The following is a 72,089-nucleotide window of genomic DNA, read 5'->3' as shown; positions in this document are numbered from 1 at the left end:
AAGAAGTGGGATATCATTTTTTAAACGTAACAATAAATATTTTTAAGCACCCCACCTAAAAAGACCCTTCTGCACAAACAAATTAAATGATTGTTTAAATAGAAAGGTCTTTACCTGCTGGTGATAGAAGAGCAGAGAATAGGCCAACCTAGTCTCCCATGGAAGGAAATTCCACAGTATGGGAGTAACCACCGAGAAGGCTCCCTCCCATGTCCTCACCAGACAGGCCTATCACAGTGGTGGGACTGAGACAAAGCCCTCCAATAAGGAACTTCAGGACTCAGAAAAGTTCATACCAAGGACTTTCTTGGGAACCTGACATAACTATCATGATCTCACAGCCTTAATTCACATATGGATTATATGGTAATAATGGCAGCAGGTTTATTACAAGGTATTGTTGTTGTTTTGGGGTACCCTCAAGTCATTTTTGAGCTATGGAAACCCTAAGGTGAACCTATCATGGGGTTTTGGGGGGGCTGAGAGAATGTGATTTGCCCAAGGTCACCCAGTGGGTTTCCACAGCTGAACCAGGAATCAGATCCTGATTTCCAGAGTTGGTCCACTGCTCAAACCACTACTCTGTATAAATAATGTACCTTAAGTTGATTGTGCAAATAAAATGAGCTCTACAAATAGAATAGTAGGTGATGAACAAGGATTTAATTTACATCTGAGGTCCACACCCAATGATTCACTGTTGCTACCACAAAAATTATCTACCAAACTCTGTACAGGCTTTTTGAAGCTGGGTGTGATAATCACCACACTGGTATTATGTAAGACTGATGGTTTTGTTTAGTTATATTCCCTCCTGATGTTAACCTACAATTGTAATTTTAGTGGATTGGGCAAACTGTGTCTGTTTAACTAGCAAAATATTATTAATCTGAAGGACTTCAGAGATACCAGTATACCACAATACAAGGTATTCCCCTTTTTTATGCACTCCTACACATGCACATTGGGTTGGTTGTCACTCAGGGAACTGGCTCTTCCTGTTTCTCTAGTAGCACCACTGACAGCAGCATCACCATGGAAAAAACCCTGGAGGAGAAGGCAAAAGCTGTTTTCTTTGCCACCCTGCAGTTTAACTAAGATATTGGAAAAGTGACATTTTTTTATTAGAAGTCCTAGTATCCACCTGCCAAAATGGCTGTGAGATTTAGGGAGTTCTAGGGTCAAAAAAGGAGCTCTGTTTTCCTGAAAGCTATATTTTTGCCACAATTGGCAGCTGGATTGTCTCAGGGGTGGTTAACCATGCCTAATCTTTGGACCAAATAAGAGTGCTTAATTTTTAAATGAGGTGAACGTGTTGTGTTGCCAGGCTTCTTGCAAATTCATGATCAAAATGTACAATTTATTCTTGTGTGCTCCCTCCTTCTCTTTCCCCCTCTCAAGGTGCAGTCCTGCCATCATGAGCTGTCCTAGCACCTTCTCCCATCTCTTGAATTAGGATACATTTTCAGAGAGTAGAAGGCAGGTGTTGAAACACTACAAAAACTTACAAATCCTGCTTGACCAGAGAACAAAGCACAACAGGTGTGGGTAAGGTACAGTATATGTGTACCATGGACAGAGATAGAAATGGATGGATAAAGGGTTGTTTTCCCCTTCTCACAACTAAATCCAAGAACTTGGGGGTGACCCAACAGGTTCAGGAAGCAGTATATCTTCACACAATGAATAATTATCTAATGGAATGCATTGCTGCATCATGCGATTAAACCTTTAATGTCTAGAATGAGTTCAGTGATCCACAGTCTATCAAAGCATGCCTCATATAAAGAGATGGATAGCCACCACCTTGAAAAATTCTGAAGCTTTCCCCTCATCAGGTGAGATAAAGGAAAGCATTGGGGTCATTGTGCAGAAGGATGGGTTCATGGAATCCTTGGGTTTATAGAATCCAAAGTCTTCCCAGTTCCTAACTGCACACCCTGATGTAGGTGAATATTCAGATCAGCTTGGTTTTTCCTTTCCATTTTTTGGCAATGATTTCCCTCCCATCTCTCACAACTACTATTAAAATGGGGGTGGTGGAATGACAAACCATCTCCTCTCCCCCTTCTGCCCCACTGTCAGGGTTTTAGAGACACTGGGTGCTCGGAACCTGGAGCACTCCAACACTACTCATAGGATTCCACTGTAGTGTTAGCACACTCTGCATACCCACACTGGACTTGGGATCCCCATATCTGATATTTCATATCTGGAGCCAGCATGTCCTTGAGAGGTCATGATGACCTTTAGGAATGCTAGGTCAGGTTCCCAAGAGAAAAGGAGCGAAACTCGAAGCATGTGGACAATCAAGTTGGTAATATGATCAAAGCTAAATGGGTGTACTAATTGCTCCCTTCTTCCAAGTCATCTGCATTCCTCTTGCGCTTTGAGACAAAGGAGGTCTCATTGCACAAAAGACGTCTGATCTACTGTATATACTCATCTATCAGTCTAAAAATTTATGCCCAAAAATTGACCCCAAAATCCCAGGTCAACTTATTTACAGGTCACTATGGTAATGTGATAGCAGTTCCTTCAGATTTCCCTATGCAGTTTCTTTCTCTCTTGAGCCAAGCATAAAGAGTCCTGGGTGATTGATTGATATTGTTGTTTCTTTAAGAGTCCCTCTCCTGCCCGCATACCTCACTGTCTGAAGGCTAAAATGAAAACTGAACGCTGAAGCAAAAAGCCTCAATGAGAGTCCCTCTCATTGCATGCACATATAGACACACTGAAGGAGCCTCAACATTTTACCCTCAACCTATCCACAGGTCATGGCAAAATCCATAATTTTGGCCCCAAAACCTGCCCTCAACTTACACATGAGGTTGACTTATAGTCGAGCACATACAGTAATCACTGTTTTTGTCACACTACAATTAAAGCCATCAACAAGTCCAGAATCCTACTGTAAATTCCTGAGAGAAGCATCAAGCCTTTCTTACCTCACAATATAGCCCCATCCCCAGAGACTAGTCATCAGGTATAAATATTGGTCTCAAAACCTAGCCTCTTTGCACACAGCTGCCATACACTTCTGCACACACAGTATTCACACAGTTGTCCCAGGTTGCACTCCATGTATGTTCTCTGTCATCCTCAGACTTCAGCCTGAATCAGTCCCAATTTTCACGGTCTGTTCTTTGGACAGGTAATTATCATCCCCCTTCACACCCCTCAAACACTGCTATCCATTTCAGTTAGCTCTAAAGGCTGTGTCTTTGTGAATGGTTTCCATTTCAGTTAGCTCTAAAGGCTGTGTCTTTGTGAATGGTTATTGTGTGTGTGATTACACTCTGCATTTTTGTGAACCCCCTAAATTCACCCAAACCTGAAGTTCGCCTCAGTTGTTACTGGTATATACAGGTACAAATGGTCCTAAAGTTTACCCAGCCTCTTGTAAAACTAATTTCCCCAACACTTAAAACAACATGGACATACTTGGTGGGAACCCCTTTCCAGTTCCCCAACTTTCTTTGTGTAACAGTAGTGATTAGGCTATCAGTCAACATAATATCCATTCAATTGTCGGTTTGATCTTTGATATACTGGACAATTAGCTGCACTTCTACTTGACTTGATTAAGAGTTCTATGTAACTTGAAAGCTCACAAAAATAAAGCTTCAGCTTAATTAAAATTTTGTTATCAGCTTTTAGCCAAGTAAAGTCATAGAAGCACAGTATATCATTAAACGGAAAGATGCTCTTTTGCCTTCAAGTGCCTAAAAGACACAGAACTTCATTTGATTTCAGCTCCCTGACCAAACCATTATGGTTCATTACAATGAATGCATCTCAGACAAAAAGACAAAAGTTAATGTAAGCCGTTTATTAGTGTATAAAAGCCTTGCACTCCTGACATCCTTAAATCAAATCCTGGCATGATGAATTTGGTTAAGTGGCTTCATTCTAGTCCAAAGCTCTGTGTGCCAAACCCAACTTATGTCTTAATTTCATTGTACCAACAGCTTCAGCGAGGAGAAGAATGATACCAGGGTGAACAATTAGGCATCATTAACACTTCCATTCCTAAGCAATGAAGTCTGCACTTGGCTACTGTGTCTGATTATTCCTGATTCTGTCCAGTAGCTCAACTATACTAGAACAATACAGGCACATCTAAAATGAAAGCCTGGTGTCTTATGATCAGTAATATAAAGGCCTTTAAAGATCATGTACAGTTTATCTGAAAGTCTGTATTCTTGAATATGAGCCTGCCTGTGTTTTCAGATTTTATGAAGAGGCCCCTTTATCCCATCATTAACACAAATCTGGTGGGAGCACAGGAGAGGGCCGTCTTGGTGGCTGCTCCCAGGCTCCCTTCCTAGATCCTAAACAGAGGGGAAGGATAGCACAGGCCAAGCTGGTGCAGCAATGGGAGGGTCTTTACACACCCGTCCACCACCATGCCATGGACCCAGTACCAGCACATGCCCCTTACTTGATTTTGTTGTGGCGCCTGATGACAAGACCCCTGTTGCAGCCCTGTAAGGGATTAAATGGAGCTCCCATGTGGCCAGGCACCCCCATCTGACATCACAGGCTGCGATGAAGGTCTTCTCAACAGACACAATGGCAGAGGGAGGTAGAGGGAACACAGGGCTGTCTGGTCTGCCAGGTGTCACCACAGAGTTTACATGAAATTCCATGGCAAACAGCCAGTCTTTTCAGATGAGTTTAAGGCTCCTTTGGGCTGGGATCACCTCCAGTACAGTGGTCTGGTCTGCCTGATCCTGGCCTGGGGCTAATGGTTTGCATCATCAGGGAGCTCAATGTGAAGTTAGGGGGACCACAGGCCTTTGGGACCATGTATACAGGCCGCTAGAGAAGTTAGATTGGTGCCTTCCTTGTTATCCTGCTGTAAGCAGGTAAATAGAGTTGCCAGATGAAAGAAACGGCAAAGCTCCTGTTTCTTTCATGACTGTGGAAAAGAGGGAATTTAAACAGGAGTTGCTGGCATGAAAAGTACTCTCTGCTTAGATTCCATCTTCTATCTCACTTTTAAAGGAATGAGGGCCCTGTTTTTTATTTCACTTGGCAATCCTACCGGTGAAGAATTTTTGGTTTTAGCAGACTTTGAGAACTGTTAGCTTCAGGGAGGGCTTGTCATAGTGTACTATATTGTCTATATTCATTGTTTATCATTTTAACAGTCATGCTTTCAACTGCTTTAAATTCTATTGATAGTTTAATTGTATTTATATAATGAGAACTTTATATAATGTGAATTTTTAGCTATATTTGTTTTAGGTTTTGTAAAGTGCCTTGGATAGCCAGTGTGGTATATTGGTTTGAGCACTGAACTACGACTCTGGTGACCAGGGTTTGATTCCCCGCTCAGCAATGGAAAGGTAAAGGTAATTTTTTCCCTTGACATGAATTTCCAGTCATAACTGACTGTAAGGTGCGGTGCTCATCTCCGTTACTAAGCTGAAGAGCCAGCATTGTCCGAAGACGAATTTGGTGGTCATGTAGCCAGCATGACTGCGCTGAATGCTGTTACCTTCCCACTGAGAAGTAGCACCTATTTATCTAATTGCATTTGCATGCTTTTGAACTGCTAGGGTGGCAGAAGCTGGGACTAGTGACAGGAGCTCACCCCATCATGCATCACTTGGACGTCAAACTGCCAACTGTCCGACCTTACAATATTTAGAACTGGCATCTAAACCACTAAGACACTGCATGGATAATTTTGGGAGAGTCACACACTCTCAGCCCCAGAAACCCCTGTAATAGAATTACCTTAGGGTCACTATGCAGCTGCGTACAAGTCTACATAGGGACCACCAAACTCAGTGTCCAAACACGAATCAAGGAACATGAGAGACACTGCAGACTGAATCGTCCAGAAAAATCAGCAGTAGCAGAACATGTTTTAAACCATCTTGAGCATAAAATGCTGTTTAAAAACACTGAAATTTTGGACCATGCCAACAACTATCAGGTCAGAATGCACAGGGGAGCCATTGAAACCCATAAACACCTGGACAACTTCAACAGGAAGGAAGAAACCCTTAAAGTGAACAAAGGCCCGATACAAATGGGTGCCTTGTGGCGCCCTCGGGCCAAAACTAGGGCTCAGGAGCGCGCAGCAATTGCATGCTCCCGAGCCCTAGTTAGTGTTGATGGCGCCATCATTACACAGCCCCATCCACACAGAGCGCATATTGATTACATCACATGCGCGCTGCATCCAAACAGTGCAGTGCGTGCATGATGTAACCGCGATGCAGCATTGCGGCAAGGAGCTCCATTTCGGAGCTCCCTTTTACTGTGGATCATTGCCAAGGCCATGTGGTTGCCACAGCAATGATCCAGAGAAGAAAGGGACAGCCAGGGACGGCCTCTGACCGTCTCTTTCTTCTCGTCTTTACCGGGCCAAAGTTTGGTGACTAGTCCTGAAAAAATACCAAAATTAAGACCCAGCAAAATGCAAATGAAAACAACCCAGGATCAGGTTTTTTTTTTCCCAGTAGACAATGGACCATTAATTAAGCAGACACAGATCCTCCTTGCATATCCTCCCACTCTGAGGCCTTGCCATTCAACAACAGAACAATACACAGACTAACATGGAAATCACTCTTCCCAGCCTAGAGTCACACAGTATATATATATTCTCCACTCACTTCCATGCCAGCCACAGATGTCAGTGAAATAAATTCTTTTAGAACCTGGTCACATAGCCTGAAAAACCCACAAAAACTATAAATATCATCATTATCATGATCTTTTGGACTAGGCAGTGAATTTAAAACTGGCAAAACAGCATAATCAATATAACTGAGGTACTCTAGTAACAGCAGACATCCTAGCATCTGTTAGTTGTGATCTAAGATCCAATTAGTGAAAAAATCAACAGTTGTAAGAGAGGCAATCTATTTCCTCCAATCTGTCAGACAGGAATACACAGCTAATAGAAGAACTGCTGAACCTACAGTTGACATGCAGTGATACATGAAATGTGTTCATGGAGAAGGGGGTTAGCAGTGTGTACTTTCCCCCTGGTTTCTTTGGAATTCAGCCTTCCAAAAATCATTATCTTCTCCTTAACATTTAGCCACAGCATAATACAAAAATGCTTTTGGCAGAAACGTATACAAGGCACACAAAAAAGACTGATTATGTTAGAGTGTTATTTATTTTTTACATTTGTCATATGCTCAGTTGTGCATACAGCAGAAAAAAAGGCATTAGCTATATAATCCTTTGCCTCTCTTTGTCTTTAAAATCTAGACATTGCATGAAGCTCTGCTGTAGGAAAGCCATGACTAAGCATGGAATAATTTGTACTTCTTTGTTAGCTTTTCAGTAACCCATTTCCATTTAATTCTTGCCTTCTTCTCATGTCTCTGATGTGATGCTATTCTAAAGAACACAATAAAATCCACCATTGTGGTTATTATTATTTTTTTTTGCAGCCCAAGGCTTTCTAGTGGAGATTTGCAGCAATGCAATAATTGTTCTTAATTGTATTATTTATTTAAAAATAATGCACACCTAATTAGAAGAAGAATGGGAGCACAGGCATATTGTGGGTTCCTTCAGAAATAATCAAACGATTAAGCTTGTTCTGATATCACTGGATTTTTGTACACATTTTGTAGTGTGATAATACACTATAGCATTTAAAAGAAAATGAAACAAAGCATTACCCTACAAAGTGTACATTTTGACCTAGCCAAAGTTAAGCATTTGTAATCTCACTGAAATCAGTGGAGTATACTAATGAATAAACATGCTTACAATATGATTAGATGCATGTCTTCTCCAAAGCAAAACCTATTCTGTTCATTGGGACATATCCCCAGGAAAGCATTATAGGAATACAGTTTTAGGACTCTACCACAAGTTTTATTTATTTCACTGGGAAAACTGACAGTCTCCCAATGAAATCAGTGAGATTTAAAAGGTGTTCCTATTAAAATGGATTATGCAAAAAGGGGGGCACAGCAGGACACAGGGCCTTCTAGTGGATGCAGCTGCCTAATACCAAGGACTTTATCACATCACCTCCATTCTTACCATGATCGTTTTAATGAAGGAAAGTGCATACATGGTGGCTTTGGAGCACTTCCTATTGCACATTCCTCCATTAGCATGACCAGACTGTTGATGGTCCCTTGCACTTTTTTCCACCCTTGGCATGCCTTGCTTTTGTGGGGGCAGGGAGGGAGTTGCTTTTTAAAACATAATTCTGGAGTTATACAAATGTGATTTAACAAAGGAAAAAAGGTTTTTAAATAAATGTAAAAAGGCTGTCCTGGAATACCAAAGGAGGGGACAGAGAAGAGGAGGAGATACTGACACCAAGGGACTGTGCAATCCTGGAACTGCCACAGGAGTGAGCTACGACACCTGAGGACTAGCACTATATCAGCACTAGTGGGACTTATTTTTTTTTCCTTCAATGGCAAGGTGCACACTAACCACACTTCCAGGACAAGGGGGCAATGAGAGGAAGATGGTGTCACACAGTAGATATTGTCAAAGGCACTAATATCCACATTTTATGGCTGCATAAAAACTGCATTTGATAAAATCCTAAATCAAATTGTTAATCTAGGGATGGACAAAGTTTGATCCAGGATCATTTTTGCAGCCCTTGACACCTCAGACTCCCTTTCTTTCTTTCTTTCTTTCTTTCTTGACAAAAAGTGAACAATCTCTCCTAGAAGCCCTCAGGAGCAGAGGTCCACTTTTTAAATAGTTACAAGGATTCCATGCATTGTTGTTGTTGTTGTTGTTGTTGTTTTTAAATCAACTTCTTAATTTAAAAAAAAAGCAGAAGAGAAATTCTGCACTGGCAACCTACACAGATGTTAAAGATGTTGAATAGCTCAGACAAAAAGTGATGGTAACTCTAACTTAACATTAATATGGCTGAGGACAGAGAGATTTAAACCCAGATGCTTATGAGTTAAACACTTAAGCTCCTCAGGATGGGTGGACAAGCCTGTCCATTTTAACTTCTCCCACATTCAAGTTCTTAAACTCTCAAAGTACTTCCCATCTCGAATATAAATACATTTGCAAATTCTGGTAATTTTAAAATAAAAATAATAATCAAACAAATAGAATCCTCACAAATCTCTGCCTATGAAACACAGAATGGAATCCTCTAGTAGCCTGATCATGACTAATCCGAACTTAGAAAGGGTGGTCAGGGGCGGGGGGGTTGGACTACAACTGAGAATTTTCAGCCAGTGTGGAGAATCTGGGAGCTGTAGTCCAAAAATAACTTTGCCAAGCTGTAGGTTAGCCATACTTTGCAAATAGCTATTCGCCGGATAGGGATAATTCCAGGGCCATGCGCAGAGCAGGGCAGGGCAGGGCAGTGACAACAGCATAGGATAGACCTATGTCCTACAGAGGAGCCTGTTGGCTAAGGATTCTGAAAGTAACTCTTCTAGGCTCTGCATACATAAAGCAAAATTTGATGAGTCTTTCCTATAAGGGACAGGTTAGCGGTAAGAAATTTTATTCAACTGGAATAGAATTCAAGACTACCACACCAGATAATGGGTTTGCACTGTTCCTCATCTCTTAGAAGGACATGTGAGAGAATTTGCAGGGCCTCACGGGCCTCACTCTAGCCAGCTGCTGCCCATGGTAACTGCACAATCTTCCCCATATGAGCTAGCATGTAAAAGGGTGCTACATATTTGCATCTACAAATATGTGTGCAAGTACCCAACTTGCACACAACCAGCCTGAAACATTTTTCTGACTGAAGCAAAGGACAAAATGCCCATGCACACACACCTGGCCAGATTAACATATATGTGTGTGTGTGTGTGCTGTGATAGAATTGTATTGTTCATCTCACTCGAGGGCAGCAGGTTGGCTTAGGAGGGGAATAGGGCAGGCACCATGGATCAACCAGGTCTCTCGTACAACACGGGGGAACAGACAGGAAGCTGCCACCATTGGCTACTCCATAAAACACATTATCTCTCACCTTAGATGACCGCCTCGTTCTCTCCAACAGTTGGGATGACCCTGCATAAGAGCAATATCATAGGGTGAAGGACACTGCTTGGACCAAATATCTTGCTTGTGAAAAGTGATTTCTCTGTGTGTGCATCAGGACATATGTAAAGCCTCTACTGGCTGAAAATATAGGGGCTGAATGGGCTACCAGGCATGGCAATAGAGAATCTGGTCTTCATAGCCCTGCAGTCTGGCTCACGAGATTCTTCAAATCATCTGCCTCAGTGGCAGAACAACTCCAGAACATTCACAAATACACAACAGAACCCTCATTTAAAAAGAGAGGGAGAGAGAGGAATGGAAGAAATAGTAATGACAATTCTTTAATATGAATTGCTGTAAAATAAGGACACATTAAGGTGTATGGAACTACCATTGCATTTGCCTTGTGAATTAGTTTGCATTAAAACAAAAAATTGGGCCGATCACCTGCAACCTTATCAGTATTCCTCCCAATAAGAGTGTTGTTTTACTGCTTCACTCTCTGCAGTTGTTTAAATAATCAAATTTCACACTCTCTGTTGACTTCAGCTTCATATGGGTGATTGAAATCAGCTGCCAGCAGCTTGTAGACCCACAGGAGTTCCTGTTAAAGACATATTTTTAAATGTTAAATTTAGGCTAATTGGAAGCGCTATCCTTTAATTTAGCAGACTGGAGAGACTAATACAGCTGATGAGATAAAACGTGGCACTGGAGTAGATGAATACTGTGCCCCTAAGTGAGATCATAGCCTACAATTATGCAAGATCTGCTAATAGTGAATAATTAAAGTCTTAGGAGAATGTTGTAGTCTAGGGGGCTACAGCTATTTCTAGTTTGCATCACTGTTGCTAGGTTTCATTGGCTCCCTAGCTTTGCAGCAGAAAAGAAAAGGTGCAAAGTTAAAAGATAGGATTCAAATGATAGAATTTAGCATAAATGCTCAATAATAAATATAAGCAACCTATCTTTTTGGTCCTATGTAGTTTGTCTACATTTTAAAAGTGAATGTTCATGGTGAGGTTATCAGTAGACCTCATTTAAATGATTAAGCAAATAATTATTACAAAATCAGGAAAATCAGCACCATTAATGCTGTGGGCTCCACTTTATAGTACTGAAAACACACCAGTAGATACACATACCTTCCTAGTTACTTATTAAATTATTAATTATTACTTAAACAAGGGCATCACTAGGGGGATGCAAGCTGCACCAGGTGACAATCTGGGGGGGTGACACTACTGCTCCCCAAACATCTGCCTTTGGGCAGAAATGAGTTGTGGCATTCACTTGCATCCCTTTAAAACACTTCTCCCATTTGGTGTTTATTTTTTTAAAATAAACATTCTTTTAAATTTTTCTTTAAAAACATCACCTCTTACAAATTTTAACTTAAACCACATGAAACTATGTACAGTACATGTAAATGCATTTAGGTTGTGCATATGATAGTTATAAAATTATAAAAGTATAATTTTAATTTTGCTAGTTGTTTATGTCACAAGTATTGTCATTACATTCAGTGATATACAGGAATTATGATTTATGAGGAGCATTAGTACAAAAAACACTAAGGATTCTGTATGGTGTGGTATGAGAGGAAGTCAATGCAAGGTGGTGGTGACACTATGAGTTACCACACTGGGCGCTGCTAACCCTACTGACACCACTGCCCTTATCTATTCTTCTTCCCACTAGTGCTATCTCTACTGCTTCTAGACAGACGTGGGGTTTCTTCAGACTGGCATACCCTCCAACATTTGAATGATGAAAACTGAAACATCTGTGGGCAAGCATCACCAGAGTGTGGTCAAAACTGCAAAAGTTATTAGTGAGGAGAACACACAAGCTGGGGAGAAGCTGCAAGTTTGCTTTTGTCTTGCTGAAGAAAATCCTGAAAAATTCATGGGAATACCATTAATTGGCAGGTGATTTGAAGGCACATGTATACATCTCTCTCTCTCTCTTTACACACACACACTAGGAAGAGAAAAATTCTGATCTCTTGTTTCCTCCCCCACTTGCTGAATTAATTGAGCATAGACTACTTTTTCACTTTGAACCCAGTTTGCAACAAAAGTAAACTGAGGACAAAGGGAGGGAAAGTGGGGCACTTTAAAAGCAGTTGAAAAAGTGGAATAACAGAGGATGGACTGAGATTCTCCCTGCCAAATCAGGACAGTTGGAAGGTATAGATTGCTGATTTGTCTCTCACTGTTCTGTACCATTTCATGTCACTCCTTGCCACTTCTCACTGATCCCCCATCCAAATGTTCTTCCCTACATTCTTCCTTTTAATTGTTTTTTTTAATGCACTTTAAATCTCTAATGCTAAATTACTAGGCTGAGATCTTAATTCCAAAACATTTGCATGGAATCACTAAACTAAAGAAACTACAGCAGTGAATTCCAAAACTACAGAACCCATGAATCTGTAGGACAGAGCTAAGGTGGCTCACATGGGACCAAGCTGCTATAACTGTGTAGTGTAGGTAAACTCAGAGGCCGAGATGCTGTAGTGAAGAGAACTATACTATATTGTTCCTCTTGATCTCCCACAGATTCACTGTTTAGCCACTGTGGTCTCCCTCGTAGCCATTCCCTGGCTGGTGAAGAGCAAGAAGATCAGTGAAACATCTGGCTATGTCTTCCTAACCACACTGATGGGTTATTTAGACAGTGAAAATAATCTGGGTTGAATCTTTTTTTGTTCAGATGCATTTCAAATGCATCTCATTAAGTTGAGGGGGTACTGCCAAAAAAAAAAACCCCACTTTTCTCAGGATAATTTATATGTTTTTTCCCTGAGAATTTTTTGAAGTTTCGCATTGTTGGCAGTATGAATAACTGATGGAAACAGACCCAGAATAAACTGTGATAAAACTCTGCATGCCTTGAATGTGTTTTGAATACATTCACATCATTGACTCCATCTTTATTCGACTGGTGGCACATGTGAGCAATCAAACTTGCAGAGATACACATGGATGCGATTCCATAGTGTGAATAGCAAGCCCAGAATGTGTGAGTGAGATGATTCGCATTGTTGTGCTAAAACAAAGACATCTGGATGAGCCCTGAAAGTGATGACATAATCTGCTGTGATTTGCCAAGGTTCTCAGGAGGTCACAGTAGATGATGTTAGTATTTTGCTTCTGACTGTGGGGACAGAGCCAGAAGCTTCTCTGATTCCGCCCCTCAGTTTCCACAGCCACAAAAAAAAAAAAAAAAAAACCCTTGGAAAACACTTGTCCCTCCACATTTGCAGCTTTGACTTTTGCGGATTTGAATATTCACGGATTTTATTAATATGTCCTTTCTAGGAATCTCTAGGTCTCTCAGTGCAACTCTATGGTCAACTTTAACCAAATGTTGCACTGAAGGACCTAGAGATTCCTAAGGAGAACACTCCACTAGGCATTTGTAACTCCCCAGCACAATTCTATGGTCAATGTCTGGCAGATGTTGACCACACAGTTGCAATGGAGGACCTAGTGATTGCTAGAGAGGTTTTCTCTCAGGTAAAAACATAGTGTTTTTGTTATTTACAATTTTTCCACATTCATGGAGGTCCTGTGCCCCTATCCCCAGGGAATGTGAAGGGACAAGTGTAATATGTTGGATTTATGTTTGCATATGTCACTGACAGAGAGCCAGCATGGTGTAGCGGTTTGAGTATTGGACTACGACTCTGAGGACCAGGGTTCAAATATCGGCTAGGCCATGAAAACCCACTGGATGACTTTGGGCAAGTCACACTCTCTCAGCCTTAGAGGATGGCAATGGCAAACCCTCTCTGAAGAAACTTGTCTTGAAAACCCCATGCTAGGTTTGCCTTAGGATCGTCATGTCAAAAATGACTCGAAGGCACACAACAATAAATGTCACTGACAGGATGCCAGCCTTAATCTTAGTCCACTAATCTTTCCATCTCTGTAATGAAGTTTTAAATAGTCCAAATTGTAACTGTTTACCCTCAGCCCAGAACTGGGGACACTGAAAAGTGTCAGTAACACAATGATCATTGCTGTTTCTAGTTGAAGTACCATCCTCTGGCTTCCAATTTAAATCTATACTTCTTTCCTGAGTGGATTTGCTTGATGTTCCAGAACTAAACTAAAGTTGAGTGGAAGGGAATGATGCCAGAAAATACTCTGCTTTGTGTTTTTCACTGGTTTTAGGTGCAATAGGTTTTTGTTTTACAGCTGTTCTTTATGGCTGCGCTATAGGATTTTATTGGGTATCATTTTGTATATTGCATATTAAGTGTTACTATGTATATTGCATATTAAGTGCCACTTCAAGCGCTTTTGGCTAAGCAGCAGGAGAAAAACTGAAGAACAAATAAAGGCAGGGGGTGGAGAAGAAGCTGCTCTTATGAGAATGCAGCCTCATATTTCTCTGTAACGTAGAAGTAACCATTGCTATGTTTCTTTACCTTTCCAGAAGCTGCAAAATATTCACCCATAGCCTGAAGAAGGGAGAATTGCTGTTTATACGTAAGCCGGCCACTTCTCATTCTGCGCCAAACAGAATGACTTGGTGCTGTTTGAAAAATAGTCATATATAGCTGTACTACACTACTTGATTCCACTTTAACTGTTATGGTATACCTCCAACATTTCACAGTGAAAATTGAGAAGTGTGGCCAAACAACATCAGACTGTAGGAAAACATACAAGCTGTGACAGACTGCAACAGTTTACTTTGGCCTGAAACTGCTGGGGTGGGCAATAGTCTGCCCCCTTCCCCTACCCACCCCACTGAGTTAACTGAGTACAAACTACTTTTAAACTCTGTAGCAACTGAGAGGGAAAGTGGGAAGAGCAGAGAGATACTAGTGTAAAATTAGCTGAAAAAGAAAGACAACCAGTTTGTTGGAACTGTTCCTGCTAAATCAGGAGGATATGATATGGCTCTGTCCTATACATTCTTTGGATGTATAGTTTAGTGAGACTCCTAGATTTTTCAGCTAAAGAGTTGTAATGCTGTAGTTCAGGGGAGCACACTCGAGTTCTTTAACAGGGAAGTCTATGCACAGATCCCAGGATTCCCTATGATAGAACTGACAGCCAAAATGGAATCAAATTGCTTTAACTATAGAATTACATTCATTCTTGATTTCATAACTATACAGGGCATAATGGAAATGTCTGTGACCTCATCTGCACTGCAGAAATAATGCAGTTTGACACTGCTTTAACTGCCATGGTTCAATGCTATGTAATCCTGGGATTTTTACTTTATTGTGGCACCAGAGCTCTTTGACAGAAAAGGCTAGCTGTCTCACAAAATTACAAATCCCAGAATTTCTATAGCATTGCACCATGGCAATTAAAGTGTTGTCAAACTGCATTGTTTCTGCAGTGCAGCTGCAGCCTGTGCAACAAAAAATTTCAACCAGTCCTTGGGGGATTTGAGGAGTTATAGTATAAAAGAAGAAGAAGAGAAAAACTTTTCCTGAGTTTCCACTATCACTTTTCACATGCTTTCTGTAGAGATAACTGTTGAATGTCTTTGCAGTTCCGGAAGAGCTTTTCCAAGCTCTGTTGGGGTGTCTTGGAAGCTTCATTTTTAGGGGGGAGGAGAGATATGCTAGCAAAAATGTGCTCAGATCCATTTAGGAAGACAACTAGTATTAAAAGGGGAGTGTATTTTTCAATGTCAAGTATTAATTGACTACTGGGATATATGTTAGAGATGCACCTGGTAGAATACAGATAGTTCTAAAGTACATCAAATATCACCAAGTTTTAAATTAGAGCAGTTTGGGACACAAGGTCCCCTTAGGAATCTTACATCTTTATGCCAGGAAGCTGCCATAACACTCCCATCTGTGCCTCCTGTATGCCAGTGGGCAGCCTGGTATAGATCCATGAACAACACAGTTTGGAACAACCATCTGTATTCTACCAGGTGTAGCTTATTATCCGTCCAGCTTTCTTTTCCCAGAAGCACTTTAGATTGTTACTGCCTTTTAATCAAGAGACCTTGAACTTTGTGGTTTTGTATGCTGGGAATGCCATCTTCCATGAGAAAGTAAAAAAAAGGAGACAGCAATGCACCATCACATCCATTGGGTGAAAGTACACAAAAGAGATGACCAGAATGTGTTAGTGTTTTCTCAGATCTCTGCAAGAGTCAAATTATTTTGTTAATTTCTTTCTTTCCTGTTTGGCATTAAAAGGTCCCTTTTTTCAACCTGTACCTGAAAGTTTCAAGTTTATGGAAATGTAACATTTGTAGCAGAATTAAAAATCTAAACATATTATCTTTCATGTAAATAAATAAATAAATATGTTGCCATCTACTTTATCCTAATGACTTGTCTCTTTTATCCACATTCACCCATTCCATTACCCATCTTTTGAGTTATTTCATTTCAATTATTGAATCGTAATGAACTGTTTAATTTGATCTATAAAAGAATAAAAACACTGTGATCATCTTCCACATTCAAGGCTTAAGACATTGTCACCTGCATACTAATTGATTCCCACTTTTGTTTGCAGATGAAATAATTTTTCTTCAGTGTTTCATGAATATGTATGCATTTCGTTCTCCTTTAGTTTGCATCATTCATACTGATCCTAGATATGCCTTGTTCCATCAGTTTTTCATGCAGATCTGCTTAGGATCCACAGCCAAAATATGTTCCTCTTAATGTTCAAATGGAAACATTCTAATTTTTATGTACAATTAAACTGAACTCTGATGATCATTCATGTAAATGCCTATGTAATTTTGATCTGGTATCATCATCATCATCATCATCATCATCATCATCATCATCACTATGATTAGTGAACTTTTCATTTAAGAATATATAATATATATTCAATATGTGTAAAGATTATTTAATATACTAATGTACTGTATAAGTGTAATATGTATATGTGCCTTCAAGTCTCCTGTCAACTTATGGTGACCCCATGAATTTCATGGTTTTTCTTAAGCAAGGAATACTCAGAGACAGTTTTGACAGTACTTCCTCTGAAATAAGGCCTAGAGCACCTGGTTTTGCTTGGTGGTCTCCCATCAAATACTAACAAGGTCAGACCCTGCTTGGCTTCCAAAATCAGACAGGAGCTGGTGCCTTTGGGATATTTAGGGCCTAAGTATAATTAAGATCCTAAGTATAATGGAAGTGATCAAAATATTATGATTTAAACAACTGATTGAAAGGCCAGCCCATAGAGCAGGGGCAGGCAACCCGATGCGCTTCATGTGTTGGGGCCTACCAAAACATGACGGCTAATGGGGAGAGATTATGGAACTCTAAGTCCAAAACATCTGGAGAGCTCCTTTTGCTGTTCCTCAGACTTGGCATCTGTCAGCCATAACTAGTATCAAGGGCAGTACCTCTTCCGATGATGGTGGTGGTGGTGGTGATTATGTCATTAAATAACTCTCCAGAGATCTTTTCAAATTCCTTCTTTTGAGGTCTTTAAAATGGTCTTTGAGATCCCTTCCAACGCTATGATTCTGGGATGATGATGATTCTTCCTCCTCTGCTATATCCCACCATATTTTCCATTCTGGAACTCAGAGTGATTTAAGGGAAGATTAACTCATTTAGGTTAACTAGGCGATTCCTATCTAACTCTTTATGAATCTTTATTTGAAGCCCAGATTTTTTCCAACCTCTCTGCTGATGCATGGAAGCATGCGGTCTTCTTGGGGGTGATGGGCGGTTTAAAGCAAAAAAGGTTTGGAGCAGTTCGGCCTTTTCATTGTGATCTGATACCATCTTACCATCCTTGCTGAGCAGTGGTGTTGCCATCTTCTTCATCACTTTCTTGTTTTGAAAATATTTGAAAAACACCTTTTTGTTGTTTCTTGCTTACACAGCTAGCATCATGTAATTTTAGCTTTTGCTTCCTTATGCTATTCCTGCAAGCTTTGGCTACATATCTGTATTCTTCTTTGGTGATTCTTCCTTCCTTCCTTCCATTCTATATACATGCTATCCCCACCCTTTTTTTTTTTTTTTTTTTTTTGGTGGGGGGTAGCTCCTTCTTCCTTCTTGAGCTTACTGTGCAGCCAAATTTGCTTTTTCAGATGTTTCTGATTCTTCTTTCTCCATGGAATTATTTAAGATTGTGCTTTTAGTATTTCCTTCTTCATAAAATTCCAACCACGCTGGGTGTCTTTTTCCTTTAGCATCTCTTGCAGTGGGATTCTGCCCAGTGTTTCCCTGAGCTTGATAAAATCAGCTTACCTGAAATCCAAGGCTTGTGTTTCATTATACTCTCCTTTGGCCTGTCTCACAAATCATGAATTCTAGCATTACATGGTCACTCCTCCGCTACCAATTGCCTTGATTCCAATGATCAACTCCTCTCTAGAGGTTACTCCTCCGCTACCAATTGCTTTGATTCCAATGATCAACTCCTCTCTAAAGGTCAGGATCAAGTCCAGGATCGCTGATCCCCTTGTTCATACTTTCATATTTTGAAAGGGGAAATTATCTACAAGACATGTCAGGAATTTGTTGGAGAGCCTATGCTTAGCAGAACTACTGTTCCAGCAGATATCAGGATAATTGAAGTCTCCCATAATTACCACCAATTCTTGCTTCTTGGAGATTTGTTTGAGAAAAGCATAATTCACCAATTAATCTTGGCTTAGTGGCCAGTGAATGGCTGCTTATGATGAAACAAGAATGATATTAGGTGACAACAGGTAAGAGCTGTCTGACAATTCATATGAGTGAGTGCTCCTTAGGTTCATTAAGCAAATACTTAGGGGCACTGGAAGCTACTTTATACTGAGTGAGACCATTGGTCTATCTAACCAGTATCATCGAGAATGATTCACACTAGCTTTCCAAGGTTTCAGGCAGGATTGCCCACCCCACAACACCCAATGGCAAGGATTAAATACATAATCTTCTGAATTGCTAGAGCATGTATTCTCCCTTGGCTCAGCACCTTCTTCTCCCATTGATGTCTAAGTGTGAAGATTCTCACAATGGAGAGGATGAATCAGTACTGCTACTAAAACTGTGATTCAGCATCTCTTGCAAGGAGTTACAACATACAAAGCACTCTGACGTTTCTGTGTTTCAAGATGGCTGGTTTCCATTACAGGAGTTCAATCTAATTTGGCCTTTTTTAAAAAGTACTCTTTCTGCATACTCTTTCTGCTTTTTTGCATGCCTCATTGCATCTTTCTCTCTTTCTTTGCTAGGATATTACCATAATCTGATCACCAGCATTTTCTCATATAGGGATTGCCTCTGCCTTAACCCATTTTAGACCTCACTGAACTTTCAAAAAGGCCATCAGCAGTTGTTAAGGTATCAGCCACTTTTCAGTCAGTCAGGAGGGATGGAAAGAAGAATTAACTGCACATCATAACAAACTAAAGGTAATACTTTAACATCTCTCCGTTCTCTAGGCTGTAGCAAACGTCCCATTGCTGAAGAAACACACACTGGTTAATTCACTAGGCCAGCTTTTGGGACTTTCTCTCTTTCCTTTATTCCCCCCCCCCCAATTCTTCTAACTATCATGCCTGATAAAAAGTTCAGGAGAACTAGAAAGTTTGTGGCACTTAAGCACTTTTATAACACTTTAATCCTCCTAATAGTGGATATTACTCATCTCTGACTTGTCTTAATTAAAGGAGGCTTTGAAGTCAGTAAAGCTCCAGCTATGGATCCTGGTGTTTAATTGCTCCCATCCTAAAATAAGAGAATATTCAGGAACCCCCCTTGGAGGCATTTTTCACACCCATCACTTACTTGCACATCTGCAAGCTTGACCCAGCAGCCTCAGATGGTACAACGCAACAATCTTGGTGAGTTCATCTATCTGAAGACCTAAAAATTCGGGGCGCCTATAAGAGGTTCTGAGAACACCATTGTTATTCATCTCCTTTTTATCTTCTCTCCCCCCCTGCCAAGCTTTCTGCATGTTTGTATAGGGTGCACTTCATCCCCAAGTTCCCACATGTATACTATCTGCTCCAAGCAGAGGTGAAAACATCCAGCCTTCCAGCTATTGTTGGACTGGAAGTCTCATTAGCCGTATCTGTCATAGTCAATGGTGAGTAATTGCAATTAAAACATATTGAGAGAATGGATACCCTGATCCAATGGCATTGAAGGCAGAGGAAAATATTTCATTTTGACAGAGTGGCAAAGATGGCAAAAGGTATTCGTGAGGAAAAACAGAGACTAGGAAAGGCTGCAGCAGTTAGCTTTTGCCTGAGCCTCTACAGGAAAGGGCAAGAGTCTGTCTGGCCCCTCTTGTTCTCTCCCCTATGCTGAATTAATTTAGTGCAAATATCTTCTGCACTTTGAACTCAGTTTGTAACAAACTGAAATAAACTGAGGACAATGGGGGAAAGTGGGAGGAGGCAAGACAAACTGAGACATTAGAAAAGCATCTGAAAATGTGGGATGACAGAGGATTAATTGAGACTGTTCCTGCCAATTTGGGAATGTTGGACAATATGGAATTGGAATTAAGCAACATCTGTTCAGCTTTCCTCATCCTTGTGTTTATCCCGAGAGTTGTGCTATCCCTGGATTAGTCTACAGTAGACCCACTGAATCAAATAAATTTACATGAATTTGTTTTATCAGTCCCTCTTTATTAATCTGGCTATGATCTATGATCCCCAATTCTGAAAAAACCTTCTCTTGACCCCTCCTCTCTGTCTAGCTATCGTCCGATTTCTCTTCTCCCCTTTCTTTCTAAGGTTTTGGAACGGGTTGTCTATTCGCGCTGTCTTGAGTTTCTTGAAGCCAATTCCATCCTTGATCCCTTTCAGTCTGGCTTCCGCCCAAGGCATTCTACAGAGACAGCTCTCACTAAGATCTCGAATGACCTTTTACAGGCCAAGGCTAATGGCCTTTACTCTGTTCTCATTCTTCTCGATCTGTCTGCAGCCTTTGACACTGTTGATCACTGTCTTCTAGTTGACATACTCTCTGACCTTGGGTTCTCAGACTCTGTTCTCGACTGGTTTAGATCTTACTTGTCTGGCAGATCTTTTGCAGTAGTTGCAGGGGGTCAGACTTCTTCTCCTGTTCCCTTATCTGTTGGAGTTCCCCAGGGCTCTGTTCTGGGTCCCCTTCTGTTTTCTCTCTACACACTGTCCTTAGGAAAACTCATTAGCTCTTTTGGCTTTTCCTACCATCTGTATGCCGATGACACCCAGCTGTATCTTTCTGCCCCTGACCTTTCTCCAAGGCTTGAACAGCAAGTCTCATCTTGCCTTACAGCTGTCTCGCAGTGGATGCGCCATCGGCGTTTGAAGCTCAACATGTCCAAGACGGAGCTTCTTGTCTTTCCTCCTAAGCCCAACCTTCAACACTCCTTTTCTGTCTCTGTGGACAACATTTCCATTCAACCAGTCCAGCAAGCCCGCAGTCTTGGCTTTATCTTTGACTCTTCTCTGTCGTGTATCCCTCAGATCCAGACCACAGCCAAGGCTTGTAGATTCTTTTTGTACAATATTGCCAAAATCCGACCATATCTCACTGCCTCTACTGCCAAGATCCTGGTCCATGCCCTAGTGATCTCACGACTTGATTACTGTAACGTCCTCCTGGCTGGGCTTCCTCTTTCTCACCTCCGTCCTTTAATCTCTGTCCAGCATTCAGCTGCACGCATTATCACTTCCACCCACCGCTCTGACCACATCTCTCCTGTGTTGGCATCCCTTCACTGGCTCCCCCTCCCTTTCCGCATTCAGTATAAGCTCCTGCTGTCGACATTCAAAGCCCTCCATGGACTGGCCCCTCCTTACTTATCAGACCTTCTTTCTCTTCACCTTCCCACCAGGGCCCTCCGTTCTGGTAGTCAAGGGTTCCTGTCTCAGCCCAGGATTTCCTCTGCCCCATCCCGGATTCGCCCCTTTTCACTTGCTGCCCCTCACTCCTGGAACCTTCTTCCTCCACAAGCAAGAGCCATCACTTCTTTAACCAGCTTCAAAACGGAGCTGAAAACCATCCTATTCAGAGAAGCCTTCCCAGGCATCGCATAATTGTCGCTTACTATCTGATGTTCTGTTGTTGGCTGTTTATCGATCCATTTCCTGTATTCCTATGTACTGTATATGTATTATCCTACTTGTGATTATGTATTTTCCCTGGATAATGATTAACCATCCATTATGAAGCCTTGCCCTCCCTCCAGTCCATCTGCCTTGGTCCAGGCCTCGGAGGTTGAGAGGAACTGCTGGACCTCTTACCCTTTCTCGTCACCACTCCCTTCTCCTTCTGTATCATGTCTTTTTAGATTGTAAGCCTGAGGGCAGGGAACCGTCTAACTAAAAAGATTGCATGTACAGCGCTGTGTAAATTTACAGCGCTTCATAAATAAAGGTTAATAATAATAATAATAATAATAATAACAATTGGGTGTGTTGTATTGGGATTGGGGGAAGGTAGTCATTTTAGGTTCTCCACTAGCTCCTCTAGCTATGCATTTACTTTTTACAATAATTTTGCTGTTATAACCTTGTCTAAGAACACCTTATGAAATTCGTGGGGTTGCCATATTTGACATACCTCCAAAGGGAACAGAAGCAGCTTTATTTTGGCCTGTCTGTTCGGGCCCTATAATACTGTATTTCTGCCTTGACCGTACCATGGCATAACATCAGCATATTGCATTAACATAAAGAATTTGGTTTCAGTACTATATTGGTTCACCCAGTGTGACTTAACAGTTTTAGCTTCTTCTTATCTTGATTTTTTCTTCCAGTGGTTCCCAAACTTTGGTCCTCCAGGTGTTTTGGACTTCAAGTCCCAGGATTCTTGGTTTTTGGCCATGGTAACTGGGGTTTCCGGGAGATAAAGTTCAAAACCCATGGAGGATCAAGGTTTGGGAACCACCGTTTTAAGCCCTGTTGACTGTATAAATAGCCACACAATAATTTCAGTGCTAAAAGGACAATTTGCAAATGCAAAACATGCTAAAAAATTATGTGAAATTATGTGTAAGGGTGTAGAGCCTCACCGAGGAACAGTTGGTGTGAATCCAGTAAAGACAACCAGAAGAAAATTCCATGACCACAGCTACTTAAGCAGGGATTGTGGCAGTTTACTCTCTACCATATGATTCAAGAGAGCATTTCCTCATGCTGTTATGTGTCTGCACACCAGAAAAAAAACAACAATGTGGTTTGCATGTGTGAACAGAGCCCTGTGGCACTTATTTACAATTGTGAACTGTTCAGAACTTCAGAGCTTGTGTATAATAAAATGCTAAGGATTCACAATTTCAATACAATATGTCTCGTTAGCCAAGAAGCATCCTAGATCTCACATTGTGCTTGGACAATGTACTTATATGAGTAGCAAGAGGTACATCCTGAATGTGAAAAAGTTACTTTTTTGAACTATCAGAGTTGCCCAGCTGCCATGACTGCTCATCAAGCTTGTTGAGGTATTCTGGCAAAAAGAACATGGGGTAACCATGTTGGCCATGAAGCAAAGTACAATAACAACCAAAATCCACAAAAGAGAAATACCTTTATTGAGCCAACCAAAATGCATAAAATATATGTCAGATATAGCTCTACTGGCTTCTTCATCAGGCAAAGGTGTTAAAAATTATACAAAAGAAAAAAATATGAAAATGTTAGTCACAGGTCTACATTTTGTGGAGATGTTCTCAGTTCAGGTGGTATGGAGGAAAATTCATGCAGGCAGGCCCCTTCTCCTTCTGACCATGTGGGTTCTCTAGGAAATAAAATTTAAATTCTATTAGCAACACAAAAATATACTTTTAAGATCCAAGTTGCCTCCATCCTTTGTGAAGGTACAAGCTCCTTTGTTAGACGGGGAACACTGAATTTCTAAAGAAGCCTCCATGTTTTTGCAGTAGGAAACATCTTGTAGTATCTCTTATCTTATTACATTTTGAAGTATTTTACATCTTGGAGCTTCAAAAGCTTGCAATGTGTATTTTGTGCATTTTGGTTGGCTCCATAAAGCTAACACTGGCCCAGTACACACCGCCAACAAGTGGCATACCAGCTCCGATACTAGGGTTAGGGACTGCGCACCAACTGCACGGCCCCTAACCCTAATAAGTGCGGGTGGCATGACAATGGTGGCATCCCGTCTATACAGGTGCCACCATTGTGATGTAAGCACCGTGCGGCATCCACACAGCACTGCACATTGCTTATGTTGCGAGTGCGCCACTGTGGCACCCAAAAAAGAACTCATGCCATTTGGTCGCTGTGCCATCCCTGCTGAGGAAATTAGGCCACTGGCAGGCCACCCTTTTGAGGCAGTCTGTCCTGGACCCCTGTTTTGTGGGTTTTGGATGTCATTATACATTTCCAAACTGGGTATATCTGCCCATCACTTTTCACTGAAGATTCTGAAAACAGGCATAATTTACCATTGCAAATAAGGCATTAAAATATAATTGACAGGACAGTATGGTTTGTTAAAATATAGAATAGCCTTAATACAAGTCTTATTCCTAACCAGTAGCAGAGACAATACCAGAGAACCACAAAGAACATAAGCCAGTGTAGCAACACCAGACACTTTGCCTGCATCAACTATCTCTGGCAATCCTTCTGTTACCATAACTGTACAGACACAGGGACTGTAAGACGACTGGCTTATAATGGGGCTATTGTAGCTTTCCAAGGCCCAGCTCATGACATGTGGTCATTAGGACAATAAATATAGGGAGATATTGTATACACTTCAGTTTTTGTTTATCTGTTCCATGTGCCCTGGCTTAGATCTTTCCAGGAAGAATGAATCAATGTTTGGCTAGCTGTGGCAAAATATCAAGTAGGATATTTTGTATTCGTCACAAAAAAGGCTGTGCTTTGGATTTCCTTTTACTGGTTATAATGAGTGCATGTGAAATTAAGAATGTGTATTAGAGTGGTTACATGAAAAGGGAGCAGGGCTCCTGTACCTTTCATAGTTTTAAAGAAGAGGGAATATTTTCAGGTGTCACTTATTTCACACAGTTATGAAAAGTTCAGGAAAGTCCTGTCCTTTTCATGGAAAAACCCTAAATGTTTGTAGTGAACAGGGACCCCATTCCTACAGTCAGTTTTCTTATACAGTATCTCTTCTGTGAAAGACAATGCTACCACCAATTGTCCCCTGCAAGTAAGGGACAATTCTTAAAGTAATGCATGATTTCCCCCATACTTCTGGATGTAAGGGAGGCATGCTGTTTTAATGTTCTGCTTACTTCATGGAGTTCAAGACATGGAGCTTAGAATGGGGAGCAGGGGGCTGAAGCCCCCTATAACTAGGCTAGGAAAGCTAGAGCTGCCAGTTTAGGATTGTCCCAAGTTCTGAGGTTTCCAGGCTAAAACTTGAGATCTAGGGACAGACTCTGGTGGCGTGATTAAGCATTATGCACTAAACACCAACTACAATTGCTCAGTTTGTCATTCATACACACAGAGAGAACATATTTTCCTCTTTGTAAATTAAGACACATACGTTAACTAAAGACGCTGTTCCCACAGCAAAGTGGAATGATTGCATTATTTCTTCTCAGCAAGATGGGATAAGGTACACTTAATCCACCCTACTTGCTTCTAGCTTGAAAATAGATGCAGAGCAGAGTGGAGGGTGAGCCATGGTGCAACAGGAACTCGGAAGGAACTTGGAAGCTAGCTAAGTAAGGCGGTATTCAGACCGGCGCTTTGCACCGGCCTGGATATGTGCTAGGGTTGCCTCGGGGCCTCCTTTACAAATGCCCCACAACCCTAGCATGTAACTGCAGCATCAAAATGGCAGCGCCCTGTCTACATGGGTGCCGCCATTACGACATCATGGCCGCACCTCAGCCAAACAGTGCGGTGAAGGTGTGAAGTGCGCACACTGCTGCAGGGCGTTTGTGGCACCCTTTCAGCGGTGCTCCTTTTTCCATGCATATCGCTGGTACGGCCTTTAAACAGCCGTGCTAGCGATGCGGAAGAGAAAGGGGCCACTGTCGGGGTGTCCTTGGGGCATGAAGCCCCAAGGACACCCCTTTCCAGGCCGAAGGGAAACAGCATTTTGCCACTTCCCCGAGGCCTGGAGAAGCGGCAGATCGGAACCTCCGGGGGTGCCACTGTGGCCGCTGAGGTCCCAATCCGTCGGGGAAAGGGGCAGGTGCAGGCGGTCTGTATCCCGCCTAAGTATATAGAGAAAGCTGAAGCAACCTGTCAGTTGAATTTTGCAAACTACAGGAAGCTGCTGTTTTAATAGCTCAGCTAGAGATTTACACCCAGTCCTTTGCTCTTGTTTGGAGCTGAGCCAACCAAAACTGGAGAATTTGCACCTTTATCTTCCACCTGGAGATGATTCATGAAAAATAGAAGACACAGAGCCAGGCCCTAAGATGTGGTAGCCCTAAGGAGGGCTGAACACCTTCCCCTGAAATGATCAGGCAAAATTGGACCACTTAGACTCCTATGTAGTTGAACCCTCTCAGAAGTTATCAATCAGTAGAATACTAAATAATAATTCTTTTGCTATTGCTTTCATAGTACTCAGACTGGTAGTCGATGAGGATTGCTTTACTGCAATGTATTCTCTGCTTTCATTGCTTCGTAAAAACATACTTTTAAGTAGTCAAAATTAATAATGACCTACCTGTCAATGTTGACCCCTCCTCCAATAGTTCCAGGATCAGGTTCAAGATGACAGATATGTCAGTTCCATCACCTATCCTTGACATGTGTTTAAGAAATGTTTTGTACTTACAGTTCCAGTTGCAGCACTATTTTTAGGTTTCTTAACATATGTTGGTGTCTGGAGTCTTAAGGTTCCTGACTGTCAGGTTTCTAACATGGCACTGCTATCAGTATTAACAGTATGCTCTTCTCATATTTTTTCTTTGCCATTTTTGCATAACACCCTTTCATCAATGTATTTATCATCAAATGTTCTATGGACACAAAAAGACTGTAGTTTTCCTCAGCGTTAGACACTTTGATATATATCAGGGCTCTGTACCTTAGATGTCATGCTGTATGTCTGACTGCAGTTCAACTTGTTAAGGAAAATGCAACACGGGACATACAGTAGTAGAAATAAAACATGTACAGTAGTAGAAATAAAACATGTATGTGAAAGTCACAATGACTAAGCAAGAGCAATTAAGAAGCTACACAGGTGAAAAAGCTAATGTAATTTAGAAGTCTTGAATGTCAAGGACAGAATTGTAGAATGTACAAATTGAAACACCTGAGATTCATTAAGTATACAAGGTGAAATGATGAAATTCTTAAGTATGGGTTGAACTATGTGAACCAATCAAAATGAGTGTACACGCCCACTGGGTGGAAACTAAGTGGGTGGTGATTAACAATGGCTATAATAATTGCAATATTTGCCAATGTATTTTGTGGGTAGTTGTGGATAGTTGGAGTAGTTTGGAGATATTGAAGATTGTAGAGGGCATTAGTATTTGTATATAGTAGAATAAAGTAGATCTTTTATATAAGACTACTGAGTTGTCTGGTGTCTTGAGTGAAGATACAAGAGCCAGCAGAATCCTGGAGAAGTTTGGAGACATGTCAGGAAGAAGAGTGAGAAGGCTTGGAGAGTTTGTCAGGGTCTTCAGCCTATTCTCTGAAACTCTGCTGCTTTGGAGAAAAGCATTAACCACTGATCAAAGCTGGTCAGCACCGCTGCATAACAAGGTGGTGAGTTAGAGCCAGAGGTGAAGAGCTACAACTCCCATCATCCCTGACACAACTCCCTATCTTCCATGGAACTATGATGAGAGGGTTGTCCGTTGACTTCACTTCTTTGACAGATGTCATAATAAAAAGTCTTCTGGCACTTTAAAGACAAACCCATTTTATTTCTCATGAATTGTCATGGACTGCAGCCTGCTTCATCAGTTGCATAGAGTGTTGCTTCATTTGGAATATGAGACAACACTCCATGCATCTGAAGAAATGAGCTATAGTTCACAAAAAATTATGCCAAGTAAAATTTATTAATTGTAAATGTGTCATGGTGGATTTTTTGTTTGCTTTTGATTTTGTTGCTTTTGGTGCAACAGATTAACAGCTCTCTATCCCTGTAAAGTGTTATCGAGAATAATGTCATGAGATTGTGCATGTCTGTAGCAGCTGCAACCCCTCAGGACAAATAGTGGAAACTTCAAAATTTGACATGTTTTAGATTATTGTCCAAGATTGCCAACTTTTATTGCCAACTTTTCAATTGAAATTCCAAATGTGAGGCGTGTGCGTGTGTGTGCTAGAAGCAAAAAGGAGAGGTAGACATAACACATCAGAAAATCCTGTTAGGCACCTTGAAATACGACAGAGTGTTTTTGGTTGTACTTCAAGTTGAAGTGCCCAGTTTCAGGCTAAAATTCCAAAACTGGGAGAGGGTGGTGCTTCCTATAAACCAGTGGTTCCCAACCTGTGGGTTGGGACCCATTTGTGGGTCGAACGACCCTTTCACAGGGGTCACCTAAGATCATCAGAAAAAACATATTTGCATATAGCAGTGAAAATAATTTTATGGCTGGGGGTCACCACAACATGAGGAACTACATTAAAGGTTCGCGGCATTAGGAAAGTTGTTTTTCCTCCAAAGGGAAGCTGCAGCTGCCAAACCGTGTGACTTCCCTGTGGAGGAAAAAGAACCCGAGAAAAGTGAGTTCTTTTTAAGCCGCAGGGGCGGCACACACTCGTTATGTAAGCACCATGCGGCAACATGTGGGTGCCGTGCGGCGCTTACCTAACAATGGCAGCACCCATGTACATAGGGCGCCGCTATTGTTACGCTTTACGTACGTACTAGGGTTAGGGACCGTGTGGTTGCAGCACAGCCCCTAACCCTAGTATCGGCCCTAGTATGTCGCTTATTGGTGGTATGTACCAGGCCATAATTGCCATAAGTCATTAGGAAATTGTGATGGCCACTTTCGAATTTAGTTTGGTTTTTGGTTGTTATCCCAGTTCCAGAGGCCAATTTCAAGCTGAAATTTGAAAGGCAGGGGTTTCCCTAAAACAAAAGGGGGGAAGTGCTATACCAGGACATTACAGATGCTTCAGAAAGGCTAACAGAAGAAGAACCAACTCATTTGAGACGTGGTGCTAGAGAAGAGTGCTGAGGACACTGCTGTGGACAGAGAAAAAGACGAAGAAATGGGTCCTTCAATAAATCAAGCCTGAACTCTTACAGGAAGCCAGGATGAGCAAACTGAGACTGTCTTACTTTGGACACATCGTGAGAAGGACTAATTTAAAAAGTCAACAATGCTAGGGAAGGTGGGGTAGCAGAAGGAGAGGAAGTCCACATACTAGAAGACTACATACTCAATCAAAGAAGCCACAGGCCTGGGCCTGCAAGACCTGAGCAGAGTGGCTGTGACAGGGTTTCTTGGCGAAACGTCAGGAATAAACTCTTCCAGAACATGGCCACATAGCCTGAAAAACCCACAAAAAACCTTGGAGACTAAGTTAAAGAAAGAGATTGGCAGCATGGGTTTTCCTAAAGTCCGCTTCCTCAGATGCATTTGGTGGAGTGGAAGCCAGGGACAGCCATTGGCATGCGAGAATGTCAATTCAAATTCAAAACCCTTTGTGCATGATGCACCTGAGGAAGTAGACTTTAGTCTACAAAAGCTCATGCTGCCAACCTCTTTCTTTCAGTTAGGTCCAAAATAACCTGGTCTGAGACTGCTTTAACTGCTAGGCAATCCTGTGAATTGTAGTTTATTGTGTCTGACAGAGAAGAGAAATATCACACAAAACTACAGTTCCCAGAATTGCCTTGCATTGAGCCAGGGCAGTTAAAGCAGTCTCAAACTGGGTTATTCCTGCAGTGTGTTTTGGACCAATATTAGTGTCAAAGGTGCTACAAGATCTCTGTACATACTGGTTCTAACACAACTATGTCTTTGAAAATTGTGTTATGAGGTGAAGGAAGGCCAGAGAGGTCTGCAGACATTAAAAGGAAGGTAATGGAGACACTAAAAGGAAGGTGGTGCTTTCAGAACAAAACTGTAAATAAAGCCCTGTGTTTGGAAAAAGACTGGAAACCAGGGGGGGGGGGGAGATAGGAAAACTCTCCTTTAATTTGTTCTATTCTCATATGTGGTGCTTGAAAACAGGGTCCATGGGGGAGAAACAAAACCCCAGTGCAGTGTGTTTCCAGTGGGCAATTTATTAAAACACTAGTAGGCCGCAAGATCTCGGTTACTAGGAAACACAAACGGAGGGAGGGGGGAGAGGAGGAGGAGGAGGAGAGCAAAATCAGGGCTGCGTGAAGCGCATGCGCGCGCGAAGGAACGCAGGAGGGGAGCCGAGCCAGCTTCGCGCCTGCGCAGTCAAGCCTCAAAAAAGAGAGAGACTAGTAGGGAACCTCTCCATCTTCTCTGGGCCGAACCCGAGACTCCCGCGCAGCTGTCGTCGCCGAAGCGGGCGCGAGAGGGGAGGGCTCTACTGCGCATGCGGAAGAAGAAAGAGGAGGAGGAAGGAGAAGAGGGAGGATTGTTGGTCTTGGTTCCTTCTCCCTCCCTCCGTTTGGAAAGGAGAGACTAGAGGGCTCTGGGCGCTTTCGGGGGGGGGAAGGAGAAGGAGAGGAAGAAGGCGGGGAGGGAGGGTCCTTGAAGGGAGCCTTTGCGCTCCGTGCCGCCTCCTCCTCCTCCTCCTCGTCGTCGTCGAGGCGCCCTCTTCTCTGTCTCCGCCCGGGACTTGAGTCCATCGGCTACAAAATGGCGGACGGGGAGCTGAATGTGGATAGTCTCATCACTAGGCTCCTGGAAGGTGAGGGAGAGGGAGGGAGGAAGAGGAGCAGGAGGAGGCGGCGGCGGCGGGGCGCTTCTGCGAGGCTTTATTTATGTATTCCTTTATCATATTTATTTGCATCCCTCTCTTTTCCCAGAGCAGCTGCACAACATTTTAAAAAACAAACAGCGCAATTACAAACAGAGGGGAAAAGTACATTATTATTATTATTATTATATTGTTATTTCCATCCAAATCTATAGCCGTCTTGCTCTGTAGAATCGCTTCCTGCAAGTTCTCTCTAGGTGTCTTTTAATTGTATTGTTGTTGTTGTTATTATTATTATTCCCCAGGCTGTCGACAGTTACTCCCTTTTTCGCCTTAAGAGCCTTGGTCCTCCCTCTCAGCCTCCTTCCGAAGCGTCCTCCATTTTGAGCAGCGTGGATTTTCGGGTTGTAAGCCGCTCAGGAGTGAGCTCTGGGCGCAGAGGCGGATGGAGAGACATGTACCGTTCATGCTGCTGTTACGCTGTTGCTATTTACATTTATGTACAGGGCGACTAGACTTGGTCCTCCTTTTCCAGGACACGTCCTACATTTCATCCTCCTTCTGTCCCCAATTCCAAAAACATTCTCCATTTCGAGGACGACTAAGAACCATGAATGTATATTTTAAAGGAGATTTCTTAACTTGGGTTTGGGCATGCCCCACAGTTTCCCCCTGAATGTCCTACATTTTGCGGTGCCTTTCCCCTCGGACAGCCAGGTGTCCTCCTTTTCCAGAGCATGTCCTACATTCCAGCTTTCCAAAATGTCTTCCCTTCTGAGCAGGACCAAGAAGCGTGGATTTAGATTTATATTAAGTGTGTTTAGCTTTTGTGTTGTGTGGCCGTGCCCAACATGATTTCCTCAAGTGTCCTACATTTTGCAGTGCCTTCTCCTTTGTGTTATGAGGACAAACACTGCTCTCCCTTTCTTCCTCCATTTTCTGCCAAGGGAGCTGTGAGGATGGCAGGGGAACCCTTCTTAAAGGTTGTATATTCCAGTAATAAAGCCATGGGTGCCATAAGAACAGTCCTTCCTCGACCCAGCCATGGGGTTTGTTAGCCTTTCTCTGCGATTTGGGGGTGGAAAGAGTGGTCTGGAGTGAAGAAGTGTTTCTAAATGTGTGTTTTCCCCCTTACGGTAGGCGTTTTGTAGCCGCCTTTTGCATACTCTTCGCCCCCTCCTTTTACTACTACTGGTGAGGTAGGAAAGTGTAGGTACAAGTAGGAGGATCCTCCTTGCTTTTCCTCTTTACCCACCGCCTTCTCCCTGGTTCTTGATCTAGATTTTTATCTTTTTAAATCACATTTTACACTTTAACATGTTTTAATACTCTTCTTTCCACAGCAGCACTATGTTTTCTTCAGTTTCGTCATGCCAGCAAGACTGGGACTTAAAATACCAGGTGAAACGATCCCTAATGAAACTAAACTATAAACTTATTTTTACTATAGAAATACATTATCTGCAAAAAGAACAGTCAGTATTTTTTTTCATTATTTAACTGCTTCACTCCATTTTTTTTTAAAATGGCAATGATTGACGTGCAGAAATAATCCGGTTTGACACCAGTTTAATTGCCATGGCTCTGGAGCCACAGCAAACTACAGTTCCCGGAATTCCATTGCATTGAGCCGTGACAGTTAAAGTGGTGTCAAACCAGATTATTTCTGCAGTGTAATGTAGTTTAATTCTGTTTTAATGTCTGTTTTTAACTGTATAGTTTTTGAATTGTGTCCCAATTTTTCGTGAAAAAGCAAAATATAAGAAGAAGAATAGATCTGTCAGTCTTGGTCATATATTCCTCCGTTCCAGACTGATTTCTGTACTGTAATGACATTTTGACTCATAAATAAAAGATTTCACTGTGTTAGTACCCAGGTTTGTTTGCTTTCTCAGACCTCTTTTTCTGCTTCTGAGGGTAAGGATAAGATTCATCCTCCAAGTGGAGTCTGACAGCTTTCCATGTTGTTATTAAGTACATTCCCCCACTCCTACATGCTTTGATATAACAAGATCTGTTACTTCTAGTTGTTTTTCCTGCAGGGGTTGAAGTGTATTGCGATAAGAAATCATGCACCTTCCCTACCTGTTATATAATTGTTTGCAGGTGAGAGTATAGATATGTGATGACAGATATGTGGTCATACATGCACTCTTATCTTGTAGCATATTCCTGAAATCTGCTTATTTCTCTAAATATTTACTGCTTTAAAATGTCAGTATTTGTTGACCATTGTCATTTTTTTTAAATGACTAAAGTACTTCAAAAATAATGAAAACTTACTGACTGCATTTTTGATGATAATATGTTTATATAGTAAAAATAAGCCTGTTGTTTAGTTTCAGTAGGGATTGTTTTCCATTGTATTTTAAGTGCTAGTATTACTGACATGACAAAATTGAAGAAAATGTAATGTTGCTGTGGAAGACTGACATGTGATTTTTAGTCAGTCACCTTTGTCTATCATCGGATTATGATAAGTGCATGAACAGATTTCCACACGTGGATAAGATAATCCATCTGCTGTGCAAAGGATTCTGGATTTAGATTCTGCAATTGATCTTTCTGACATTTGGGAGACCAGTGCCATTGGCACCAACCAGATTGTGTAAGAATTGTGAGAAGCTTCATTTAAACACCTTGCACAGTTGCTCTCTGGCAAACCAGGGCAGAACAGCATCTCTAGTCTGTTTTACAGGCAGTGATGGATAGTATCTCCTGGACTAAATGGAGACGTGCTATCAAGTCTGCAAAAATCCTCAACTTCATGAAAAATGTGACCATGACACTGAACATAACAACATTCTGGAACACTTGCAGTTTTCTGAGTTGGTTGCAGAATACTTAGGATCAGGATAGTCGTTGTGTTTATCAGAAGTATATATGATTCATTAGTCATAACAAGAGGAAGGCAGTTTCTTCTAAGTTCAACATAAATACAGTTTGTTGGTTTTGATGAGGAATTTTATTTCTGGCTTTCAGAAGCATTAGGAATGGTTATTTTACTTTGCTTGCATTTTGTTTACTTTCCACATTCTAGTTTCAACTTTCTAGATATACCTTACCCTGTGGAATATAGGAACAGCCCCCACACACTGGGTTTTATGGGTTAGTTTATTTTTGCTTGAAGGAGTTACTTTATATAATGAATGCTGATGATGGCAGAATAATCATGCCCCATGTTAGAAAGAATATTATAGAGTAGGAAGAGTGCAGAAAAGGGCAATGAAAATGTTTGAAAAGTTAGCGCACAATCCTGTTGGGGAAAAAATAACACATTGAGGCTTTCTGTTTATGGGGAGGGGGCAAGATGCCTCCAGCAGATATGGGCTTATTAAACAATATATAGTGAAAAAAAATGTATAGAAACCTCTGCCTATAAATTCTAGACTTCACTCTTATTAAATTGCACGACAATAAATTTGAGACAAAAGGAAAGAAAGTACTTTACACAACAGAACTTAATTTATGTGGTTAACTGCTATAAGATATGAAGATGACTGCTGATTAGGTGGCTATAAAGGAGGCTCAGATGACTTCACAAAGAGTAGGTCTATCAGTAATTTTTACCCATAATGGCTGTGTGAAACCTCCCTGTTCAGAGGTAGTCAGTTATTGGATATCAGTTGCTAGGTTGCCAACAGTAGAAGTGGGCTACTGCTTTTAGGCTTTTTGGAGATCTGCTAGACAGGGTTAGATGGACATCTGGCTTGATCCAACAGGACTGTTCTTAAATATTTCCTTCACTAAAACATCATACTTTAAGGCGCCTGAAAAAAATACATCATAGTCCAGTTTAGATTTTGTGAGAGGTGAAAGGGATTCACAGATATGATGGAAAAGGGGAAACGGCTCCCTCCCCCAGCCTTCGCTTGCTATGCAGTGGTGGCTTAGATAGCTCAGTTTGGAACTAGGTGCTGTATTATATTACAGTTGGCCCTCTCTATCTATGGATTCTTTATCCAGAGAGTCAACCATCACCGGCTTGAAAATATTTTTTTGAAAAAAAAAATTCCATAAAGCAAAGTTTGATTTTGCCATTTTATAAGAGGGACACCATTTTAATATGCGATTGTATTTAATGGGGCTTGAGCATCCATGGATTTTGCGGTCCATGTCCTGGGTCCCAAAACCAAGCCAAACCCCAATGGATACTAAGGGCCAATTGTGTTACTATACAGTGGAGCTCTGTGTTGGTTTGGTCCTGAAGACAACTATTGATAATCTATTAATCAATGAATTTGAATTACTGTTTTGAATTACTCCAATGTTATTTGTGATCATTCACACTTACTTAAGAGCAATATATAATAAGAAGTTTCTTGTGTATACCATTCTAGTATTAAAATTTTCTGTTTTTTCAAGATCCATGTCAAGATCTGCTCTTTAAAAATTATTAGTGCAATTCTAAATTTTGTAATAATAATAAAAGATGTAATTTATGGAAGCACTGTAGTTAGCTACTATTGGACACCACTGCCTTCTTTTTTAAAATTTCATTATTAATGCCTGAAGTGACTGAAAACAAACATTGACAAACATGATCTGTTTAGCTCTATTTACAGGCAACTTTTCTTTTGCTCTTCTTCCTGCTCCTGTGTAAGACTTGTGAGCAGCACTTTGTTCATTTAATAAGTATATCCTTACCAGTGTATTCTTCATAAGATGCATTTTCAGTTATTAGAAATATAAATCTCATGTGCTCTAAATAAAGTAACAGAAGCCTGCTTTTATGAAGGAACTTTGTCAGTGACAAAGCCTATTTGAGCTTTTCAGAAAGAGTTTGTTTCTATTATGAAATCTATAGTACTTTCTGTAGTAGTATTCTACCAAATATTGTAGTAAGGTATCTCCCCCCCCCCCCCCCCCGAAATGTGCATGATCTTAACAGGGTTTTTAGTAACAGGCTGTCATGGAGGTATCACATAGAGTTGCAGTATGTGCCATAGGGGAAACAAATTGAAGCTTAATCCAGGCAAGACAGTGGTGCTCCTGGTCAGTCGAAAGACAGATCTGGGAATCGGGATTCAGCCTGTGTTAGATGGGGTTACACTTCCCTTGAAACTCAGGTTCATAGTTTGGGGGTACTGTGGATTCAGTGCTGACCAGGAGTGCCTCTGCACAGCTAAAAGTCGTGCACCAACTGTGCCATTCCTGGAGAAGTCAAATCTGGCCGTGGCGGTACATGCCTTGGTTACATCCCGGTTGGAGTATTGTATTGGATGAGAAGGCTTTTGCTAGGTTTAGTGGAATGTGTGATGTGTGTTTAATCTTTGAAATGTAAGCTTTTCTAGAATCAGTTTTACAATCCTGAAGAAAAAAAAAACTCACCAGTTTTTGCATATTAAATGCCTCATAACATGCCAGTCTGCTTTTGCTAAGTTCCCACTGTCATCTCTGCAAGCCAGTCAATATCTTGTTCTCAAATCTTGGTTTCTTTCCACCCTAACTTTCATTATCTATAGTTCCCCTATACCAATTCTAGGCTAATACTGTTTCTTCATTGTGCTCTTCCGTTCTTTCCCTGCTAAATTTCTACTTTGTTCCATATTTGTGTATCCTATTTCACATCTTTTTGTGGAAAAAGGTTTGGTCCAGAGTGAAGGGTGTGGGTGTGCAGGAGCATATCTGGAATGTTATCTCTATTTGTGCCACATGTGAGGTAATACGTGTCTGTGTGCCCTGTGCATGCTCTTCTCACTAGGAAATCGGACATGTGTTTTGGGATGTCTTTTTCTGATATAACAGGATGGGAGCTCTGGTTGTATTCATTTAAGATGGAGGCTAACTTTCCTGTAGCAAGTTAATCCTTGGATTCCTATGATAGTAGCATAGTACATCTTAAGATAAAGAACAAAGCATGACATACTTGGCTCAGTTGATTTTGGCCTCCTACAGTGGAGTAAAGACATATTTTACAATGCTGTGCTGTGATTATCTATGCTGGTTTTTGTTTTGCCCTGATCAGTTGTTGAAGGTCATGTGAATGCTACTTCTTTGGGGGGGTTTTAATACTGGATTAATTGTTGTCTCCATTTTAAGACACAGATAACTATTAAATAACAAAAGTACGATCTGTTTCAGAACCATCTGGCCCAAGTTATTTGTGTTATACTATAGTAAATAAACAATCAATTATGAATTATCCCATTTGTGAATCAGCAGCTACACTTGTTTTACAGTGCACAGGTTTTTATTATTATTTTTTTGGTAAAGCAGCAGTTGTAAGACTTCACTCTGAACTGTTTTATTTGACTCTGCTTTGCAAAATGCAGAATTTTGAAGATAGGAAATGGAACTTTTTAAGATCTGCTACATATAATTAGTAGGTCTCTAAAATGAAATAAACATTTTCATAGTTCTGGCCTTCATTTGTGTAATTGTAACTTTTTTGAAGCTTGTAGGTTTAAACATTTAACAGAGTAAATATGTAAGAAGAAGAGACCTGAGTTGTTTGTCTAACATTGCTTTTTCTGTAAAAAGATAATGCTTAGATACTGAGGTTAATGAATATGTTTTGCTGAATTTTGCTGTAGAGGAGAAAAAAGGTTCAGCTTTCCCATTTCTACTTCATCACAGTCTGGAGGGCAGTAACGACAATTCTGGGATGTTCCTATCTGTTCTTGTGAATATGGACAGCACAAATTTTGAAATAGGGTATTTTCCTGTAGCAAGTTAATCCAAATGATCTTGGATTCCTGTGATAGTAGCATAGTACATCTTAAGATAAAGAACAAAGTATGACATACAGTACCTGGCTCAGTTGTTTTTGGCCTCCTACAGTGCAGTAAAGACATACGGTATCTCTTTTGAACAATGACCTGTTTTACAATACTGTGCTGTGATTATCTGTGCTGGCTTTTGCTGAGCTGTACTCTGATCAGTTGTTGAACTACATGTGAATGCTACTACTTTGGTATTTAAATAGTTTTTTTAATACTTTATTTTAGTAAGGCTTTTGACAAAGTCCCCATGATATTCTTGCAAACAAGATGGTAAAATATGGGCTAGAAAATGGAACTTGTTAGGTTGACAAACCAAACCCAAAGGGTGCTCAGAAATGATTCCTCTACATCCTGGAGAAAAGTGACCAGTGGCGTGTCGCAGGGTTATTCTGGGTCCAGTGCTATTCAGCATCTTTATGAATGACTTTGATGAAAGAATACTAGCTTATCAAATTTTCAGATGACACCAAATTAGGAGGAATAGCTAATACCCCAGAGGACAGGATGAAAATTCAAAATAACCGTAATAGATTAGAAAGCTGAGCCAAAGCTAACAAAGCCAATTTGAACACTGAGAAATGTAAGGTACGGCATTGGGGGGGGGGGGGGAATGAAATGCATAGATATAGGATGGGGGATACCTGACTTAAAATGAGTATGTGTGAAAGGGATCTAGTAGTCCTAGTAGACTATACGTTGAACATGAGTCAGTAGTGTGATGCATCACCTAAAAAGATCAATATGATTCTAGGTTACATCAACAGGAATATAGTATCTAGATCAAGGGAAGTAATAGTGCCAGTTTATTCAGTTTGATCAGGCCTCCCATTGAATACTGTGTCCAGTTCTCGCCAGCACAATTCAGAAAGGATGTTAAGAAGCTGGAGCTTCACCAAAATGGTAAAGGGTCTAGAAACCATGCCTTATGAGGAGAGTCTTAGGGAGCTGTGTGTGTTTAGCCTAGAGAAGAGAGTTAAGAGGTGATATGATAGCCCTATTTAAGTATTTGAAGGGGTGTCATATTGAGGATGTATAGTGTCTAGATCAAGGGAAGTAATAGTGCCACTATATTCTGCTCTGGTCAGGCCTCACCTGGAATATTGTGTCCAGTTCTGGGTGCCACAATTTAAAAAGGACATTGAGAAACTGGAGCGTGTCCAAAGGAAGGCGACTAAAATGGTGAAGGGTCTGGAAACCATGTCCTATGAGGAACGACTTAGGGAGCTGGGGATATTTAGCCTGGAGAAGAGAAGGTTAAGAGGTGATTTGATAGCCCTATTTAAATATTACAAGGGATCTCATATTGAGGATGGCGCAAGCTTGTTTTCTGCTGCTCCAGAGAACAGGACCTGGAACAATGGATGCAAGCTGCAGGAAAAGAGATTCCACCTGAACATTAGGAGGAACTTCCTGACAGTAAGGGCTGTTCAACAGTGGAATGCACTCCCTCGGAGGGTGATAGAGTCTCCTTCCTTGGAGGTCTTTAAACAGAGGCTGGATGGCCATCTGTCAGGGATGCTTTGATTGAGATTTCCTGCATGGCAGAATGGGGTTGGAGTGGATGGCCCTTGCGGTCTCTTCCAACTCTACGATTCTAAGTATACCTTGCTGTTCTGCTGGATTAAGAAGCAGTATGGAGGTTCAGCAAGAGAGAGACTTTTCTCTAATTACATGGAATAAATTCAAAGACTACTCTTTCTTTTCATTACTAACTTAATTGTTTTATAGACACACCATAGTGCTAAGAGAGCAGATAAGATATGGATGGTTATGTTCTTGGCATTATGTTTGTTCCTGTTTTGGTACTGCTTTCATTTTATACTTCCATTTTGTCTCTGTGTGTTGTATATTGTATATACTCATGTATAAGTCTAGAATTTTAATCAAAAAATTGACCTCAAAAACTGAGTCGACTTATCCACTGGTCAATGTAAATACTGTACTTAAATAAATAAATAAATAAATTTTTTATTTATATCCCGCCCTTCCCAGAGATCAGGGCAGCTTACAACGAGGTTAAAAACAATGGTGCCATAACAATATACAAATACACCTACAGGCAAACCATACAAACAATACAAAAAAAAACTATCAATAAAAACCAACAGGATTAAAACCCCTTAGCCCAACCTCTTGGCCACGGAAGAGGAGGGAGGCCCACAGGATTTTTAGTCGGGGAATGCCTGTTGGAACAGGAAGGTTTTTAAGTCCTTCCTGAATTGGGCCAGGGTGGTAGTCGAGCGGAGCTCGGTGGGCAGCGTATTCCAAAGGGCTGGGACAGCCGTGGAGAACGTCCTCCGTGTAGTGGAGGCTAACCTAGCCCCAGGCACCTTCAGTAATTGCTGCCCAGACGTTCTGAGGGTGCGAGGTGGTATGTACGGGGAGAGGCGGTCCTTTAGGTATCCTGGGCCCAAGCCATTTAGGGCTTTATAGGTGATCACCAACACCTTATATTGCGCCCGGAAGCGAATAGACAGCCAATGGAGATTTTTCAAAACCAGTGTTATATGGCTGGTCCTGGGAGCACCAGTGACCAGCCGGGCTGCCATATTCTGCACCATTTGCAGCTTCCGAGTTTGGTATAAGGGTTGCCCCATGTAGAGTACGTTGCAGAAATCCAGTCTCGAAGTTACCAGAGCATGTACAACAGTTTCTAGGTCCCTCTGGGTCAGGTATGGGCGCAGCTGGCGAATAAGCCGAAGCTGATAACAGGTGCTCTTGACCGTCACATTCACCTGAGCAGTCAGATGAAGCGACGAGTCAAGAAGCACCCCCAGACTGCGCACGGAGTCCTTCACAGGGAGCGTGACCCCGTTCAGGACAGGTGGAACCACCGCCATTCCTGGACCAGGAGAACCTATCACTAGTACCTCCGTTTTCTCTGGATTCAACTTGAGTCGGTTTTCCCTCATCCAGCCCATTACTGACTCTAGACAGGCCACGAGAGGAAAGACGCCATCCCCAGTCACTGCATCAGTCGGAGACATAGAGAAAATAATTTGGGTGTCATCAGCGTACTGATAACCCTGCGCCCCATGTCTCCGGATGATCTCTTCCAGCGGTTTCATGTAAATGTTAAATAGCATGGGAGACAGAATGGCTCCTTGAGGGACCCCGGTTTTAAGGGGCCTCTCGTCAGAGCACACGTCTCCCAGCTGCACCATCTGGGACCTCCCGGAGAGGTAGGACCGGAACCACTGGAGCGCAGTGCCCCCGATCCCCACCTCTGCCAGGCGTCCCAGAAGGATACCATGGTCTATGGTATTGAAAGCCGCTGAGATGTCCAAGAGCACCAGCAGGGACACGCTTCCCCTGTCGATGCTCAGACGGAGATCATCGACCAAGGCGACCATGGCCGTCTCAACCCCGTAACCCACCCGGAAGCCAGTTTGAAATGGGTCCAGATAATCCGTTTCATCCAAGACCGCCTGAAGCTGGATTGCAACCGCCCTCTCGATCACCTTTCCCAAAAATGGTAGCAGCGAAACAGGCCGATAATTATTATGTAGCAGGGGGTCGAGGGAGGGCTTTTTTAAAATAGGTTTTACAATGGCCAATTTCAATTGAGATGGAAATAGCCCATCCCTCAGAGATGTATTAACTATCCGGCGTAACAAGGTTGTTACCGCCGGTCCCCCCTGGGCCGCTAACCACGAGGGACAGGGATCTAGAGAGCAGGTTGTTTTCCGAACACTTCCAAGGATCTTGTCCACATCCTCGGTACTCACCAACTCAAACTGATCCAGTTTAACATAGTCCACCTAGGCTCTGGACACTTCTACCCTAGGTTCTGCTAAAATGTTGGAGTTCAGACCTTCGCTTATACAAGAGGTTTTATCCGCGAAAAAGTCGTTAAACAAGTCACAGCAGGCCTTAGAAGGTTCAAGGATCTGGTTCAGAGCGGGAGGGAGCTTAGTTAGCTCCCTGACCACCCTGAACAACTCTGCCGGACGCGACTCAGCGGACGCAATACGAGCACCATAGAACGAGTTCTTTGTTGCTCGTATTGCCTCTCCGTAGTCCTTTAACAGTTGGTCTAGGAGAGTCTTGTCGTCTAAGCAAAGGTGTTTCCGCCAACGGTACTCTAGCCGTCGCAGAACCCGCTTCCTTGCCCAGAGATCTTCCGTATACCAGGGCTTACGTTTAGAAGCAGGCCTGAGAGGGCGCTTGGGAGCGATACTGTATATAGCCCTAGAAAGACCGGTATTCCAAATACCAGTGAGGGCATCAACAGAGTCGCCGTCAGTTCCAACCATGAGCCCCTCTAAGGCTTCTTGGAACCTTTTGGGTTCCATCAGCCTTCGAGGGTGGACCATCCTAACAGGTCCACCACCCCCGGGGGGGATCTGGGTAGAGGCCTTGATTTTCACCTCTACCAGGAAATGATCCGTCCATGGCAGGGGGAAAACATTAGCTATTTCCACCCACGGATTCTCCGCGTCCGAACAGAAGACCAAATCGAGAGTATTACCCGCACAGTGCGTAGGACCCTGTATCAGCTGGGACAGGCCCATGGCCGCCATGGTATCCATGAATTCTCGAGCCGCACCAGATGGAACATGGCTGGCCGTGAGGGAGATGTTGAAGTCGCCCAAGACAAGAAGCCTGGGCGTCTCCATCATCAGCTCAGCGACCAGCTGTGTCAGCTTGTTAAGGGAGTCCGCTAATGCACGGGGTGGCCGATACACTAACAGAATCCCTAGACTGTCCCTCGCCTTTAGGGTCAGGTAAATACACTCGATATAGGAGGTCTGTCGGATGTGGTTCCTGGTGAGGGACACGGTGTTCCTATGTATCAAGGCCACACACACACACACACACACCCGCCCACCTAACCTGCGCTGGTCCTTCACTGAGAACCCAGCAGGCAGGGCCTGAGCCCACACAGCATCTCCTTCAGGCCCAAGCCAGGTCTCGGTAATGCAAGCCAGGTCACACTTACTATCCTCCAACATATCGTGGAGGATGTGGGTCTTGTTAATAGACCTGGCGTTGCACAGGAGCAGCGACAGGGTTTGTGGCACGGTTGGAGTGACCCTCAGGTCCTTCAGGTTGGGAGGGGGACAGGAAGGCGAGATAGATATGATGCATCGATCACGCCTTCCCCTGGAACGCAAGTCCCTTCTCCCACCACCATACCTCCCCCTGCCCCACACAACCTCAATTGGAGCTCCGCCCGCAATGATGTTATCCCCGGCCCAGGCATCCCCCGCATCCCTAACCTCCCCCCACCTTTCTATGGCTACTGGAAGAGCAGAGGTTAGCCACCACAGGCATCCTCTGCTCCCGGGCTAGTCCAAGGCCTCCCTCACCCAATAAAAGCTGCGTAACTGCGCAGTTGTGCAGCAGCGGTGCTCCTGAGTCCGTGGGCGGCACTCCCGGGGCGGTGCGCAGATGCGCACCTCCAACACCCCGGGAGGAGGCCGCCCGGCAAAAGGCGCAGCTCTGGTGGCGACGGTGGTCCGGCGAGGAGGCAAGAGGGGGCGTGTCAGGGAGGGACCGGTTGCCCGGCTTTATACCCGCCGCTCTCACCTGGCGGGCTCCTCCCTACTTCCCCCCAGGTGTCTCTTAAAGGCCTACTCGCTTTCTGGCCGCCAAAGCCAGAAGCCAAGCCCAGAGTCTTACAAGAGTCCCACCGCAGTGCTCCTGAGTCCGTGGGCGGCACTCCGGGGGAGGTGCGCAGACTTTAACTATTATATAAAAAAGGAAATGTCCCCTGGTGAAAGGCAAGAGTGTAGTCTGTCCTGGAAGCACTGGCCTCCTACTTCTGTATCATCCATCCATCTTTAGTGTGAGCACATACAGTTATGCCTGCTAGAATTTTGTAAGTTCTTTGACATTGTTTTTCTTTGCTTTAGATCCTTTGTTACATCCCTTAAGTCTTACCCTCGATTTATCCACGGCTCATATTAAAATGCATAATTTTGGCCCCCAAACCTGCACTTGACTTATACATGAGGCCGACTTATAATCGAGTATATACGGTGTATGGCAACTGAATTATTAAGTACCTAGTAAGGAAGGACAAATGGAATATAATACATTTATTGTGCATAAAGTTACAGTTTTGTTTACTTATAATAATATGAATGAGGTTCTTATGAATATGCAGAAGTAAAAGGAAGTTGGGGTTTGTTTTCCACTCTGTTCATGTTGCAGTTGGTAGTGTGATATTTTCTAGTCCTGCTCTTCTTAATTAATTTTCTTTGTATGATTCAATTGATATTGTAAAAATGCATAAGCATCTTTCAAGTGGTATCTGGGACCCTTTCATACCACAGCATTGTAGCAATATGATTCCACTTGGCACTTGTCATCTTGTGAAATACTGTGATATACTTTAGTTTAGGGAGGAACATTTTGAATTCTCAGCCAGAGAGTTCTGGTGCCTCCTGAAATTACAAACCCCAGAATTCTGTAGGATGCAGCCATGACATCTGAAACAGAATCGTAATGTTACAGAGGATGTCTCAGGGAAAAGGGAGGCTTCTCTTTGAGAAGTTTCACTATCATCTCCCATATGAATATTTCTGAGCATGAAATCTCCCTCAGTATTTTCTTAAGCTTGTTGAAATTAGCTTTCTTAAGAGTCAGTCCAGAATATATGTCTGATTGTGTCATTCCCTCCATATAACAAATTCCACGAGGATGAGGTCAGTATTACTCAGGTTTCTCACTATTTACATCTTCTTTAAAAGTTCTTTATAGAGGACGGTCCACCAGAAAAAAACCTGGAAAAATTAGAGACAAATAATTTCCCTTGCTTTTTTGCTGAAGACTTGTTTTTCTGGAAAACTAGGGGGAAATAGGTTATGGAATATTGTTCTATATGAATAAAATGTTTAAGATAACATGTTATTGTATTTGTTTATATCACATTATTTCTAAAAACTGTATGAGGTAAGTCTTTATATGAGACTGTATACAGCGGTGCTACTTACAGTTGTGGTCTATAGACCATTGCAGGTGCATGAGGCATCAGCTGCCAGTCTGCAGTGATTTTCCAGCAAAGAAAAACAGTTGTAGCCAATGAGTCCAAATATGGTGCTGATCTCTGGCACATTAGGAAGAAAGAAAGGAAAGGAAAAAACCCATCATATAGCCTGAGAAGCATTGAATAATAAAGTATCGGATCATTATAATTCCTGGCCCTGGTGTCCCTTTCCCACTTCCTTTTGCAAAAATGAGTGCCTAATAATAATAATAATAATAATAATAATAATAATAATAATAATTTGTTTTATTTATATACCGCTATTCCAAAGATCATAGCGGTGAACAGCAAGTAAGCTAATTAGCAAGTAAGCTAATTTGCCCCCAACAGTCTGGGTACTCATTTTAGCGACCTCGGAAGGATGCAAGCCTGAGTTGAGCTTGGGCCCTTTTGCTGGTCTTGAACTCGCAACCTTGTGGTTTTGAGTGAATGGCTGCAGTACAGGCATTTAACCACTGCGCCACTGTGTGATTGATACTAAGGAGGACTAGAAGAGACCAAATAATTAGCTTTGATGATTTCTCTTGATGGTTTTTGGTTAGAGTTTGATAAATTGACAAAACTAGAGATGTTCCTTACCGTATAAGATTTTGCAGATTTGTTTGTTAGGAAAAATTCAGTTTAAAAAGTAAATTTGTAATTTTCAGGAAAAAATGAGTCTCAGTATACAAAATATGATGATTTTATCCCACATAAAATTAAACATAACACTTTTTATGCTCCCAAACTAACAAAGTGTAAAAGATGCTAATAGTTCATTTAAAAAAAAAACAAGCATTTCTGCTTTCTTCAAGGAAAAAACAAGAAAAAGGGGGAAGAGGTTCACCATGATATTAAATTATACGTAATTTTTTCATATCTGCTGTTTGTTTGTTTGGGTTTTTTTCTTTGTTTGTTTGTTTTTTGGTGTGCATGTATACATTTCACTTTGTTATTTCCTCTATCTCTTGAAAGATCAAATCGGCAATCAGGGAGGTGAGGAATTTGTTACTTGCATTCATAGAAAAGTTTGACTTTCAGTAGGTACAAGTGTAGTGGAAGTCTCCCACTACTACTATGATATTCTTTGTGCTCTGTTAAAATAAGACAGTGTAAGAGACCTATGTGGAACTGCCACTGTCATTGCTAGTGGAAAATAACCTCATCACCATGGGCAGTTAGGAAAATGTTAAATTACAACTCTAGAATATAGCTTAACAGTGAGGTAAATTAACTTGTGAAAGTTTTACAATAATAGCATTTTTACCAAGGCAGCATTTTTCTGTAAGTAGTTTTAGCCAAAACATTAGCTATCCATAGGTATAGAATTAGGTTCATAAGAATCGACATTTCAGGTGCAATAACGTACTCTAGCACAATGCTTCTGTAAGTGGTGGTTCAGGGATCATCAGTCTTGGTCCACAAGCCATTACCTACAGGTCCCTGGAAAGTTTCCAGGTGAGAAAGAAAGAGTTGCAGCCAACAGGCAAAATGGATGCTAGTCACTGACATAATGAGAGGAGATGCCAGTCCTCCACATCAGTCAGCTTAAGAAGCACTACTGTGGACTATGTATTTCTGCGTAATTTCTTTAGTTATTATAATGTACAAGGTAATTTTTGTTGACTATAAAAGAAGTACCCATGTGGTAAGTGAAAACATAATGGAGAATTTGGAAATATATTTTACTGGCACTGTTAAAATGTTACAAATAGTGGAAAAAAAACTTCTATAGCTTTCAGGTTCTTTGGAGCGCTTCACCAGGCATGATAGTACAAAAAATAGGGGATAAGGGAGGCAACAAGAGATGATCCTTTTGTGTATGCCTACAGTTGCTAGAGCCAGTGCAGTGTAGTTGTTTGGATATTGCTCTAGGAGTCAGAGGGACCTGGGTTGAAATCTCTGCTTAGCCCTAGAAGCTAACCTGGTTGGCCTTTGGCAAGTCACACTCAGCCTCAGGGGAAGGCAGTGGCAAACCCCTATGAACTAATCTTGTCAAAAAAGCCCCATCATAGTTTTTTTAGGGTGATCATAAGTCAGAAGTGAGGAGACAACAGCAACAACAGTTGCAAGATTGATCATTACTGCAGTATTTAAATTGGATAATTCTTCCAGAAAGACTGTACATAAAGGCTACCTTTCTCCTCCTCTGTTGATTTAGTTTTGCTGGATATAGTGGCAGCAGCAAGGAAAACAAGAATTGGAATGTGGGTAGTGGCGTTGCAAAGTCAAATAGGCAGTGGGAGAAGCTTGTGTCCAGCTTCAAGCCACTATTATCTGAATGTTTGGCTGGATAGGGGTGAGCGTGCATGCAACATGTCATTTTCTGAGACATTTCTCATAGTGTCTTGGCTTTTGCCCCCCATCCAGGAATATATGGAATAGATAGCTCTGTATCTGCAGAGTCTCCCCAAGGCCCGTACACACGTCTGCAGGGAGACTATTGAACCATTTGAAAAAATGAGCAGGGCATTCTACAGGCAGTTTGCCCCAACATGAACCCAAATAACTTAAATAAAGCTACAGGCCTATTCAGTCAGCCCTCAGTATTTGCAGGAGGTGTGGTGCAAGACCCCTGTAAAAGTGGAAAAACCATGAAATCTAGCCCCCTCAACCATATTTAACACACACAAAAGAGTACCTTTACTGGGGAGGTGGCTGTGCCTGGGCACATACACATTCCCTTGCTTGCTCACTTGGGCAGGAGGGGGAAGGGGATTGGATGGGTGGGAGGCAGGAGAAAGGGAACACCTGTCCCATCACTTGCCCATCTATGTAAGGGAATGTGCATACTCTGCTAACATTCCCTTGTCCCATCTCCTCCCCCCCTGCCTGCCTGTTTGTGTGAGAGCATGCATGCACAGCCACTCTACCAGTTTTATTTCCTCCCATCAACAAAAATGTTTATCAAAGTCCATTTAAGAATAGCGTAAGATGGTGGTGGTAGTAGTAGTGGTGGTGGCAGCAAATACAGTAATCTGTGAATAATTAAATCTCCAAATGCTTAACCTGCAAATGTGGAGAGACAACTGTACTTGCATACCTGGAAGTTTGTCCCATAAAACTTTACAAGGCTTATTTCTGAATAGAGTACCTATGGCGTTGTGCTGTTAAAAGTTTTTCCCCCTGCGTAGGTTAATGAAAATTCCTGTCTGTTCTATTTGTATATGCTAGGAGGAGCTTCATGCACCCCCCATTGTATACCACATTGCAGCATGTTCTCAGAAATCTTTGTATTGTTTAGCTTTGAGGGACTGAATAATGCCCCAAGTAATGTGTTTCTAAAACTCATTAGTTTCTTTTTGCCTACTGGATTGTTGAGAGATAATATGAGGTATATACTGCTATATATTTTCATGGGAAACTCGGTTTTTCAGAATGAATCGCACCATAACATTAATAATAATTAAAGAATAATCAAAAACATTTTCGAAATTGCTTCAGAGGGACAGCAGTATAGAAGTTCCCATCACATATTACATATTATATACCACAGCAATCCAGTATCTAAAAGAAACTAATGTGTTTTAGAAATGCATTGTTTGGGGCAGTATTCATTCCCTCAAAGCTGAAAATTAAAAAAAAAGATTTCTTGTGCTCTTGATGCCCTTCTCCCTGAGCAGAAATGCTGTTCATAAAGTGAAAGTCCCCTTGGTGTACTGACAGTGAGGAATCTGCGCCTTTTAATGCTCCTGACATGTTCCAAAATATATCATAGCTACACAGCCTCATGGTTAGTACCTTTTGTTTTGTCCCTGTGGTTTTCGTGTAAAGAAAACTGATAAAATGCTTAGTTCAAAATGTAGCAAAAATCAGACCTTCTGATACTGTTTCTGCCTTAGCAACTCCAAAACTGTATTGTTTTGGATGGGGTGCTGCAAGAAACTTTGCATTTTTGTTGCTTGTGATTTCTCTGTCCGTTGATAAAATTCCAGGCAAATTGGGCAGCGCTGAAGTTATATTTATCACTTTTGTGGGCGAATTTCCTTGTATATGCATATACGCTAGATACTTAGTTAGCTCTTTAGAAATTCTTATATTCTTCAGTGCCATCACTCTTTTTCTTTTCTTTTTTTTTTAAACCCCTCTTATGCTCTAGGATGGGACATTCTAGAGCAGTGTTTTATCAAAGCTGCATAGACCTAGACCTATATTATATCTGTTTCCTGACATTATCTCCTGAACAGTTGTATACAATTCCACCCACTTGTACTGTTCAGTTCTTTTCATTCAAAGAACAGCAAGGAAGAATTGTCTCAACAGACCTACTAGATTTTTTTTTCTCCCCATCTAATGTAAGGTTTGGACACAAACTTAAGATTGGTATCATTTTTGACAAACTGAGATGTGATGAAGGAGAAGTTGTATTCTCTGGTTGACAGTAGGTTGGCTCTACTCATTGGGGTGAAGATGTATAAGATCCCAGAGGTAAGCCTCACTAACATTGAAGGTTTCATTTGGGTCAGAAAATACTCCAAAACCAAGGGCAGCTTAATAACAAGAATCTGCTTGTGTCTTGAATTGAACTTGCTTATTAAGGCATACTTGCTGATTTAAATACTTAGCAAATGTGCTTTATGATTTATTTTTATTTATTTTTAAATCAGTTTTTCAGTTCAATTACTCTGCACACTGAGATACTTACTCAGCAAGTAAAATTCATATGGGATATTTTTAGAAACATGTTCATTAAATAAAAGATGTACACACAAATACAGCACTCAGTCAGCTTAGGAAAGGAAAATTTTCCAATCTGAACATTTTCTGGAAACATCACATCCTTATGGTAACCATACTTTCCAGCCTGGCAAGTGCCCACCTTTTTATTGTACCTTGGTTCTGTGGCACTTGTGAGAAGTACAAAGATCTTAACACATCCTGCAGATGGTTATTTAGCAACTCAGATTTTAAAACTGAGAACATATACAGTGGATCCTTGTTATACGCTGGGGTTTGGTTCCAAGATCCCCCGTGGATAACAAAATCCGTGGATGCTCAAATCCCATTAAATGTAATGACATAGCAACATAGTGTCCCTTATAAAATATGGAAAATCAAGGTTTGATATTTGAAATGTATACTTTAATCAGTGTATAAAAAGGGCTGACTGTATCAGAATTTACTGTATACTAACTATAACTACCCAAACGTTTGTTATCTGCCTTCCCAAGTTATTTCTGTTAATCCTGCAGTTGAAAAAGGAGATAACAACCAAAGAACAGTATACATAATGCTGCTTCAAATTTTCTTGAGGGGTGTGTGTGTGGCAGTATTAGGTGGAATTTTAGATCTGCAGAAATTTATATGATCTCCCATCCTCATTTTCCGGTCTATTTTTTTCCTAATTTTATTTCTTTGTGTACTGGTTATTTCCTAGTCTTCATCATGGTTTCTGTTCTTGTTCTGGCAGTTTCATTGTCTGACAATGCTGAGTGGCAAGATTAATGCTCTGTTGATCTCTAGCCACACATAGTTACTCATGATTAGTTCAGGCACAGAACTTGAAATAATTGTTTGAACAAGCAGGGCATGACTTCATAATGAAATGTTACTTGTTCAGAGTAGTGACTAATATAAAGCATTGATAACACATTAGTCTCAAAATAAAAATCAATACAAATGGTCAAAAATGTGCGGTATACTACACCCCAAATTCCCCTTCAGATAGCATCCCTGAAATAAAGTATAGTTGTTGGGGAAAGATGTTGGGTCTTAACATTAATGTCATTGTTATTATAATAGATGAATTAGAGTAACTGTTTTGCACATTTTTCTTCAAAAACAAAAAACAAAAAATAATAATAACGAATACACTTGTTACTTTTAATGTGTTCCTTCCAGCCCTTTTGAGGTTCAATGGAGAGAAGAATGTTGTGCATCTTCAGTGTATTATTCATTATTCATAGTATTCATTGTTCAGGTTCTGCTGTCTGTGGGCATTTACATTATTTTGAAGAATTCCTGCAGACTTTATGAAGGTGGCAAGGGAAGAAGAGTGTTTTTGTGGGGGGGGGGGTGAGGTGGGGAGGGGATCACATAGGAAATAATTTTTAAAAGAATGCCCAATTTCTTAATTAGCATATGCAGAACAGAACCATAGTAATATAAAACTGAACTTGTCTCTTGTGAAGGCACTGAAATATGACAGCAGTATTTACTTTTCTAGTAAACTTTTTTGCATTTAAGACACAAATACTTTCTCAATTTAAGAGTAAGCTGTAACAACAGGGGTAGGCAACCTGCAGCCCGCGGGCTGGATGCGGCCCTGCGAGGCCTTGGGACCGGCCCCAGCCCAGTCCTACCGCCGATTGGCGCCAGGGCCTTTGGCATCTTGCGCGAGGGGCATGGTGGGGCAATTGTCTATAGAAGCCTCAGAAACATGCATTTATCTTAACATTTTTTTAAAAAAATCAGCAAATTTTTTCACGTGTCCTCCATTTTTTATTTAAAAAGTGCCCTCCAATTGAAAATTTTGTCCTACATTTGTCCCGGTGTATTTATTTATTTAATTTTTAAAAAATTATTTAATTATTTTTTAAAAAAAATTCGGCCCCCCAGTTGTCTGAGGGACAGCAACCCGGCCCCTGGCTCAAAAGGGTTGCCTACCCCTGCATTAGACTGTGTTATGCAATATAAAATATACTAACAGTGCAGGGGAAACCTACAGTGGATTGTTCCTTTCACTCGCTCTGATAGTCAGGACAAAGTTTGCAGTAGCAGCCAGCAGGGGAGCAACCCATGTTCCTGCCTTGCTCTCCAAAGGTCATTTTTCTCTTTTCTTTGTCACTCTTTCAGTTGTTGTTTGTAGTGCTGCTACATCTGCTGCTCTGGCTATGAATGATCCCCTAGTAGAAATCCCCTAGTAGAAATTTCTAGGGCTGCCACTTGGTCTTCACTGTCTACATTTGTGCATCATTAACATTTGGATGCCTTTGCTTCCACAGAGGTCTCCATGTTCTGTAGCGGGTAGTATCTGATTAGGAATCTTCAGTTCTACCCACCCAGTGATTGAGAGCTTTTATGTCCCAGAGCAGGAGCTTTCCTTTCCTCTGTTCCTGCCTTTTCCTCTGTTATTCCTGGTTTCCTTGTCTACAGCTGTTACATCAACTGAGTTAGTTGTGGGCTGCTCCCCCTGGTGGCTAATACCACAAACCTTGCCCTACTTATCACAGTGAATGAGAGGGATAACCCATTGTAGGAAGTGTTCCCATTCAATGCTGAAAATGAACTTCAGGTAAGATGGTGTTCAGATTCAGTAGAAACGAAGCAAACTAAAACAAACCAAGTTTTAGGGTTTGGCTTCCTCTTGCTTGTAATTCACTATAATATTGGCTAACCATACATGCTAATTTATAGGTAGACCTCATATATATAAAAATCAGTGGCAGGTTTGGGGGCCAAAATTATAGATTTTGATATGACCTATAGATAAGTCAAAGGTAAAACTTGGGACATGTAAGAAAGTATGTAAAATAGACAAAGCAAAGGAAAATGATGCCAAGAACTTACAGAATTCTGACAGGCATAAATGTTTATGCTCACCCTAAAAGCTGGATGGATGAGGAGGGAACTATAGTTAATGATGGCTGTGCGATGTATGGGGGGGAGGGGTGAAGAAACACGCACAGGCCTAAAAGAACGTAAAACGGGGTTCCAAAACTGGGTTGCCCACAACCCCAAGAGAGGTTATTATTTTGTAGGGGGTGCAAACATTAATTAAACATTTCGTTGGGATGTGCAGCATAGAAAAGGTTGGGAATCACTGATGTAAAGGCAAAGGAAAGCAAATAGTGACTGTTAGCATTACAGTCTTTACTTTGATGTATTAACTTTGCCTGATTTTAAGACAGAAAAGCTTACAAACATATACAGATGTCTTATTCAGATCCTTCAATGCCTGATTCGGTGTTCTTTTGAGGGCAAAGTGCCGCCGCCACCACTATTTACTAGCCCAGATATTCAAAAATATCAGAGGCGGTGCTGTAGTCGAGGGAGTAGAGGGGGGGGGTCAGTGCTTCTTTTAGGTGATTCCAGGATAGAGTAAGCTCTTGCCTTTCACCCGCCTACCCAGAAAAGAGGGATTCATTAAAGTACGGTACCTACATTGAGCCATTAATAAGTCTACCCAGGTTTTGAGGTTACTTTTTTTTACTAAAACTTCCTAAATGTATACATAACTATATACCATACTGTGCACCCACCATTAGAATGGTATTTGTTACCTATGATAATGCTACCATGTTTTGCATTTCTGTTACATTTCACACACAACCTTCATATGTATCGGTCTGTCTACTGAGTATTTATTGCATGCATTTGAAAAAGTAAGCCTTGGTCAAAAATGCTTATATTGAAATAAATTGATTAGTCTCTTTAATGTTCCACTAGATGACTTTCTTCCTTTTATACTGAAACAGGCTAACACATTTGGCTCTGTCTTGTTGATAGAGCCCATACCATCCCTGCAGTAGTTCAGCAATTCTGCAGTCAAGTCTATCAAAGTCTAGTTTGTTTGTGGGACAGTGGCACATAAAATGTGCACCTGCCCACAATTTGCTTCTGAAAGGGACTATTTTTTAAACACTTTGTTCACTTGTTTCTCTTACTATTTTCCCCCTTTTGGATTGGAAGACTGAAAGCTACTTTTGATTTGGTTTTGCTGGAATTGAGAAATACGAATGCATATAATATGCATACTTGCTTGTACAGTATTCAGTGTGTCCCTCATTCATATGTTTTCTAGAAACCAAAGCCAAGCAATTGAAGTTAGTAAATGTTTGTTCATGAATTTGTGTAAAGTGTCAGGCATTGACTCAATTACATACTATATTCAAGTACTTCTAGTGGATTCAGATTGCTAAATATGAAGGGTTACCCAGCACTAGAAAATGCTAATTAGAATCATACTTGGTGAAGATTGTTTGTTTGTTTCTTTTCCTTGCCATTCTGGTTTCCATCCCACATCCACCTGAAAGTCTCTTTCGTTGTTCTATTAAAGGGCTGAAAATTGTACTTGATACTGCCAAATAGAGACTACTCAGTGCCTCACAGAGAATATATATTTAAAGGTGGCTTACAACATAGATTTTGAAAACTATATAATTAACGTTAATAACCATATTAAAAATAGTACATTTGCATATTATAAACAGCACTAAATTAAAAGCAGTTAAAATGTATTTAAAACAACAAAAGAGAAAAAAGTTCAACATCTTCCCTTTAAATAAATCTTTCCATAAAATCAGGACGAAATGCCTGTCTAAATGAGGTCTTTGCCAGATGGAGAGGAAAAATTAACTGCCTTCCTATAGCCAACCTAGCCATCTGTGGCAGAGAATTCTCCCATTTGGGAGCAGCCACTGAAATGGTACTCCCTTGTGTCCTCACTAAATGTTCCTCCCAAGGTAAGACAGAAAATCTCAAAACTCGGGCAGACTCCTATAGGAAGATAGTCATTCTGATAGCCAGGATCCAAGCTATATCAGGTTTAGAGGACTTTGTCACAGCTGCTGAAGAACAATGTTTACTGTTAAGTATTTTTAGAGGTAGCTGTGTTGACCATCCAACAAAATGATTAACCTTAAAATATGAAAAATGTGAGTTTTGGCTAGTAAAAGATATTTTAAAATTGAAGGAAGAGTGATTGGTTTTTCAACGAAGCATCTCATTGCACCATAATGATGCCATTTTTGTGCCACTGTTGAAGTCCTGTGTATATCTTCCTGAGTTTCACTGAACTCAGTGGCACTTGCTTCTGAATGTATATGTACAGCTAAGTTAAGGAAAAATATATTCATCTTTAACAAATTATTTGCTTTAACAACTGAAAAGTTAATTTTGTTGTGCGTCTTCAAGTCATTTCCAAATTATGGCAACCCCAAAGCAAACCTATCACGGGTAGCTTGCCCAAGGTCTATCAGTGGGTTTCAATGGCTGAGAAGTAATTTGGATATGGTCTTAAGGAGTCCTAGTATCCAACACTTAAGCCACAACACCATTCTGGCTCCCCCAAAATTATAAAGCTTTCATCTTAGCTTTAGCTGTTAGCAAATAAGAAATATTTTAAAATCTTATAAAGATTTTGCATAGGCTACAGTAGGGGTCTTCTCAATTAGGAAACAACTTGGAGGCGTTACAAACCACCGCTTTGAGGCGGTCTCCCAGCGCTCCTGTTAGCTCCGTGAGGGAGCCTCCGCAGCCAAACCACACGGCTCCCTTACGGAGCAAAAAAGCTCCAAAATGGAGCTTCTTTTGGCAGCGCGCTCATGACGCCGCGAGATGCCAATGGCGCACTCGCGATATCATTAGCACCACGTGACGTGCGGACGCAGAGCATCCGTTACGTCAAGATGGCGGTGGCCGTGTGGAACGGCCGCCGCCATTTGTTATGGACAGAGTCCGTAACAGGAATAGGGGCATCTGGAAGAGACTCCCTTTTTTTAAACTGGGATGTCCTGAGGATGTCCCAAGTGGCGGTTTGTAACCTGCCTTAGTGGGTTCCTTGCTTTAGTTGTTAAATAAGGTAAACAAACTTACATATAGAGATTGGCTCTGCCTTGCTGTGTCTCCATACCTTTTGAATTTGAACTAATTTGTCACAAACAAGCTTCCAAACCTAATTCATTATCATCCATTCACTTGTCAGAGGAGTGAAGTGGCTGTCATAATTACCTTTGTGAATTTCTTATTTGAAATCAGAAAAGTTAACCCTTGTTGGGAGTTAATTAGGAAAGCAAAGGGTTATGTAGTTTTCTTCTTTTATTTCCTTTAACATATTTTCAGAGACTTGAAATATAAAAATTGTCTTTTTTTCAGTGCGAGGATGTCGTCCTGGCAAGATTGTGCAGATGACAGAAGCAGAGGTTCGAGGATTATGTATAAAGTCTCGAGAAATCTTTCTTAGCCAGCCCATTCTTCTGGAGCTAGAGGCACCATTAAAGATCTGTGGTAAGTGATGATGCTTCAACTAATGGTATCTGCTGAAGATAAAAGGACTTACAATGTGTATTACTTAGATACCAATGTTATTATAGATTCAAAAGGTGCAAACATTGCTTACAAGTAAATACTTCTATTTTTCTCACTTTTGTGACATGGAAAGATTTATGTCTTTTATTCTCTTGTCAAATTTTAGGGTACTTTAGAACCTGCCTTAGAAAGTAAGATGGTTGGGTTACTTCTAATAAATACTAATTCTTTGGTTTAAGATGAATTCATAATTTAACTTCAAATCCCCATTTGAAAAGCTTCACTTAATGTAAGTCTATATAGTTTGCAAAAACTGTTCTGCATGCAGACTGATAAAAATGAACAAGCAGATAGTAAAATCCAGAAGGGCAGTATTGATTCTTCACTGATGGCAACACAAAAGCATATGAAGAGTATTCGTCTGGAGCTCCTAGGAGAGGGGTGGGAATTATGTGGCCCACTAGACATGCAATTCCCAGTATTCCTTCTCTGGCTTTGCTGAGTATGCTTCTGAAACCTGTAGTCCAACAATATCTTGAGGGTCACATGATTCCCATCCCTGTCCTAGTGCATCAGTTGCACTTCAGAAGCTAAATGAAACCTAACCAAGTCATTGCAAAGTGGTGTTGAAATAGGCATATGAAGAATGCAGTATCACTTGAGGACAAGAAAGGTATTGAACTACTGTCTACAGATGTAAACTCTTGGTTCCTGCCAGCCCTTATATAACTTGTAATTAACTTGTAATACAATTTACATGATGATTGTAGCATAACTTTGTTGGATACATTTGTTAGTTTAATGAAAGAGAGGCAGTGTAAAAGGAATAAAATCATATGCTTGCAAGCTTGCTTTCTTGCTGTAGGGGAAAAACAAACAATGAGCAGAGAAAGCTTATATTTATTTGAATTCAGGCTCTTTTTGACCATTTAGGATAAAAGCAATTCTCATTTGTAGCTGTGGGGAGTTCTCTCAAAGTTCCTCAATGGCTAATTTCAAGATGGTGTGTTGTGGGTAACAGTCAAAACATGGCATACAGTTTTGTTTGTGACCATAAATCTGCCATCTACAGAGCAGCTACTCATTTCATGTTTAGATGGACCTCTGAAAAAGTTGGAACACCACTCCTCTGCCAGGTTTTGCTAAGTTGAATAGGTGGTCATGTCTCGCCAGTAGCTGCAATACTGTTTGCAAACTCTTTAACAGCAGAAGTTGTTTTGAATAGTAGGAATTGGCACAGAAGAGCTATTTAAATTTAGCCAGTCAGTGATGATGAGTGGTATTCAGCAATAGCTGTATACTGGCACAATATTTCAAGGGCTTATTAGCATTCTGTGATTTTGGACAACAACTGCCAATTTGATTACAGTGATCCCTTATGTGGGGGAACCATTCCTGACCCACCCCCCCACCCCACGTAATGCAAATTCTGCGTATGCTCAAGCCACATTGAAGATAATGGGGCTTGTGCACATGACGCAGTGCGCACGCCATGGACACATGCACCATTTCCTCTTTGCCGCGTGGTGCACCTGTGTATGATGTGAGCGCACTGTAATTTGGTTTAATAATCACTATGCTACAGTTTGGGTTCTATAGTGATCCCTCCCACTTCAGATCTTGAGGAATCTTAACCTAGATGTTTAAAAACCACTGATTTCAACGTCCCTGTATTAATGCTCTTTTATGGTGGTTTAATACTGCTCTTTCAGTTTGTAGGTGTTTGCAGCCACTGTTTCCCAATTTTTGCTGATATTTCAGTGCCATTTTTCCATTAAACAGTCCCAGCCACTTGGGAATCATTGCTGGATATATTAATATTACATTGCTATTTCACTGGATTTGGCTGTATGCTTGAAACCATGCTGGCATGCTAAAAAGACAAATAAGCCTATTTTAAAAGTAAGCCAGCATAGTGATGTGGTTTGAGCATTGGGCTATGATTCTTAAATTCAAATCCTGGCTTGACCATGTAAACCCATTGGATAGGTGACCTTGGGCAAGTCACACTCTCATCCTCAGAGGATGGCAATGGCAAATGCACTCTGAAGAAATTTACCAAGAAAACTCTGTGATCGGCTCATCAAAGAGTCCCCATAAGTTGGAAATGACTTGAAGGCACACAACAACAACAAAATGAAGACTGTTCTTCGTACCACACAAATTGAGGATACTAGGCATTCTGGTTCTGGGAATGAGAAATTAAATTTGGAAACCCCTTGGTCAGTGACAATCAGATCACCATTTGAAACGGACAACGGAATCTGAAAGAAACATTGGCTCAGCCATAGAACTTAGTGTTTCAACATGAAACTATGACATTCCACTGAGTATGGAAGACCTGAGCCCAGGGAGCTGATGATTAGGCTCTTGGAGATATCTCATTGATAGAGTTTCCATAAGTTGAAGACTGTATGGTGGAAAATAACAGCAGTAAATATGAATCTAAATTTTCTCGTTTCCCCTTTAGGTGACATTCATGGCCAGTATACAGATTTACTCCGATTGTTTGAGTATGGAGGATTTCCACCTGAAGCCAACTATCTTTTTCTGGGTGATTATGTGGACAGAGGAAAACAGTCCTTGGAAACCATCTGCTTACTACTTGCATATAAAATCAAATATCCAGAGAATTTTTTTCTCCTGAGAGGAAACCATGAGTGTGCTAGCATTAATCGTATATATGGCTTCTATGATGAATGTAAGTAAAAAAATTGGTATGAATAGTTTTATTCACCCATGTTATAAAATGTTTGTACAGCTTTGACATTTGATAGATCTTGTCTTAATAGCAAGAAATACTGGATTTGACTCTTACAAACATCCTTTAAAACTGTGGTTTACTTTTACTAAAGTAATTGCTGGATTCAGGTATATTATCTTACTTGATGGCCATGCCATATGTCCGGGGATGTTAATGTAAAATGCTCTTTTAATCCTATCAGGTAAACGACGATTTAATATCAAGCTCTGGAAGACATTTACAGACTGCTTTAATTGTCTGCCTATCGCAGCCATTGTAGATGAGAAGATTTTCTGCTGTCATGGAGGTAAGCAAACAACCTCCTAGTTAAACAATTGGCAAAATCATTTTTCCCCAAAGGTTTGTCAAATTCAACCAAAGAATAGTCTGTCTCTTGTCTCTTAACACTGGACAAAGGTTGGGATACATCACAAACCTGTCTTTTAGGATATCAAAGTTTCCAGTAATCCATTCAAGCAAATCCTGATGAAAGCAAAGTTCAACGCTTACAGGAGGCTGCCATAAAGTTTACTGCTGGGTATGGTATGGCAGTTTAATTCATTTTCCCAGTCCTGAAGAAGGCCAGAACACAGATTTGAAGAGGCCAAGTAGGCAATGCTATCTTCTTGTGTTCATCAGGGTGACCTTTTCAACTTTGCCAGATGCTTCTATTTTTCAAGGAACAGTTGCATATGCTAGTCTTTATTTTTATCACAACAGAGTGAATGTCTTCAGGTCTTCAAATCAAAAAACAGTTTTTCTTCTCCTATGTGGAAAAGAACTGATTCATATCAGAGGCATGCATGATCAGGAAGCCCATTGGCTAATTCAGAGGGGAGCAAACTTGGGAGAAAAGGGCGTAACCACTTTCTGAACCACTATCAAATTTGATTTCACTTCAGCAAACAGCAACCTATGAACTATATGTATAAAAGGTGAGCTTTAAGGATAGAGAGGGAGATGCATGCACTTTCCTCTTCAACTTCCAAATAAATTTGTATTCTTCAACAGAGAAATATCTTTTCAAGAAGGTTCTCAAGGCTATATTTATTTTTACATATTTATATTTCTGTAGAGAAGTCCAGTAATATGGGTTTAAATTGAATGTTTCTCCTCTGAAGCGGACCCACTGAAATATAATGAAACTTAGGCGTGGTACATATCACTCCTCACCGGCAACTCTGCAGCCCCAATCCGTGGCGTGGAAAAGGGTGTCCTTGAGACTTATGCCCCTGGACACCCCAGGAGCCACAGCCATGGGAGAAAAGCCCCTTTCTCCCCTGTGTCGTTCCCACAGCCATTTTGTGGCTGCGGGAACAAGGCACACACCCAGAAGGAGCTCCATTTTGGAGCTGCTTCTCGCACTACAGCCAGGCCGCCATAAGTGGCCTGAGGCAGTGGAGAGACATCATGCATGCACTGCGCCGTTTGGACATGGTGTGTGTGTGACATAATCCTGGCAGCCCCCGTGTAGATGGGAGGACGTCATGATTACGGTGCTAAGTACTATATAAAATAACAATATCACAAAGCTGCAAACAGCCTAAATTCAGACAGAAGTGATGCACATCAGATGAACAACATATCAGTGGTTTTATACAGTAACATATCAGTATTCAAAGGGTCTGTGAAAATAAACCTTCAGCTGTCACCAACATGACCATAAAGAGGACACGGGGAAAGCATTCCACAGCAAGGATGTGTCACTGAGAATCCGCCCGCTGGTTGACACCCTTCACTTGGCAAGGGCACCTGAAACCAGTGCTCTAATGAGAATCCCAAAGATTGTGTAGGTCAGGGGTAGGCAACCTTTTTGAGCCGGGGGCCGGGTTGCTTTCCCTCAGGCGACTGGGGGGCCGGAGGCGGAGCTTCCACCCTCGAGGGGTGGGGCCACGTGCTGGGGGCGGAGCTTCCACCCTCCAGGAGCCAGGCCTCCCCATCTTTGCCAGCCCTGTCAGAGGACGGCAGAAAAGCCGGTGGGGGCTGCCAGCGCTGGAGGACTCCTCCTCTTTGCCGGCCCCTAACAGGGCCCCAGGCCCCGTCAGAGGCTGGCAAAAAAGCCGGTGGGAGCCACCAGCACTGGAGGACTCCAGGGACGGCAGTGGGCCCCTAAGAGACCCCCTGCCGTCGCTGGAGTCCTCTTGGAGGACTCCAGGGATGGCAGCGGGCCCCTAAGAGATCCCCTGCCGCCGCCAGAGGCCTCTTGGAGGACTCCAGGGATGGCCGCGGGCCCCTAAGAGACCCCCAGCCGCCGCTGGCCTATATAGGGGACCGCTCCCGCCACCTGTTCTGTGGTCGCGTGAGACTTCACCGCTATGGGCGCCGCCATTTTTTCTTCCAAAATGGCGACGAAGTCTCGCGCGACCTCAGGGAAGGTCGCGCGAGACTTCGGCGCCATTTTGGGAGAAAAAATGGTGGCGCCCATAGAGGCAAAAAGCCGGTTTCGACCCATGGTGTAGGTAGATATATAGGATAAGATATTTGTTATCTTCATCCTTTGTTATTGAGGTTTTTAAAGGTTAAACCCATTATTTTGAATTGGATTTGGAGATGGACTGTGGCAGACAGTACAGCTAATAAAGCACAGGCATAACATGCTCTAATTGCCCCCCAGTTCTTAGCCTTGCTGTCCCATTGTACATAAACTGCAGTTTCTATGTGGTTTTCAAACCATCACAATACCTAAATGAAAGGGACCCAGGACATGAGGAACTGAGACCAGCTTCTTTCTATCCAGTTACGACTTAAACTGGAGTACCTGAAGCTTATAAGAGGCACACTGGACCACAAAGGCCACTGGAACCTTTTGTGATTGTACCTTAACAATTGGCATCCCAAACCAGGAGACTGGTCTCTAGAAAGGAAAATAAAGTCCTTCTCACTGCTTACATCAGAAAGGCAATTATAATTTTTCTTGGATTTCCCATAAAAACTGTTAGTGGGCCCTCTACGAAAATAATTGCTGCTACTTTCAACATAAAGAATGATGGCTATATTAGCACCTCACTCTGTCATTTTGGTGTGGTCTTTTTTGCCTTCAAGTTGTTTCTGACGTATGGCAACCCTATCACAGTTTTCTTGGCAAGTTTGTTCATAGGGTGTTTGTCATGCCATCCTCTGCGGCTGAGAGACTGTGGTTTGCTCATGGTCATCCAGTGGGGTTTTATGGGGCAATATCATTCAGTAATTCCTTCACACTCCAGGCAGAAGAATAATGTCTAAGGATGGGAGGTGGGGCTGTTTTTTTAATGTATGTTTTATGCTAGTGCTTGTATCTGCTGTAAGCTATTGTTATAACAGTCCTTAGGGCAAAACTTCCAGAGCCTTAGAGTGTTCTTCCTTTATGTGAATTCAGAAAGAATATACCACACAGTGTATCTCCAGTCAAATAAAAGTATAAAGTACTAATGGTATTTATAAAGTGTCTCAGCAATGAAATATTGTAAAGTGAGTAAACATCTGTTAGGAAAATTATTTTCAGTTGAATCTTGAAAGGCTGTGTTATAGCATGCTATGCTGCTTGATAGAGGAAATATTTTTGTAACTCATTCATGGAGCTGGACCATCAGTATAGGGTGTTCAATTGTGTTGCACATTTTTATGTAGCTTGCTTTTTAAAAAAAACTTTGTAGCATCTCATAAAAACTTTGCAAAAGTACACAACATAATGTTTAAATAAATGCTACCTTGTTGATTTGACTCTAGAGTATTCCTTATCTTATTTTTAACCTTTCAGTTAAATGTTGGCAGTCAGTGACATGTACTACACACACAGCTGCACTGATACACATAGTCTTCATGTGTTGATGATTTTGCCTTTTGAGTTTTTCAGTTCAGTGTTCTTTACTTGCACTGTCCTTCCTCCTGCAGCCTCTAGGGAGAAGGACAAGAAACTTCAGTATTGCCAGTGCAACTTTGGATTTAGCTTATGGGTTTTTTGTTCCCATGATTGAAATACTTTGCAGTCTTGTTTAACTGTGGGAATATTTGTCATTCAAAACATTGTATATTATCTTATTTTTAGAAATCATGCCTGTTCTTCAGGTTTCTATTACAGTGGTGCCCCGGGTTACGAAATTAATTCGTTCCGCGGCGCCGTTCGTAACCCGAAAAGCATTCGCAAGCCGAATCTCCATAGGCGCTAATGGGGAAAAGCCGCGATTTCGTGGGAAATAGCGCCGAAAAGCACCAAAAGTTTTTTCGTAACCCGAAAAAACTTTCGTAACGCGGAACTATTTTTTTTAATTTATTTTTTTCGTAACCCGGAAATTTCGTAACGCGGCACATTCGTATCCCGGGGTACCACTGTATGTTCTTGGTGTCATCAAAGTTTTTAATGTAGTCAGTTGTTGGTATGTTGTTATACGACTCCTTGCAATAGTTTTTCATATAAAATAGTTTTCTAATTTTAACAGTTGTTTAAATGCTTAATTTACTTCAAAATGTAATTATCTGGGTCCAGTATTCTGAATACAAGAACATAACCATGATTGCTGTCCTTCTTTAAAAAACAAATACAGTGGTACCTCAGGTTACGAAATTAATTCGTTCCGCCGCCGCTTTCGTAACCCGAAAAGCCTTCGCAAGCCGAAAACCCATAGGCGCTAATGGGGAAAAGCCGCGATTTTGTGTGAAATAGCGCCGAAAAGCACCAAATTTTTTTTCGTAACCCGAAAAAACGTTCGTAAGCCGGAACAGTTTTTTTGAATGGATTTTTTTCGTAACCCGGAAATTTCGTAAGGCGGCGCATTCGTATCCCGGGGTACCACTGTAGTATTTTTTTAGTTTGCTAAGCTCCCTTGGTCCATCCAAATTAAGATCTAGTGACTGCAGTATTAAGCCTTGTCATGTGCATTCTGAAATACTCAGGTATGCACATATTTGTCGTTAAATTGGTTGTGAGCTATTATATCTGACTTTTACCATAGACTGATTTAGGTGCTTTACAGAGCGCCCAAAAAAGGCGCCCATGTTTGCTGTGCGAGGGAGCCTCAGCGGACAAACTGCACAGCTCCCCCACACAGCAAAAGGAACCCGCAAAAAGCAGGTGGTTCTTGCAGCGTCACAACCACGCCGTGACGTGTGGATGCTAAGTGTCCGTCACGTCAAAATGGCAGCGCCCATGTGTATAGGGCGCCAGCATTTTTACGCCCCCAGTACGTACTAGGGGTGAGGCCTGATTGGACACTGCGTCCTCGGCCAACCCCTAGTACGTACTGGGGGCCTTAGTTTCTGATGGTGCTGTCCTTGTATGTCTGAGTAGTATGTTGCATTGAGTTCAGTGAGTTTTACTTTCAGATAGGTTTGAACAGGATTTCAGCATATTTGCAGTGTATTTTCTATTGTAAGTTCTCTCTAAAGACTTACATGTTCAGGGGCTAGATTCTAAATTCTGTTCATGTAATTTTTGTTTGTACTTTATTAACTTAAATCTGCAAGACACCACCCCTTTCTGCCCTGGATCAGTGATGCGGCAAATGCACACAGTGGCACTGATCCGGTCTCCAGCTCCTTTCTATGCCTCTTAAGAGGCGCCATAGTTGTTGCTGGGTGGCTTGATCTGCGCCAAAGGGACGTCATCAACACGCACACCGTCTGAACGGGCGCATGCAAATATGACACCCGGGCAGCACGGGGAGGGGTGTGAGCATGGGGACACTCAGTCCTCACCCTGCTCACAGACCGGTTCTTTTTTCCTGTCTCTATTGGGCCTATGTCTTCATGAGCATGCAGCACATATGGCAGAACCTATCTTTAAAACAAAAAACCTTACCATTAGTATTGTATGAGCCAGATCCAGAAAGAATTCCCAACGTTGCTGTGTTTAGCACCCTTCCCACAACAAAAGAAAGAAAGATCTTTTTGTGGTGAAACAATTATATAGTCATTAGTAAAGTGCCAAACAAATCTTTTTCTTTTGGCAAGCCAGTATTGAATAAAGTCCTAGTTACTTTTTTGCTCCTTTTACTTGCTTATGTTGGAGAACACTCTCTCCTAAAATAGATAACTTTGGATATGGTAACATGTTACAGTGGTCAAGACTGGACAAATAGTTTTAGAAATCATTTTATATTCAAATAGTTGTCATCATTGGGTTGTCTTCCAGTATTATAGATTCTTGAATTAGGGATTCCTATTTAGTGGATATCTTTCCTCATCAGATGTATATTTAGATCTATTTTATGATGTAATTATTCCATACTTGGTAGGTAGCCCATCCCTACTCTAAGACTCAAGTTCCAGGCACTCAAACATTTTGCAGTGTTTTCAGATACATAGTAGTGAAGATGCTTGTCATTGAGTTGGTTTAGTAGCTTAAGGGACATAGAATGGAATATGATAAAAACATAATACAAATGGATATGACTAATTGGAATTCATACAGTGGAAAATAAAAATGGCTAGGGTAATCTAAATCCTTTTCAGTGACTATCTTCTACCCCCAAAAATGATACAAATTTAATGCTCCTTGATATTTATAGGTTTGTCTCCAGATCTGCAATCAATGGAACAGATCAGAAGAATCATGAGACCCACAGATGTTCCTGACACAGGTGAGACCTTTCTAACTTATTTTGAAACTTTTATAGCTTGTATAGCTTGTGAGAATGTTAGATTGGCTCTCTGAAACTGCAATGTAAAAAGTTGATTCAGTGATGATATATTTTCCAGATCTAAGACTTCAGGGAGTTTTATTGTGCTTGTGTTCCTTGGAAACTAAAATTGTCATCTGTCCCCACCCCACCCCCCAAAAAAAATTAATTGGGGAATTCACAGGACAACATATATACTACCCTGTATCTAATTTCTTCTTGTTGGTGCAGTGGAAGACCTTGATAAATTAACCTGGGCTGTAGTTCTGCTTGATTAATACCAATAGAGGAGGAGTGCATTCAGTATCTGATTTTTATAAATGCCTGTCATTGAGTATGCCAAGCATGTCTCCTAAAAGCTTCATATGCCAGGTAAACATTTTCCCCTGGATTTAAAGTTAATGCATGCTTTCATTCCTTCATTCTAAGGCTTGCTCTGTGACCTGCTGTGGTCTGATCCAGACAAGGATGTCCAGGGTTGGGGTGAAAATGACCGTGGAGTCTCCTTCACTTTTGGAGCTGATGTAGTCAGCAAATTCTTAAACAGGCATGATTTGGATTTGATTTGTCGAGCTCACCAGGTATGACTCCATTGCTTCTTAATTTTAGAATCTTTCTTTTACCTTTTATATTCCAGTGATGGTATGCTGGTGAACAGGTGAAATAGTGTGGATGAGATTACAAATAGTATACTGGACCCAATGCTACTACTGCACAGGGTCCTGAAGGTTTTTCCTGTGATGGAGAGGGAAACATCCTATCATGGGGTTGATCCCTCACATCATTCCGACTGGCAGGAAATAAGCATAGAGGGAACCACCACCAAGGGGAGCATCTTTGATAGTCCCTCAGTCTAGTTCCTTCCTTTGCCCCATATAGGCTGTGTTTTCACCACCACCACCCCCAATTCATTTGTTTGCTTTACCTTAAAGACTTAAATCTCTCTTCTATTTTTCTTAAATTTATGGTCCTCCTTCTCCTGCCTTGGCTATTGCCTATAAAAACAACAATGTTCTTACTGCCTTTTTTCTACCCTCTTTGTACCAATATATCTGAATTTTGAGTTTTGGGCTTCTGTATCTAGGCTTGCAGTGCAACTAATAATTTTCTTAAATCTTTATTCACAACCATGTTCTTTGGATTATTATTTCTCTATATGAAGTTTAAAAGCCAAAATACTATATTGTACAGCATTCATTTTGCTATATAGAAGATTTTAGCCAAAATGTATATTAAATTTCCTATAATCTTAAGATTGCAGAAATATTTTAAGATATATTAATCTTGGCTGTGTGTTTCCTCAATGACAGGTGGTTGAAGATGGCTATGAATTCTTTGCAAAACGACAGCTGGTTACCCTATTTTCTGCTCCTAATTACTGTGGAGAGTTTGACAATGCTGGTGGTATGATGAGTGTGGATGAAACTTTGATGTGTTCTTTTCAGGTATGATGAACTAGAATTACAGCTTTCTTTTAATGTTTCTGTCCTGGGAGGATTGACCAAGAGTTGTTGTACTGCAGGGAAAGCTACAAAAAGAATATTGAAGACATATTTGTGATTAACTTTCCTTGTTTGAAAGCTAGCATTCTTTGTGAATGTTAAGATCTCTACATTTAAAGAGTTTAAGAATCTAGTCAGTTGCTAAAAGACATAAACATTGGGTTGTTTTTCTGGTTTATTTAGCAAACTTAGAGTTTGTGTAATTTTTAATTGACATGTGGAGATTAACAAGGAATGTGCTACAGCAAAACGAAATTCTAGTTTACTTCTCTAACGTCTGGGGTGGGGGGGATTGACATAGAGAAACCATGCAGACCCTATTCTTTGTTTGGGCTCATTGCATTTCATAAAGGTTGTATTAATGTGATTTAATTTAATATCCAACCAAAAGTGTCTTTGAATGAACCACAGAATCATAGAGTCGGAAGAGACCACAACTCGAATGGGCAAGTTTCAGTGTGTGTTCCTGGAGCTGCCAAACTATTGGTTCATCTAGGCCAGTATTGACTAGTTGGACTGGTAGTAGCTCTCCACAGTTTCTGGAAAGAATCTGTCCCAGACCTTTTAAGTAGAGATACTAGGAATTAAACCTGGAACCTTCACCTACAAAGTGTGTTGGGATAGTCAGCAGGATTGGTTATGGGTCATATCCTCCACATAACAGCTTTGAATGTTTAAGAAGAGAGCGGTGATATATTTGATTTAGCAGTAGGTCCTTAGAAACTTACAAATAAAAATCAGTTGAGAGGCTGAAATCTTTTTTACTTAGTGGATGCAGAAAGTTTGAAAGCCTATTTTGTAAGAGAGTTTTTTTTTCTTCCTCTTTAAAGATTTTGAAGCCATCTGAAAAGAAAGCAAAGTATCAGTATGGTGGACTGAATTCTGGACGTCCAGTCACTCCACCTCGCACAGCTAATCCACCGAAGAAGAGGTGAAGAAAGGAACAAAGTAGAAAACCCATCAGATCTATTAAGGACAAAACCCCATATATACAGTATATAATAAGTGTGCACTGTAAAACCATCCAGCCATTTGACACCCTTTATGATGTCACATCTTTAACTTAAAGAGACGGGTAAAGGATCTTTAATATTTTCTAGTTGACAGATGTGCAACACTGTATTGTAACAGGTATACTCCAGTTCTATTAACCAACATAGAGTAAAATCAGATCTAAACAAATTCTTTTGGTTGCATATTCACATCAGTTTTAAAGATGACCAACATCCCAATTTAAGCTTGATGTAATACCTAAATCAGATGAGAGCATGATGTTTCATTTGTGTAATGTGGTCTTACTGTTGCTTGGTTGCTTTTATTTCTATTACTTTGTAGCTAGAATGATGGCAAAGTATCTAGTCATGTTCCCTGGCTGAAAATGAATTGTGGAAGGGATTTTGGGGGGCAGCTATTGCTGTGTTCTTCTTTCCCATTAATCTTGCTGAACAAACGTGTGACCCTCTTTTCGGAGTAGAGTAACTAAAGAAAAACCCAACTCCAGCTACTGACTTCAGTAATGCTCCTTACCCAAACAGAAGTCAATATTTCCCATGAGATGGACAACTTCCTGCTCTTTATCTTAGACCACCACAGAATGGATTTGTGCACTGCACCATTTTAAACTGACATTACACTCACAATTGCACTTCATTTAACTAAAACAGTTCAAGAATGGGTATGGCTTAGTAGTTGGTAACTTGATCATGTGGTATCCTTGCTTAAGAATTTATTAGCATGAAACACCTTTTGGCATGTTTAGCTTCCTGATAATGCCATACTTACATTAAAGTGCATTCTGCATTGCTCACCAAACATGAAAATCTCTCTCTGATAAGCCTTGAAAAGCTAACTATTCATTCCCCTCCCCGGAGCCACCCTTTGCTCCAGCAGGGTGTCTCTAAATGGATATTGATGAGTGAGCAATAGATTAACTATGGCTAGTGGTGGTCGGATTGTCTAATATTGCCATGTGAATGTTCAATATGATTGTAAGGCCTATGTCAGTAAAGATTATATCCTCTGGATTTTCATGATCAAAGTTCATAAACTATTGTAGAGACTTCAGCTTTGTAGTGTAATATAGTAGCAATAATTTCTGTACATGATCAAGAGTTGATGCAGCATTTCTTTCCATTTTTTCTTTTCTTAAAGAGTTCATCTGTGCAAATGACGAAGTGTAAACATACATGTATAACAGTTGAAAGGCAGAGACTTAATTGGATAAAAATGCATTTTTTTTATTAAGGATTGTCAAATTTATAAGATCCTTTACAAGGGAAGCTTCCAATTTATAGGATTCTAATTGTGGAATGATACATGTAAAACTCTTTAATCTTGTCTTTGGAAATATTAAATTGAGATTCTAATAACTTGCATTTTATGTAGTAGCACATATTATGCAAGTGACTTTTGGCAAAGTGAGAATTTCTTTAAAATGCCTAAGTCTCTTTTCTAACTCCATTTTGTTTTAAACACATATTAAATGTAGATTTTTTTCATTTAGTAAAGTTGTTTAATTGATTTGATGTCTGACTGGTTATTCTAATATTTTCTTCTTGAAAGCATTCACCCTTGATGTTATACATGCAATGTTACGTGGACAAAATTTCAATAACAACGTTAATAACAATGTTCACTAGTGGATATTTAACATATAGCAGCCCAGTTTTCCTACTTTGTAATATATAACTCAGTTATATAATTGTAAGAAATGTCCAGTGCCAAGTTACCTGGAAATTAATGGCTGACAAGCAGTTGGTACTATGTTCTCTTCTAGCAACAAACAAGTTAACTTCTTGAGCCATTACTACATGAGACAAGATGGAAGAAAAGTTTTGCCACAGCTGGCATTTTTATGTGAAGTGGATGATGTTTTGTTTTTCTTTCTTAAAACATTTGTAGGTGCTTTCTTGTTTCCAGTAACACATGAAAAACCAAAATGTGTTTAAAATTAGTGGTACAACTGGGTTTGACATTTTTTCTGGAGAACTCTTATTGCAACACTGCCCATATATGTATGTAAAGCCATCTTGAAATACAGCATTCAGATATAGGAATCTGCTGTAATTGCTATTTTTTCCACTGTCACGTTTGTCACTCAGTAATGTCTGACAACACACTGTAATTTTAATACCAGTGAAAATGAGGGATGTAATAGTTAAAACTATGAAATATGATCCTTTCCCTGTAAGCATCATGTATGGAAGCCCTTGGAGTTACCTAAGACTGCTCATTTTCTAGTTTTAGATCTTGGCCATGAACACAAATGCTGGTCTCAGTAGGCAACATGGCAAGTTCTGGCCGTTGCTAACAGATGTCCCCAGTATTTTCAGTTTAAAAGATAAAGTAAGTTGTGTGGATTTTTTGGCTTTGTAGTTAGCTTTTAATATTTTGGCTATGGGTGTATCTCCTTTCTGTTCAACCAGAATGGAACTCGTAATGTATTGAGCATGATTTCTTTGAATCTAAATAGTACTTTATTGTCTGTCAGGTTTTACTTTACTGTCTGTCCTCCTCCTTTCCTTTTTTGAAAAAAGGCACTCTTACTACTACTGTCCCCATTAAAACAAAAGCTTGTGTGTCACTATTTTGTAGCATTCTCACGTTTTTCCTTGTAACTAACCTCTACTTATTGGGGAACTTTACTTTTTATTGTTTTGTCAATGTGTCATGTAAGCAATTTGCTTAAAGACAATCTTGTGCAATGAGGATGGACTGTTGAATTTCTAAATAGAATTAGTTCACAGGATAGTTTTTGAACAAATTGTAGAAATGACATAATTATTCCACATGTCTGAATGCACAGAAGTTATTTGAAACCCATTTTGTGGATACAGAACATCACATCTGAGCTGGCTGTGTCTGTCAGCCTACAAGAATATTGAGTTTTAGGAATAAATATGACTAAACCTCTTGATTTTGTATTCAAGTCTCTTTTTTACACATTTACTTGTGGTATATAGTGGATTGAGCATTAGACTATGACTGTGGAGGTTTGAATTCCCGCTCACCCATGGAAACCCACTGGATGATCTAGGGCAAGTCACATACTCTCCGCTCCAGCAGCAGGCAAAGGCAAACACCTTCTCAACAAATCTTTCCTAGAAAACCCCATTGCCTGTGAAGCAAATGATTGACTTTGTGTTTTGAAAATTATGTAGCTTTAGATGAAGTTGACGTCATTAGATATGCTGAAACATGCTAATACTTTAAATAGTACCCAAAAACCTGCAAGTCAATTTAGATCAGTTCTTCAACCTGATGTCCTTCAGATGTGGCATACAATTCCCATCAGCACCTGTTAATATGGCTGATTGTGAAGAATGCTAAAATTTTGGAGGTGACCATATTCAGAGAAGCTTGTATATGCAGTAAAATCATAAAATTAGAACCATGAAGCAGTGCAAGGGGCTAAAGCAGAGTTGAAACATACAGCGTTTTGCATGCACAAAGTAGACACTTCTGTATAGGCCTTCTCTGAGGAAGTGCTGTTGAAAAAGGATTAAACCTAGAAATGCTTCTTTCCTTTAGACAGAAACCTTCTTCCAAATTTTTGCTGTGAGGAGGGTATATGGCCAAACTTAGAAAAATCAAAAGCTACCATGCAGAATTAATTGCCTTGTGAAAATGAACGAAAAGGCTGTTCCGTTTTGTTTTTTTTTTTCAGTCAATCATAATTTATTACGGTCCATAGACCCAAAATTTAGGCATTCAGTTAAGATATACAAGTTTTAATTTAATTTATACCCTCCCTTTCTCCTTACAAGGGACTCTGAAAGTGTGTTACAAAAAGTTCATTCTATTGAAAAAGCACATTTCAAACAACTTTAAAGCATCTTTAAAAGACAAAAGCAGAGCACATTGCATTCAGAACACCTGTCTGTCACGTAATATAGTTTTAAACACCAAAGGATTGCCTAAATAAAAAGGTATTTGCCTGCTCTCCCCTTTCCTCAGTGAATGTGCCTATGAGGGGATGGAGAGAAAGGCTTCACTTGAAGATATTAAAATCTGGTCTGATTCATAGGGGGACAGCATCTTTTATGTGCTGTTTGTCTTCAAGTTGTTTCTGGTTTATGGTGACCCTAAGACCCCACTTTGTTCTTTTAGACTGTTTCAAATTACTCCCTTGTTTTTTTGAACAAAAAAGGGCATTACATTTTCCTTGGTACTTTTAGATGAGGAGTGGGTCCCATTTCAGGATTTCTCCTCTTACTATTTTTTTAATCAGGTGAATGGTCAACAGTAGATTCTATGGGTCACCTTTGGTCTGTTAATGTTGTTTTAGAGGTCCTCTTCTAAAACAGGGAAAGCATCTGAAATGGATTGGCAGTGGCTTTTTGGTCATGTTTGCCCGGCATGCCTGCTATCCATAAGGAGTCAAAAATGACCCTTGGCATTTCACTCCAGTTTTAGATGGTATCTGCTGGGGTTTGTTCCAGGACCCCACATGGATACCAAAGTCCATGGAGTCCCATTATATGGCATGTTACTACAATGGGATAGTAAAATAGTGTGCTTTATACAAAATCAAGATGTGCTTTTTGGATAGTTATAAAACATTTTCAAGTCATGTGTGATTGAGTCTGGATGCAGAATCCATGGATACAGAGGGATGATTCTAATTACTGAGAGTTTTCCCTTAAGTTGCCTGTATCTCCTAGCCATTCATATTGCATTATTTTGTGTGTGTAGGAAATTAGAATTTTTAAAATCCTCTTTGTTGTACCACTTAATTACCCTGAAACTCATTTGCCATTATATTGCCAATTCACTTGGTTTGGAGTAGTCCTTTTGGAGCTCTCTGTATAACTGGGATTTCACAATCCTGATTTATTTGGTGTCATTTACAGATTAGCT

At 41.0% G+C, this 72,089-nt stretch overlaps 1 protein-coding gene across 1 annotated transcript; it reads left to right on the top strand.

Annotated features, from left to right (window-relative positions):
* The first annotated feature begins 30,283 nt into the window (after positions 1-30,283).
* Positions 30,284-70,146, top strand: PPP1CB (protein phosphatase 1 catalytic subunit beta). Its single transcript, XM_042463841.1, has 8 exons — positions 30,284-30,717; positions 55,240-55,371; positions 57,863-58,093; positions 58,338-58,442; positions 64,618-64,689; positions 65,158-65,309; positions 66,039-66,173; positions 67,061-70,146. The coding sequence occupies exons 1-8, from the start codon at positions 30,666-30,668 to the stop codon at positions 67,163-67,165; spliced, it is 984 nt and encodes a 327-aa protein (XP_042319775.1). The 5' UTR covers positions 30,284-30,665; the 3' UTR covers positions 67,166-70,146.
* The last annotated feature ends 1,943 nt before the right edge of the window (positions 70,147-72,089 follow it).

The sequence above is a fragment of the Sceloporus undulatus genome, chromosome 1, assembly GCF_019175285.1.
Source record: "Sceloporus undulatus isolate JIND9_A2432 ecotype Alabama chromosome 1, SceUnd_v1.1, whole genome shotgun sequence".
In the NCBI taxonomy this organism is placed as follows: Eukaryota; Metazoa; Chordata; class Lepidosauria; order Squamata; family Phrynosomatidae; genus Sceloporus; species Sceloporus undulatus.
This window is presented reverse-complemented; position numbering and strand designations above follow the sequence as displayed.

Coding starts and splice junctions, on each gene's coding strand:
- PPP1CB (XM_042463841.1), top strand. CDS start 30,666: ATGGCGGACGGGGAGCTGAATGTGGATAGTCTCATCACTAGGCTCCTG. Junction 58,443..64,617: donor GATTTTCTGCTGTCATGGAG/GTAAGCAAACAA, acceptor TGATATTTATAG/GTTTGTCTCCAGATCTGCAA. Junction 64,690..65,157: donor CACAGATGTTCCTGACACAG/GTGAGACCTTTC, acceptor CTTCATTCTAAG/GCTTGCTCTGTGACCTGCTG.